The 72,089-nt window shown below is 38.6% G+C and overlaps 1 protein-coding gene and 1 pseudogene across 1 annotated transcript; both read right to left on the bottom strand.

Annotated features, from left to right (window-relative positions):
• Positions 1-28,510: 28,510 nt before the first annotated feature.
• Positions 28,511-29,392, bottom strand: LOC111919389 (uncharacterized). Its single transcript, XM_023914974.3, has one exon. The coding sequence runs from the start codon at positions 29,390-29,392 to the stop codon at positions 28,511-28,513; it is 882 nt and encodes a 293-aa protein (XP_023770742.3).
• Positions 29,393-31,225: 1,833 nt separating this feature from the next.
• LOC128125910 (DNA repair protein RAD5A-like) lies at positions 31,226-50,800 on the bottom strand (annotated as a pseudogene).
• Positions 50,801-72,089: the final 21,289 nt, after the last annotated feature.

Genomic DNA, 72,089 nt, shown 5'->3' with positions numbered 1-72,089 from the left:
ATGGTTGCTACAACATTCATGAGTGCTCATAAGTTATGAGTAGTGGAATAAACCCACGCTCACTTGTATCACTTCATGGAATTTATCTCGAGTGATCGTGAGACGGTAATATCATATAAATCTTCAAACCTAGAGATATGAGTTGTTACCTATGAGTTGGTTGTGCATTGATTGCACGTAAACGCATCAGTAACTTGATGTTATAAAACGTGCCTTTGTGTACAATTCAACAAGTAGTAGAACAAGGATATGAGTCGAAGTTTATCTGTTCCATCTAGAAATAGAAGCGATATCTGGGCCCCTCGATGATTTTGTTGTGACCTATATACCGGCCGGTCATAACTAAAATTGATGTGTTCTATTAAGTTCTTTGTCAAACAAATCGGAAATCGGGAAACAAACTGCTGGACAATAAGTACGACGTTGTTCCATGTATTTGTCCGGCTGATATCATGAGAACAGAGGATTATATGATCACTTATCTAAAATGGCGCTTCATAGTTCAACAGAGTTTTCGAGAGCTACGATTGTTGCTTGGTTCCTGAAGTAACATACGCAAATATAGTTATTAGACTTATCCAAGTGGGAGTCTGTTGGATAAGGTGTCTAAGTCCATAACTTATTTGGTATATACTTGACCCGACCCGGCATGGTCCATTTGGGTTGCATTTCATCCAAACTATTTATGGATAATTTTATGAGAGTTATACACATATGTTTATTAATATATTATAAGTTATAATATATTAATATGAAGTCATGTTATTTAATTAGTCTTAGTCTTAAATTAATTATGAATTAATTTAGAGATTAAAAGGAAGAATAATTAGATTGTGGGCTATTGGTTTTATATAGTGTGGGCTAACACTCATTTGTTAATGGGCTAGGCTTGTATGGAAGTCCATGGGTGATCCATGGAGCTTTTAACCCATGGATCCTTGGAAAAGGAAAGGTCATGGGTTATTAGGGTTTCACCCTAACCATGCACACTATATAAGCATGCTTATGGAGCATGAAATGGCAACTAGTGGCACTAGTGTGTGTGCTTGTGTGTGGCCGAAAATTACAAGTGTGTGTACTCTCTCAAAGTTTTCCAAGAGTTTGTGGTGATTTGTGATTCCATTTGAGGCATTCACACTATTGGTGCTTGGCCCTCAAACTCCTTAGGAATTAAACTCATCATCAAAAGGTATGTAATCTCATCTAATTCTTTTATATTTAAAAGTACCCCATGCCATGTTAGATAGGTTATGAACCTTGGAAAAATTATTATTTTGCATGTATTTAGACAAACATAGATCCAAGGTTTATTAGGGGTGCATTCACACTTAGGAAGTGTTAGATTGCTCAAAACCCAACACATAGTTCATTCAGAACTCCTCACAAATTACAGAAACCCTTTCAACTTTGACCCAACAAGGGGTGGCCCTTGACTGGGAAGTTTAGCAAGCGAAACAACCTTTGGAATTCCAAGTGAGAGACCAAATTCCTTAGGGGATCTCACTCTAGGAATGGCTTAAAACGCTTCGTAAAACGTGGAAAGCTAAATCCAAGATAGATAGGACCTCCGAGATTTGTGCCCGAATCGGTCCTGTACCTCGCAAACTAGACCTACTCCGCGAACTCAGTAACATACATTTACTCTTCGCGTCTCGACCGTGAAACCGTACCTTTCCGTTAGGACTCTTGTAAGTCCACTCGACGAGATCCTCGCATTCGTATTAGAACTGTAGTGACCCTCGACCGAGAGGTCAAGCGGACGAGGCAACGCCGTCGCCAGTTAGTGAAGGTTCGTTGGGATACCAACCGAGGACTCGATTTCACTTAGGAGCGCTAGAACCAATCGATTAGGAAGTTTCCACCTCACGAATCGATCATTCATACCTACTTCCTTATCTAAATTCTAATTTCGAGAAGAAATTCTCTTTAACAGGGGGATGATGTGACAACCCGAAATTTCCATTCTGAACAAACCATATCAAGTCAATAGAAGTCAGAACAGTTACAGTGAAATTCTAGACTTTGGGTATAAGTTTGAGTATTCCAGGTTTTACCCTTTAGGAGATATCAAGAGAGTGGATGCACTCGGGTTTTGTGCAACACTGTTATTCCAATACACTATGATATTAGAGTTCATTCCAGGAATAAAATATTTTCTGCCAAAAATCCCATGACTATATATAGAAATCTGAACCATATTTATTCATTAGTTACATTTCGAACTAGAGAATAGCCAAATTCTCTCTCACGGATCTTTGGGTTTTCATCCCAAATTGTGAGTACTTCTATCTAGTTGTAATATACAGCTTAGATTATGTTTAATAACATCAAAATCATGTCAAAACACTAAGATCTGTGAGTTTACCGCCCAAGAACACCTTGGGGAGTAAACTCCTTTTTAAGGGCCAAAGTGTGCCCAATGTCCCTCAAAGCCTTGGAGTTCAACCTAGGAACTACCATGACATGTTTATACCACAAAATCATAAATAAACAAAGGGTGAAAGTGAGTTCACGGCCAAGGAAGTTCTTGGGCCGTGAAATCCATTTTTAGATACCAAAACACCCTAAAAGCTTTCCTTAAGCCAAGAGACTAATTTAGACATGTACCCTAATGAGTTTAGGACTTGAAAACAACCTTTGAACACCAAGAGTATGGTGTTCACGGCCCAAGAAGTTCCAGGGCCGTGAACTCCAAACAATGGTGCCAAATGGTGCTATAAACTCTTGTAAAGCTTTGTACACTAGCATAATTTAGTTCCTAGTTAAATTAGGGACTTGAAAACACCAAAAACATCCTCTCAAGGGAGATTACAGCCGTAATCTCCAAGGGATATGGTCCCAGGGTGGTAAACTCCTAAAAGGAGTTATATTATGCCCTAAACTCTTCCATAGACCAAGCCATTAAGTAAAAATGCTTCTTAGGGTCTTGTAGAGCATCAAACACAAAATGGTAACATAAGTATGAGCTTACGGCCGTAAACTCATGAGTTTACAATTGTAAACTCATTTAGTAGTGTCTTTAGGGTCGTGAACTCCCTTATGGAGTTTTCCTTGAGCCCTACACACCAAAGCATTCCCTACAAACACTTAGATGCAATCCTAGAGGCTAATAACACTTGATAAAGGTGTTTAGCATGTCCTAGGGTGTCTTGACTTGTTTATTAGTTGTTTATAGACTAATTTGTTACATATATGTGATATTATATGTTAACTAGGATCATAGAGTGTGTTCAAGACTTCACTTGACACCTAGCCATCCCACCTCTTCAGTTCATCCGTATCACCCACAACAGATGAGTTCATACCCCTTAATTAATGTTTTAACTGTTTTTAAATGTTTTATGAGGGGATACAAGTAGAATCATGCTAGTTATTATATCAATCACTTGTGATTAATAAGCAGCAATTAAATGATTGGCTACTCATTAGCCGTTTTACCAAACACTTTCCTTCAAATGTTTATCGTAAACACTTATTATGTTTAAAACTCCTTATTAAACTGTACATTTTACTCTATATGTTACCATTCAAACTCATTTACTTTGTGTTTCAAACAATGTTTCCTTATACTTATGATTAGGCTTCGGGTCTTTCCCTATAATTCCTACTATGATTCCTACTAATTTTAAAATTTGCCGTGATTAATAATAGTTGTGAAAAACCCCGTTCATAGTTGGTGTCAGGTGAACCCCAACCAGGCTATAAGCTCTACCATATATAAGGGTTGAGTTGGTTTCACTCCCACCCTTTTTCCCCACCTTAGACTCTCTCTACTTTCTCTCTCTACAAACGGGTTTTGGTCAAAAATCGCCCCTTCGAGCCTCAAATCCGTAAGTAAACCTTCCTAGCTTGTTATCTAACTTATCTAGCTTGCAAATTCGTGACTTAATCATCGTCGGGGAAATAGGGTTTCACCAGACGAGTGTTGGACTATCAGCTTTAAAGCTGATAGTAGAACCCTCAGGGTCGGGGAGATAGGGTTTCACCAGACGAGTGTTGGACTATCTCGGGAGGTGGTTCTACTATTTCTATGCGAGATAGTATTCGTGGAACACCTAGTAGTCCAATGAATCTTGAAAGACATGCCCTAATCTCTAAGGCTTTGGTTTACTTCAGTTGCAGAAAGCGTGTGTTCTTGTATAACCCATCGACTAACACCTAGACTGGTGTCAAGTCTATAAACTCTCCGGGATCTGGGTTATCAGGCTTAACGCCGCCTACCTTCGCACTTTATTCACGCATTCTTGGCTGTAGAGGTTATCCTCTGGTTCTTGGCATTCTAGTGTTCACTTCGGAGAACACAGTCTATCGTCTACGGGGCGACGGTGACTTCCTCCATGTAAGGGGGCGGAGGGTTCTAGGCACTACTTGTTGGTAACGGGATGGACGAAGTGCCTGAGTAGTGCGAACATCTTCTGCAACTACTCTTCCGAAGGTTCTGAGTTTTCTCGGTGTAGGTAAAATCTAGTCAGTATAGGGTTCCATCACTCGGAACTTTGATCTCCATTATATACCACCCTTAGACCTATACCCAGTTACAGTAGTCAGTCCTATGATTTCTATTCTCTGGATTCACAAACATACTTGCAAGGTGCGAAGGGTCTTTCCAGTGGATCTACGGAGTATGCTTCAGGTGGTCATCATCTTCTGGAATACCTGCAGTGTCTTTGCTTCGGTTTCTTTCTGTCTAAGAAGGTTGGTTAACGGCGCGCGGTACCCTTCTCCTGGGTACTTCGAAAGGTTCGAGGTAAGAGGGACGACTGGCGGATCGCATTAGGGTTCATTATCTTTATTATGTTTAGGTTCGGAAGAACATTTATTTGCCGAGATGGCTACGGAAAAATTTCTTTTTACACAACGCTAGGGATTTACACATGGTTGTACAAAGTCGAACCATGATTGATAGAGTCGTCGAAGTTGGCACACTTCGAAATGACATAGAATGAGGATCGATAGAGTCATGTGTCGAACGGTGTCACACCCCAAAACCGAGAACGGCGGAAACGTTCTGGGGCGGAGGACGTCATGTAATGTATCACAACAATGCTAAGTAGTAAACAAGAAACAACATCATCCATTGCATTAATAGTATAATTGTAATTACATTTGAGTTTTTTTTCATAGTATAATTCTACAAAAATGAATATTCAGAAATAAAAGACGAGTCTTCATCGCTCCGTCTTCACAGAACCTGGTAGTCGTACCTGTCTATCCGTATCCTGGGAATACAAGTTATTTTGAAAGCGAGTATCAGCAATAATGCTGGTGAGTTCATAAGTATTTATGTGATTTTGATTTGTAAAGTTGTAAAGAAAGACATGTAATTGTTTGAAAGAAAGTTTGTGCCAACGGATATGTTTGTAAGTAATTGTAAACGCTTGAAACTCCTAGAAAATCCCATATTTTCTACTAGTATAAAGTGTAGCCTTCTACCAAGGCTCGACTGTTTTAAATGTTTGTTTCAGAAATCCAATATTTGTTCGTAAGTAGATGGTACATTAAAAGTCCTAAAATGAAACTACCATGATGTTTTTCACGTCTAAAATAGTAGATTTGTGGACAGTTATAATTGCTAAGGTATATGAAAACTCCGTAAATCAACGTGTTTTTAATACTCAATGTGAGTTTTATAACCATGCTATTGACACTGATGGCATGTAACAACGTTCTTCAGGCGTTGGAATGTTATGACATTTGTCACCCCAGACCTGCCGGTCTAACTGTAGCTAACAGTTTAGGTGCGAGATTGTCAATCCCGTATAGATCTATACACAAGTATCACGCTCTCCCTCAAAGAGATTATGGTATATAATACAGGACTTAAAATGCATACATACGAGTATGTTGAAGTTTGAATGTCTCACATTACTTGGTATAAACAGATTCACGATAATAAGGAATTTACTTCCCTTGAAAATATTTCATTTGTCAAAATGTATATGTAAAATGTATGTAACAACCCGAAAGTTCATATCACTTCTTGTACCTCAACTTGTAATTCAATTTGATCAACCAAACGCCATTTTCAAATTCGTTTCCGATTTCGCCATTTTATTAAGTCATTAGTTTATATCAACCTAAAATGACTTAATGGGTGTCTTAATACATTTAGAAATCATTTTAACACCCCACTTTAGTGATCGGAATAATTATAAAATCGACCATATCGAGTCACGACAATTTGGTCGGGTATGACCAAAAGCCCCACTTAACGTCGGTATCGGGTAGAATTCCGTCGTGTCCAATTCCCGAACACTATATAAAGTGTTTTAAGACTTCATTTGAAGCCTTTGGCCAATTTCCCATTAAACTCTCACAACCTCTCTCCTCAAGCTAGAATTAAGGTCCAAATCTCAAGTTTAAGGCTTCAAATCCTTGAGGTAACCTCCCTTGCATGTTATTCAACATCTTTAGCCTTGAATTTGATGAATTATTTGAGTTTTGGGACCAAAAACATGAGTTTACGGCCAAGGAGCAAGCTTGGGACGTAAACTCCATTAAATGGGGTTTTTAAGCCAAATTACCCTTCCAAATCAAAGTTGGGACTTAGATATGACTATAAGGCTTGCAAATCCAGACTTAAATCAATTAAAACACGAATTATCAGGGACAAAAGAGAGTTTACGGCCAAGGTATGTTCTTGGGCCATAAAGTCCTCTTTAATGGAGATTTAGTGCCTTTAAACATGTCCAAATGCTTTGAAACTCAACCAATGGCCTTGTGGTAAATCCTAGATTCATCTAAAAATGATTTGGAGACCTTAATCACAACAAATGCCCTACATAAGTGAGTTTACGGCCAAAGAACTCCTCCTAGGCCGTACACTCCTATAAGTGTGTCAAACGATGTCTTAAACCACCCTAAAGGCTTGGAAAAATTTCTAGAATTACATATGAGTGTTTTAAGCATCAAAAACTAATTTTTCAAGAGCATAAGGAGAGTTTACGGCCATAGAACATGCCTCTAGGCCGTAAACTCCTAAAAGTTTGTTAAATGGTAACCTAAATTCATAACAATGCTTAGAAAATTAGTTAGAATCACATGTGATTGTCCTTTGTAGTTCAAATTAATCATTCTTGGCCATGGGTGAGTTTACGGCCGTAAACTCCCTTTTAAATGATGTTAATTCATTCCAAGTGTTCCAAGGCATTTTAGATATCCATTCCAGCAATCCCCATGTCCATTTAAGCCCTTAAATCCTCAAAATCACACCAACATGAGTTTACGGCCGTAAACTCATGTGTGGGTGTGTTTTGTGGTTGTAAACTCATTTAAATGTTTACTTATGGAGAGTAAACTCAAGTCCCAAGTCCCTAGTGCCATATTTCATCCGTAGATGTCACCCGGGTCACTCCAAACACTCGTTTTGAGGTGCTTAACCTCGTTGGAGTGTAATGTCCTAAATAAGTAGTGATTGTAAATCTAATTAGTATTATATGGAAATATTACATTTTACATAGGGACATCGCGAGTAAACAATCCCCGAACCAACGTCTAGTATCCAAAACCGACACATTTCCGAGTCCGGTGAGTTCATACCCGTAACCTTTTTCACTGTTTTTCAATGTTTTCAGGGGGGGAACACAAGCAGAGTACAAGGGTTTTCTTGTACTCAAAACTTATTTTCATGTGTGTGTATCACATTTCATATGCTTTTAATATTGATATACACAACTGATAACTAGTAGAATACACAGATCACTTAAACATTTATTTGTGAAATGGGTTTTATAAACTGTTATGTTTTATATATTTCACAAATGGTTTCCACACTTTATCAGTTAAAAGCATGACTTTATAACACATGAACAATATATTTCGTACACTGTCTTGTCCTCGGTAACATTCCACAGAGATACGCGAATGGAGGATTATCCTATTATTACTAGTAAATTTGTTATTCCGTATGATTGGAGACACGTCCTCGGCGAACACTCCACAGAGATACACGAGTGGAGGACTACACCCGTAACCAGAATCTCTGGAATTTAGAGATCGTGACTTGAGTGTATAGATCTATACGGGGCTGACTACCCCATACCTGGCTGCTAGCTACAGCCGAACCGAAATGGTTCAAGGGTGACGAAAGTCATAAGGATTGTGGACTACTTATTGCCACAAGGTTGTGGACTACTTATTGCCACATGTTCAGTCTTTAGTATGGTTATGGAACTCGCAACTAGGATAACAGAGATTTACTTATAGTAATAATGAAACACTTACTGCATTTTTCAGATAACTAGGTTTCGGTTTACATCTTTTACATCCTTTACATCTTTTACATAAGATAATCAACATTCAGGAAGGTATGGGACCATCCTGGGGAAAACTTTGTACATAACCAGGTTTAGCAGAATACATCTTTCACATTAAAAACCAACATACAGGAAAGCATGGGGCATTCTTGGGTAACATATACATAACCAAAAAAGTGTAACCAACTGAGTAACATTACATCTTTTACAATAACTAACAATTCAGGAAAGTATGGGACTTTCCTGGGAATACACTGGTACATAAAAGGAATAGAACAATGAAGTGGATAATCAAACTATACTTTACTTTTGTGATACAACAACCAACTTTTAAGAAAATATGGGATTTTTCTTGGCGTGTGTTACATTTTCAGAAACAGAAAGGAAACATAAACATTTTTACAAAACAAAACTACTTATGAACTCACCAGCGTTATGCTGATTTTCAAACTGCTTGTGTTCTCAAGCCAACGATAGTACACGTACCCGAAGACTTACTTGGTTCAGGATCGTGTGTGTGCAAGGCTCGTTCGTTTTGTTTATATCTATATTATGTATCACAACTGTATAAACTGTGTCGTTTGAAACAAATTGTAAAAGTTTTAATATGTAATGTAATGTTTGTTTCACTTTACTTACTATGTACATTGGATTTGATACTCAACGTGGAGTCAACCCCGGAAATGTTTCCGCCTTCAGTTTTCGGGGTGTGATAGATTGGTATCAGAGCCCTTGTTTATAGTGAATAAAGTATACCAAACCTTACATGGTATAAAACTATAAACACTAAAGGGCCTCAGTGCTCTGAATTAAAAGTATTTTCAAACTACCAGTATTTTCAAAAATATACAAGTATACCGAACCGTCGAGATTCGTAACTATAAGTAGAACAAAACATAAGTAAATGGGTCTTGTCAACTGCGGTTAAACCTGGGCAGTTATGTAGTCATGTCTAGGGTCAATATAGCCTGGCCAACTATATTTATTCGAGACACGACCAACATGTGCTTGGGAGTGACTGTAGTATATGGCATGCCAAAAATTTACTCTAATACCACCAACATCGAGCCAATATCGTAGCGAACCATGAAATACTATGGGAGTATTTCTCAAATCGTCGTACGCGTATAGACCGCCGATCATTTCGATAGCGATAGTTTATCTGCTTCAATAACTCTTTCCTGTTTTATCGCTTATTTAGAATTAATATCTGTCATATCTCTCGATTCAATTCAGAGGACTTATCATCCTCTCTCTTTCTTGATCTTATTAGATCAAGATGCCTCCCAGGAAGAGACCCAACTCTAACAACCCTCCGCCACCTCCTCCTGAAATCGATCTCGTATTATTTCAAACAGTTGTTACCACCGCGGTGGCAGCTGCCATGTCCCAGCTAAACACTGGTGGTTCAGGAGGCAGTAATCAGAATCAAGATGGTAACCAGGAATGCCGTAAGGAGGGTTCCTACAAGGAATTCATGAATGTGAAGCCTTCTTTCTTCAATGGCACTGGTGGTGTCATTTCCTTATCCCGATGGTTCGAGAGAATCGAATCCATCTTCGAAATCTGTGCCTGTGCTGAGTCCGATAAGGTCAAGTTCGCAACTTGTACCTTCCTTGATAAAGCATTGACTTGGTGGAATGGCCGAGTCAAATCCTTAACCCTCCCTGTAGCCAATGCCATGAGTTGGGAAGCTATGAAAGAACTCCTCCTTGCTGAATATTGTCCCTGAGGTGAAATGCAAAAGCTAGAGCACGAGCTCTGGAACCTGAAGATGAAAGGTTCCGACATTGCTGCCTACACTTCCCGATTTGATGATCTTGCCCTTCTTTGCCCTGGTCTAGTCACCCCTGATAGTGAAAAGATTGAGAGGTTTATTTGGGGGCTAACTAATCCGACAAAAGGTCATGTCTTAGCTGCTCGCCCAGATACTTATGATAGTGCTAAGACTTTAGCCCAAGCCATAATTCACCACAGTGATGATGTTGAGGAAGCCACCACTGCTACCCCTGAGTCGACCAAAAGCAGTGGTGAGAAAAGGAAATTCCGGAAGAAGAAGAAGGGTCAATCTTCCCAAGGCTCCTCCAAAAGACAACAAACAGTAGCGGTTCATGCTGCTACTACCCCCGTAGCTGCTGCTTCCGTTATGGGATCCACAACTCCAACTCCTACCCTTCGATATGTTGGTAACCTCCCTCTTTGTGAAAAATGCAAGTATCACCACAACCCTGGTCCCTGTCGAGAACTATCCTGTACCAATTGTGGTAAGAAGGGACACACCGTTCGATACTGCAAAGCTCCGACCCAATCAGCAAATCAATCCTCTGGAACAGGCGTCGGTCAAGCCTGTTATAACTGTGGTGAAGCAGGGCACTTTAAAAGGAACTGCCCCAAGAAGACTACTGCTGGCAACACCGGAAGGGTCCTTGCTATGGGACGGGAAGAAGCGGTGGCCGATCCCAATGTTGTCTCGGGTACGTTTCTTCTCGACAACTCGTATGCTAATATTCTTTTCGATTCGGGTGCTGAAAGAAGTTTTATTAGTCATGCATTCAAACATAACCTAAAACATGATTCCCAACCTCTAACCGAAATATTTACCGTCGAGATGGCAAACGGAGAGAAAGAAAGTGCGAGTGAGGTATTCGTAGATTGCACTCTTACCTTGAACGACCATTCATTTCCTATCGATCTTATGCCAGTATCCATAAAGAGCTTTGATGTCATCATTGGCATGGATTGGTTGAGTCCCAATCATGCAGATATCCTTTGCTTTGAAAAAGCCATTCGTCTCAACCTTCCTTCGGGTCAAACCCTAGTGATCTATGGCGATAAACTCGGTTCCAACCTTCGTATCATTTCCTGCATCAAAGCTCAGAAAATCATGCGAAAGGAGTGTGTTGCATTCTTGGCCCATGTAATCAACGAGAAAGAAGTAGTTAAAAACCTCGCGAGCATCCCCGAGGTCTGTAATTTTCCTGATATGTTTCCCGAAGAGCTTCCATGAATCCCTCCCGAGCGTCAGGTCGAGTTCCGTATTGACCTAATTCCTAGGGCTACTCCTGTAGCGAAGTCTCTGTATCGCTTAGCTCCAGCAAAAATGCAGGAGTTATCCAGTCAACTTAACGAGTTGCTTAGCAAAGGATTCATTAGACCGAGTTCCTCACCCTGGGGAGCTCCGGTTTTGTTTGTCAAGAAGAAGGATGGATCCTTTCGTATGTGTATCGATTATCACGAGCTGAACAAGTTGACTGTCAAAAACCGATATCCTCTTCCGCAAATAGATGACCTTTTCGATCAACTCTAGGGAGCCAGTTACTTCTCTAAGATAGACCTTCGGTCAGGGTACCATCAGTTACGAGTTCATGAAAGTGATGTGTCCAAAACAGATTTCAGGACTCAATATGGACACTACGAGTTCGTAGTAATGCCCTTGGGTCTAACCAACGCACCGACAGTGTTCATGGACCTGATGAACCGGGTGTGTCGTCCTTATTTGAATAAGTTTGTCACAGTGTTCATCGATGACATACTCGTCTATTCCCGAAGGGAAGAAGACCACAAACAACACTTGAGCCTAGTGTTGGAGACCCTGCGATCCGAGAAGTTGTACGCGAAGTTTTCAAAATGCGAGTTCTGGATACGGAAGGTAATTTTCCTTGGTCACGTGGTGAGTGAGGAGGGTATTCATGTCGATCCTTCCAAGATTAAGGCAATAGAGAATTGGTCAGCACCGAAGACACCCACAGAAATCCGGCAATTCTTGGGTCTCGCTGGCTATTATCGAAGATTCATCCAAAACTTTTCCAGAATTGCCAAACCTCTAACCACTCTAACACAGAAAGGTGTACCCTTTTGTTGGGGTGATAAACAAGAAACCGCATTTCAGACGCTGAAGAAAGCTTTGTGCAGCGCGCCTGTCCTGTCCCTACTCGAAGGGACAGAGGACTTTGTTGTCTACTGCGATGCGTTTACTCAAGGTTTAGGCTGTGTGCTTATGTGGAGAGGAAAAGTAATTGCTTATGCCTCTAGACAGTTGAAAGCACACGAGGTCAACTATACCACACACGACTTGGAGCTAGGTGTCGTAGTCTTTGCATTGAAGATTTGGAGGCATTACCTTTACGGAACCAAGTGCACGATCTTCACTGACCATAAGAGCCTACAACACATCTTCGACCAGAAAGACTTGAACATGATACAAAGGCGATGGGTAGAATTACTCGGTGATTATGAGTGTGAAATCCGTTACCATCCCGGCAAGGCCAATGTGGTAGCAGATGCCCTTAGCCGAAAGGAGAGTACAAGCAACAAGGTGAAGAGCCAGTCGATAACCATCCATTCCAACCTACCCATGAAAATCCGAGAAGCTTAGTTAGAAGCCTTTAAACCCGAGAACATGTCAACTAAAGCTTTGAGAGGTATGGAAAAGAAACTTGAGATCAGAAGTGACGGAGTCCATTGTTTCATGGATCGGATCTGGATTCCCAAGTCCGGAGGATTTAGAGAGTTAGTCATGGAGGAAGCACACAGAACCAGATACTCTGTTCACCCGGGCTCTGACAAGATGTACTTAGATCTCAAGAAACAATATTGGTGGCCAAATATGAAGGCTGAAATAGCTTCATTTGTGGGCAAGTGTCTGACTTGCGCCAAGGTAAAAGTTGAACACCAGAAACCCTCGGGTCTGATCCAGCAACCTGAGATACCTGAATGGAAATGGGAGATGATCACCATGGATTTCATCACCAAACTACCCAAGTGCTCGAGTGGGTATGATACCATTTGGGTAATTGTCGATTGTTTGACAAAGTCAGCTCACTTCGTTCCAATCAAAGAATCATACAAGATGGAAAGACTCGCGCGGATTTATATTCAGGAGGTAGTCCGACTGCACGGTGTACCTACATCCATCATCTCTGATCGAGATAGCAGGTTTACTTCCCGATTTTGGCAGTCTCTCCAGAAAGCCCTTGGAACCCAACTAGACATGAGCACGGCATATCATCCTCAGACCGACGGACAAAGTGAGAGAACAATCTAAACCCTGGAGGACATGCTTAGGGCATGTGTCATTGACTTTGGAAAGTCGTGGGACGCACATCTACCTTTGATCGAATTCTTGTACAACAACAGTTACCACACCAGCATTAGGGCTGCCCCGTTCGAAGCCCTATACGGTCGCAAGTGCAGATCCCCTCTGTGCTGGGCCGAGGTGGGAGATACACAGTTAGCCAAGAGTCGAGTCCCCGATAGTACTCTTACTGGTCCTGAAATCATCCGTGAAACCACTGAGAAGATTATCCAAATCCGTGAACGACTAAAGGCCTTGCGCGATCGCCAGAAGAGTTACGCTGATAATCGTCGGAAACCACTAGAATTCCAGGTTGGAGACCGTGTTCTGTTGAAGGTCTCTCCCTGGAAAGGCACTATACGCTTCGGTAAGCGTGGGAAACTTAATCCGAGGTACATTGGACCTTTTGAAATCATCGCCAGAATTGGTCCGGTAGCCTATAAGCTTCATCTACCACACGAACTCAGTAACATCCATCCCGTCTTTCATGTTTCAAACCTCAAGAAGTGCCTATCCGATGAAACCCTAGTGATTCCGTTAGACGAGATTGAGATTGATGAAAACCTCAACTTCATGGAGAAACCGATCGAAATCATGGATCGAGAAGTCAAACGTACGAAACAAAGTCGCATCCTGTTGGTGAAGGTTCGCTGGAATGCCAAACGGCGACCGGAGTTCACTTGGGAGCGAGAAGACGCGATGAAACAAAAGTATCCACAAATCTTTCTAGATCCATGATTTGTATTTTATCTTAATTCTTGTCTTGAATTTCGGGACGAAATTCCCTCTAACGGGGAGATAATGTAACAACCCGAAATTTCATATCACTTCTTGTACCTCAACTTGTAATTCAATTTGATCAACCAAACGCCATTTTCAAATTCGTTTCCGATTTTGCCATTTTATTAAGTCATTAGTTTATATCAACCTAAAATGACTTAATGGGTGTCTTAATACATTTAGAAATCATTTTAACACCCCACTTTAGTGATCGGAATAATTATAAAATCGACCATATCGAGTCACGACAATTTGGTCGGGTATGACCAAAAGCCCCACTTAACGTCGGTATCGGGTAGAATTTCGTCCTGTCCAATTCCCGAACACTATATAAAGTGTTTTAAGACTTCATTTGAAGCCTTTGGCCAATTTCCCATTAAACTCTCACAACCTCTCTCCTCAAGCTAGAATTAAGGTCCAAATCTCAAGTTTAAGGCTTCAAATCCTTGAGGTAACCTCCCTAGCATGTTATTCAACATCTTTAGCCTTCAATTTGATGAATTATTTGAGTTTTGGGACCAAGAACATGAGTTTACGGCCAAGGAGCAAGCTTGGGCCGTAAACTTCATTAAATGGGGTTTTTAAGCCAAATTACCCTTCCAAATCAAAGTTGGGACTTAGATATGACTATAAGGCTTGCAAATCTAGACTTAAATCAATTAAAACATGAATTATCAGGGACAAAAGAGAGTTTACGGCCAAGGTATGTTCTTGGGCCGTAAACTCCTCTTTAATGGGGATTTAGTGCCTTTAAACATGTCCAAATGCTTTGAAACTCAACCAATGGCCTTGTGGTAAATCCTAGATTCATCTAAAAATGATTTGGAGACCTTAATCACAACAAATGCCCTACATAAGTGAGTTTACGGCCAAAGAACTCCTCCTAGGACGTAAACTCCTATAAGTGTGTCAAACGATGTCTTAAACCACCCTAAAGGCTTGGAAAAATTTCTAGAATTACATATGAGTGTTTTAAGCATCAAAAACTAATTTTTCAAGAGCATAAGGAGAGTTTACGGCCATAGAACATGCCTCTAGGCTGTAAACTCCTAAAAGTTTGTTAAATGGTAACCTAAATTCATAACAATGCTTAGAAAATTAGTTAGAATCACATGTGATTGTCCTTTGTAGTTCAAATTAATCATTCTTGGCCATGGGTGAGTTTATGGCCGTAAACTCCCTTTTAAATGATGTTAATTCATTCCAAGTGTTCCAAGGCATTTTAGATATCCATTCCAGCAATCCCCATGTCCATTTAAGCCCTTAAACCCTCAAAATCACACCAACATGAGTTTACGGCCGTAAACTCATGTGTGGGTGTGTTTTGTGGTTGTAAACTCATTTAAATGTTTACTTATGGAGAGTAAACTCAAGTCCCAAGTTCCTAGTGCCATATTTCATCCGTAGATGTCACCTGGGTCACTCCAAACACTCGTTTTGAGGTGTTTAACCTCGTTGGAGTGTAATGTCCTAAATAAGTAGTGATTGTAAATCTAATTAGTATTATATGTAAATATTACATTTTACATAGGGACATCGCGAGTAAACAATCCCTGAACCAACGTCTAGTATCCAAAACCGACACATTTCCGAGTCCGGTGAGTTCATACCCCTACCCTTTTTCACTGTTTTTCAATGTTTTCAGGGGGGAACACAAGCAGAGTACAAGGGTTTTCTTGTACTCAAAACTTATTTTCATGTGTGTGTATCACATTTCATATGCTTTTAATATTGATATACACAACTGATAACTAGCAGAATACACAGATCACTTAAACATTTATTTGTGAAATGGGTTTTATAAACTGTTATGTTTTATATATTTCACAAATGGTTTCCACACTTTATCAGTTAAAAGCATGACTTTATAACACATGAACAATATATTTCGTACACTTTCTTGTCCTCGGTAACATTCCACAGAGATACGCGAATGGAGGATTATCCTATTATTACTAGTAAATTTGTTATTCCGTATGATTGGAGACACGTCCTCGGCGAACACTCCACAGAGATTCGCGAGTGGAGGACTACACCCGTAACCAGAATCTCTGGAATTTAGAGAGCATGACTTGAGTGTATAGATCTATACGGGGCTGACTACCCCACACCTGGCTGCTAGCTACAGCCGAACCGAAATGGTTCAAGGGTGACGAAAGTCATAAGGATTGTGGACAACTTATTGCCACACGGTTGTGGACTACTTATTGCCACAGGTTCAGTCTTTAGTATGGTTATGGAACTCGCAACTAGGATAACAGAGATTTACTTATAGTAATAATGAAACACTTACTGCATTTTTCAGATAACCAGGTTTCGGTTTACATCTTTTACATCCTTTACATCTTTTACATAAGATAATCAACATTCAGGAAGGTATGGGACCATCCTGGGGAAAACTTTGTACATAACCAGGTTTAGCAGAATACATCTTTCACATTAAAAACCAACATACAGGAAAGCATGGGGCATTCTTGGGTAACATATACATAACCAAAAAAGTGTAACCAACTGAGTAACATTACATCTTTTACAATAACTAACAATTCAGGAAAGTATGGGACTTTCCTGGGAATACACTGGTACATAAAAGGAATAGAACAATGAAGTGGATAATCAAACTATACTTTACTTTTGTGATACAACAACCAACTTTTAAGAAAATATGGGATTTTTCTTGGCGTGTGTTACATTTTCAGAAACAGAAAGGAAACATAAACATTTTTACAAAACAAAACTACTTATGAACTCACCAGCGTTATGCTGATTTTCAAACTGCTTGTGTTCTCAAGCCAACGATAGTACACGTACCCGAAGACTTACTTGGTTCAGGATCGTGTGTGTGCAAGGCTCGTTCGTTTTGTTTATATCTATATTATGTATCACAACTGTATAAACTGTGTCGTTTGAAACAAATTGTAAAAGTTTTAATATGTAATGTAATGTTTGTTTCACTTTACTTACTATGTACATTGGATTTGATACTCAACGTGGAGTCAACCCCGGAAATGTTTCCGATTTCGGTTTTCGGGGTGTGACAATGTATGAATAACTTTGATAACTATACTCATTATAGTTTCTCAAAAAGTATGTTTCTACTTTGTAAGAACAACTTGGTAATATAATAGCCCTTTAAACATAAAGATATTTTTGTATCAAAACCCTATAAGAACGATATTATAATTAAGTTTATAAAACGATACTTTGATTTGTAATGTACTTGTATTCCCCCCCTAAAATGTGAAAAGAATTGAAAAGTAGGGGTATGAACTCACCGATGAAGGCGCGTGACTTGAAGAAAACGAGATTTTCCCGGGTGGCACCTCGACCGGAAATTGACGAGATTTTCGGGAATCTCGGGGCTTCGGACTTTCGTCGGGGCTTGGATATGAAACCGGGAAGTCGGGATGTTGTCTGCACGAAAAACGAGGCGAAAATGAGAGAGAATTGAAGCATTTGTGTGTAAACAGCCGGCACCCTCGCAATCTATTTATAGGGGCTGGAGGTCCTCGGTATGCAGGGCGTTCTTCGTACGTGGGGCGTACTCCGAAGGTACGTGGGGCGTTCGTTTGCGTCACTGCTTACCGCATCCTGGGGTGAAGGGTCTGTCAACGTGGTTGATCCGGAGCCTTGTATCCGAGTACGCGGGGCGTACGAGGGTACGCAGGGCGTACTCCTTCGGATAAGACTTTGAAGTGCGGGCCAAGAACTTCAAAAACCCGTAACTTTCGCATACGAGCTCCGTTTTTGACGTTCTTTATATCCACACGAAGGTGAGAAAATACTCTACCACTTTCATTTAGACTCCATCGGCTAATTTTGACTTTAGTTTTAATTATATTTTAATTAATAGGTCGGGACACGATATTCTCGTTAAAAATCCGTAATTTCTTCATCTGACGTCTGATTTTGTCAGACTTTTTATCGTTATACTCCTATTGTCGGGTTCTACAACTTTTGTTTATGTTGTGTCGGCTATAGATCGCTCGATCTCTATTTCGAGTTTTTAGCTGTCTACTGCTAGGTCAAAAACTTCGAAAAATCATAACTTCCTCATACGAAGTCAGATTTGGGCGTTCTTTTTATGCATGATCACGGTTTAACGAAATCTACGACTTTTGTTTAGATACCTAAGGCTAAAATTTATTGTATCGAAATTTTTGTTTTACGTCTATCAACGTTGCCGGTTTTTGCCGCGAATCTTAGATTGGTCATAACTTCTTCGTTATAACTCGGATTTTAGCGATCTTTATATTTACGGAAACCTTGATACAAGTCCTACCACTTTATTTAACCCAAATATGATTTTAGGACAGTTAAATTTTGGCCTATATTTGAGAGGTGTTACATTCTATTGTCTCAAAATATCGGGTTGTCACATCATCCCCCTGTCAGAGGGAATTTCGTCCCGAAATTCGAGTTTCAAGTAGTATTAACAATCTTACTACGGACAGGATTTTTATTTGCTTCTCGTGTTCTCAGGTGAACTCTGGTCCTTGCTTGGCATTCCAGCGAACCTTTTACTATCGTGACACGACTTTGCTTCTGTCTTTTGACTTTTTAGGGGTGATAACTCTTCTTGGTTGAATGTATGTTGAATGTTTTTGTGGTCTGTGAACATAGTATACCTTGTACTCTACAAATAGTGTCTCTAGATCTTCAGAGCAATCCCCGCTGCTCCTGAATTAGGGTCATGTGTTGAACAGTCAAATTCTTGTGTCTTAAGCTGTCTTGAGGTATAGGTAGTGATCTTTCCTCTTGCATAAGAACACAACCAAGCCCTTGGTTAGATGTATTGCATTACACCATGCAATATTCTATCCTTTTTTTGGTAGGGATAATATTGGTGCGATGCATCAGACTTACTTTAGTGTTTGGAACACTCTTTCTTGTTTACAGACAATTACGATGCTCTTCCACGTGAGAAACTTGTCCTAAAGAATCTCCTTCTGAGGAGTTTGTTAAGCTCGCTAGGAAGTTCTCGCACCTCGGTTGGAGCTAGACAATAAGGTGATTTGGCTACTAGAACTAAGTCCATTCTGAATTTGACTTGACGCCGTGTTGGTAGTCTCGGTTGTCCTTCCGGAAAGGTGTCGGGAAAAGCCACATACTTCTTGGATGTTCTGAATGTCCTTCACTTTTCTGCATGTCTTGGCGATGTGTGCAAAGAATACATGATATTCCTTTCGTAAGCATTTTTGAGTATGCATACACAAAAAGATGAGAGGGTTCATACTTGGTTTGTCGCGGTAAATAACTAGAGCTTCGTTGTTTTAGGGAGGTTAGGACGAACTGCTTTATCAAAGCACCAGATGTCGGTTCAATGTAGACTTAACCAACTCTTACTGATCATGATGTTGAAACCTTGGGGTGGATTAGCTATCGTGAATATCTAAAACAAGTATGACTACTCATGAATTAGGGGAAAGGATAGGTATTTCTAAGTTTATTCTTACGGACGCACGATCACTCGCAGTCTTGGGCAGTCTCTGTCCTGAAGTTCATAGTAGAACTCATACCTGGTTCATCCATCACAGTCTCGGGTATACGAGTTGTTTATAATTAAGATTGAAAAGGTAGTCGAATAAATAATTCTTCTTTAAGTCCACATCCCAACGAGGAAAAGAAGTTAAAGTGGAACCATCAATTCTAAACCTGTAGAACCTTGATTATATACCACCCCTATGTATACATTCTTCAGCGGTAGATCGACCGTATGGGTCTTTAGATTGAACTCGACGTACTGTACGAGTGATACTTCGGGGAGGTTTGCTGAGGTTTCTTTGGAAAGGATAAGAAACATGAGGTACTCCATGCATGAGTACTTCGGTGTTCTGGAATGATGGTTTCGCTAGAAAGGCGTTTTCGGAGAAGGAGATGTACGTATGAAGTTGTTTTTGTGAGGATCAAATTGAATCAAGTCGTAAGATAATGTTGGAGTCATAAGGAAACTTAAAGACATTAGATTTGAATATGAAACGTTACAGACAAAACACAACCGTGCAACCATCAACAGAGTTACAGTACTTTAGACTACTACAAGTCTATTGCCGTGAATAAGGTATACTATAAAAGGCAAGTATACACAGTACGAGCATCCCTATACTGACGGGATCTGGCAAAGGATAAGACTCTGATTGTGCTAGTTTTGGATGGTTTATAAGTCTGTTACAATGAAATTCCTAAATTACATTAACGTGGGTTCGTAGTAGGTTCCCCTGCAGCTGTGATCCTGAGAATCCTACCGTCTGTGCCAGAGTTCTTTGTTATAGGACAATCCTTCTTGAGATGCCCTATCTCCCCGCATTGGTGGCATGACTGGCTAGTACTAGCCTTGGTTGCAGGAGTGAGGTGGTGAGCCAGAGTTATGTGGACATGAGTGCCTTCCTCATTACACCACCTTGGAAACTGCTTTCTAAAGCGTTCTGCAGGAGTTGCCATTTATTGCTTTCCCGATTTGGCATTACCATCGGAACTCTCGACTTCCTTGTCGGTCTTGCTTGTGTTGCCTGAGTTGATGTGTGTAAGGAAAGTTGTCACCGCAGCTGCTACTGCAGCTTGTAATGAAGCGGCGTCGATATGGAGGATAGGGTTTTCATTGTTCGGTTGATCGTTTCCGGATGACGACATGATTCTGTAACACGTAAGATAAAGATTTTTGTGAGCGATTCTGGTTGACTCTAGATGTAATTCGATTTCTTTAAGTAAAGAGTAAAAGTATGTTCTCGCAAGTTTGACCTACATCCCTATGATGCAGTCCTAGTACGGATTGGAGTATGTTCATGATGGTTTGATATACATCCCTATGATGCAATCATAGTATAGAGTAGAAGTATGTTTGTAGAATGGTCTTTCAAGACGTTTGTCGTTCAAGCTGAGGTATCGTTGGTTGGTGGATAACATGATCCAACCACTAGAAGAGACATGGAAATGCCTCCGAAGTTAAATTACTATAGTCCAATGACTTGACTAAAGCATATTAACGAAGGTATGATGAGGGTTTTTGAACAAAAGGTGACACGGGAGTTTGCCGACTGTCAATATCATCAATGCTTTACGATGTAATAAGTTTTAGGAAAATTTGTCCTTGAAGAAGGTCTTACATCTTATCCAGAGTAGAAAGGTTTTGGCCGTATAAAGGCCCAACTAACAGTACATACAGTACAAGATAGTTTCTTAGAAAATGATGCATCGGGCATAGACAGAAAATTTTATTTAAACAAGGTTGGGAAATAAATCCTTTCTTTCTGGCGGAGGTCATCCTTCTGGTGAACTCTCAGATCTCTCACAAGTGTTTTCAAGATGATTGGTGTAGATGGTGTGCATTCTCGCGTTGGTATTTAACCTCTTTGATATAATGGAGAGTCGTCCTGCCTTGAATTTCGTTTCGGCCAACTCTACGGATTAGGATTGTTAGAACTTTGTCTACTGAGCTCCCTTCGCTTAAGTTGTAGTAACTTCGGTCTCCTTTTGACGACATAGGTCGATCTTGTTCTTCGCTCCATGTTTCCAAGTATCCTTCCTAAGGAGGCGTCGGGCCACGAAGAGCTAGACGAGGGTTAGGGTTTGAATTGGGAGCCACCGGGGGTAGGTTCTCATTCTCGAGTTCAGAGTTATCACCATCCGAAAGGTCTTCAGTATGGTGATCAAAAAGGGATTGGATGATCAATCTTTGGTTCTTCTCTGAACCATCCAGCATTGCCTTTGTTCGGGTAGTACGGGTCGTCGTGGGGATAGGGTCTAGCTATGTTATCTAAGCGATAATTTGGGGTATAAGAATCTAACACATAAGTAGTTTATAGAATACACAAAATACTCTTATAGTATTTTAGGTTTACGTTCTATTGTTCCCATTGTGGTATTGTGGGTAGGTTTTTAAATTTGTTGCAACTCACAACCACACTTAGGCACATGCTAGTCAACCCTCAGATAATATAGTTGATCAGGCTATATCATCCCAGTTTTGACTATATGTCTCTAAGTCAACTTGTGCTGCCCAACAAGCGTAATACTTTTGTTCTGTCCTAGTGATACTGATTTTAGTATGAATGCAGGCACATATACTTACTTAAATATTTTATTATTTAAAAGTATAGACTCTTTATCAGAGTATTTTAATCCCTATTGTATTTATAGTTTGTATATCTTTTATGGGTTGATATACTCGATTCACTATAAACAATGCTCTGATACCAATTGTAACATCCCCCTCCGGCACGTATTACAATATTGTCCGCTTTGGGCCACTCGGCACGAGGACTTCCCAGGGGGTCACCCATCCTGGTACTACTCCCGCCCGAGCACGCTTAACTGCAGAGTTCTTATGGGATCTGCTGCCCTCACGGCTTTAAAACGCGTTGTGATAGGGAAGGTATGAACACCCCTTTATAAGGAAATGTTTCGTTCTCCTTCCTAGCCGATGTGGGATCAGATCTAACCCACTTTCACCCCCCATTATAGGGTTCGACGTCCCCATCGAACACATCGACCCGTGCCCTAGCTCTGATACCAACCTGTCACACCCCAAAACCGAGAACGGCGGAAACGTTCTGGGGCGGAGGACGTCATGTAATGTATCACAACAATGCTAAGTAGTAAACAAGCAACAACATCATCCATTGCATTAATAGTATAATTGTAATTACATTTGAGTTTTTTTCATAGTATAATTCTACAAAAATGAATATTTAGAAATAAAAGACGAGTCTTGATCGCTCCGTCTTCACAGAACCTGGTAGTCGTACCTGTCTATCTGTATCCTGGGAATACAAGTTATTTTGAAAGCGAGTATCAGCAATAATGCTGGTGAGTTCATCAATATTTATGTGACTTTGATTTGTAAAGCTGTAAAGAAAGACATGTAATTGTTTGAAAGAAAGTTTGTACCAACGGATATGTTTGTAAGTAATTGTAAACGTTTGAAACTCCTAGAAAATCCCATATTTTCTATTAGTATAAAGTGTAGCCTTCTACCAAGGCTCGACTGTTTTAAATGTTTGTTTCAGAAATCCAATATTTGTTCGTAAGTAGATGGTACATTAAAAGTCCCAAAATGAAACTACCATGATGTTTTTCATGTCTAAAATAGTAGATTTGTGTACAGTTATAATTGCTAAGGTATATGAAAACTCCGTAAATCAACGTGTTTTTAATACTCCATGTGAGTTTTATAACCATGCTATTGACACTGACGGCCTGTAACAACGTTCTTCAGGCATTGGAATGTTATGACATTTGTCACCCCATACCAGCCCGTCTAACTGTAGCTAACAGTTTAGGTGCGGGATTGTCAATCCCGTATAGATCTATACACAAGTATCACGCTCTCCCTCCAAGAGAGTATGGTATATAATACAGGACTTAAAATGCATACATACGAGTATGTTGAAGTTTGAATGTCTCACATTACTTGGTATAAACAGATTCACGATAATAAGGAATTTACTTCCCTTGAAAATATTTCATTTGTCAAAATGTATATGTAAAATGTATGAATAACTTTGATAACTATACTCATTATAGTTTATCAAAAAGTATGTTTCTAGTTTGTAAGAACAATTTGGTAATATAATAGCCCTTTAAACATAAAGATATTTTTGTATCAAAACCCTATAAGAACGATATTCTAATTAAGTTTATAAAACGATACTTTGATTTGTAATGTACTTGTATTCCCCCCCTAAAATGTGAAAAGAATTGAAAAGTAGGGGTATGAACTCACCGATGAAGGCGCGTGATTTGAAGAAAACGAGATTTTCCCGGGCGGCACCTCGACCGGAAAGTGACGAGATTTTCGGGAATCTCGGGGCTTCGGATTTTCGTCGGGGCTTGGATATGAAACCGGGAAGTCGGGATGTTGTTGGCACGAAAAACGAGGTGAAAATGAGAGAGAATTGAAGCATTTGTGTGTAAACAGCCAACACCCTCGCAATCTATTTATAGGGGCTGGAGGTCCTCGGTACGCAGGGCATACTTCGGACTTACGCTGGGCGTTCTTCGTACGCGGGGCGTTCGTTTGCGTCACTGCTTACCGCATCCTTGGGCGAAGGGTCTGTCAACGTGGTTGATCCGGAGCCTTGTATCCGAGTACGCGGGGCGTACGAGGGTACGCAGTGCGTACTCCTTCGGATAAGACTTTGAAGTGCGTGCCAAGAACTTCAAAAACCCGTAACTTTCGCATACGAGCTCCGTTTTTGACGTTCTTTATATCCACGCGAAGGGGAGAAAATACTCTACAACTTTCATTTAGACTCCATCGTCTAATTTTGACTTTATTTTTAATTATATTTTAATTAATAGGTCGGGACACGATATTCTCGTTAAAAATCCGTAATTTCTTCATCCGACGTCCGATTTCGTCATACTTTTTATCGTTACACTCCTATTGTCGGGTTCTACAACTTTTGTTTAGGTTGTGTCGGCTATAGATCGCTCGATCTCTATTTCGAGTTTTTAGCTGTCTACTGCTAGGTCAAAAACTTCGAAAAATCATAACTTCCTCATACGAAGTCAGATTTGGGCGTTCTTTTTATGCATGGTCACGGTTTAACGAAATCTACGACTTTCGTTTAGATACCTAAGGCTAAAATTTATTGTATCGAAATTTTGCGTTTTACGTCTATCAACGTTGCCGGTTTTTGCCGCGAATCTTAGGTTGGTCATAGCTTCTTCGTTATAACTCGGATTTTAGCGTTCTTTATATGTACGGAAACCTTGATACAAGTCCTACCACTTTATTTACCCCAGATATGATTTTAGGACAGTTAAATTTTGGCCTATATTTGAGAGGTGTTACATTCTATTGTCTCAAAATATCGGGTTGTCACAAACAGGAACACAAGTTCTAGGCGTCTCGAGATTTGTCCCGTGTACCACTGTTGCGAATACTTGGACCGATAGGGTTGACGCGGAACTATAGAGAGTCCTGAGTGTTTCTGAGTAGAGTACCTTTCATGAACGGATTCTGACGAGGCATTTCTATAATCACCAAACATATACTAGTCATGTATAATAAAGGTGGGGAGGACTGTTGACTGAGCGACCCCGCCCTAAATCCACAACCAAACAACGAATAGGAAATGAGGCAGCATTCGCTCACTCTGGGTCTATTCATCTCAATTATACATGGTCGTAATGTATATGTCTAGTCATTATAGTTTTACCTGATGAAATTTTAAATTTTATAACAGTGCTGTGACTTTCGCCGTAATGGGGAAGTATTTACATTTAGGATTAGCCTTTTAATGTTTTTGGTTAGTTAGCTGTGATTGAGAGACATAACAAAAATCTACCGGGTTCCTTGATGCTTCTCCCTAAGCATTAGAGTTAGACTCCTCCTGTGTCTTTGTTGTTTCCTTCAGTTTGGATAGTTCTTCTTGAAGTGTCCATCCTTACCACATAGGCGGTAAACTGGGTTGTCTGCCACATTGGTGGTTGATGTAATAAACTCAACCAGGATTCTGCAGACGCAAGCAGCATGGCCCTTCATATTACACCTAACACAAAAGAGTTCTCGACAACTATCATGATGGTGGTAACTGCACTTGTTGCATTGGGGAAGGTTTCCTAGGTATGGTCTTCTGGAGGTCAGGATGGGAGGGTTGGCATGGGTATTGACTGTCTCAGCTCGTTGCCCGTTGGAAGGTCCTTGAGTCAAGGTACTTCCTTCCTCGTTCTTAAACTTCCTCTTCAGTGGAGTTGGTTGAGGTTCTTGAGTGGCTGGGTATGCAGGTGTTGGTTGCTGTTGTCCATTGCTAGGATTGGAATTTCCGATAGGGCTCTTGCTAACATTGGCGTTGTTAGCATTCAGTTGAGCCATGGCAGCTGTAATGGTTGCCGAGACTGCAGCCTGGAACGTAGCTTCATCGAGTAGGAGAGTAGGTTTCTTGCTAGAGGATTGGTTACGCTTGCTTGGAGGCATGGTTTTTCCTTATACGGAAAGGAACTCAAGCGGATGAGAGACGATGGTTAACCCTGGACGTATCAGTCCTTACTATATTAGGCATAAATTTTTCCCGTGCTTCGGATATTGGTTGTCTGAGTGTTGACCTACATCCCTATGATCTAGTCCGGTTATTCAAGGTAGGAGTATGAGTATCGGAAAAGCCATAAGACACGAGTCGTTCCTACTAAGTTACCCTTATACTGGGAAACGTTTCACTCTCCGGCTTGGAAAGATTTGAGAACAGTTCGGAACGAAGACCACGGGAAGAAAGGCATGAAGATTTATGTCTAAACACCCTCAACAGAGGTGTGGGGATCCGCTCTAAGCATATTACTTGCAATAGGAAAAGACGATTTACCTAACACATAGCGTGAGTAGTGTAATTACTAACCCACTAAATTGTATTATTTTATAGGTGTATTAGAGTGACGAACACGAGGAAAAGACACTTCTTGGGTTCCATGTACTGGCTCCCTCTATCTGCCTCGTATCTTTGTCTGGAATCGGCGTTGGTTCCCTTCGGGTAGTTACCTAGGGTTCTCCTCTCCTAGAGACGTATTAAATTTCTACTCCGCCTTACTTCCGAATCCGACTCTGGCTGTCATCACTTCATGATGGATGACTGGAAATCTCGGAAGTTTTAGGCGAATTTCTCACCGATGTCCCTAAAAGATATAGGCACTTGGTAGTTTCAATAGTCTCGACCTTGTTCATTTATTTTCGAATTGGAAATCTTCTCAATGAACTTCTTCTGAGTCTGAATCAACTCTTATGTCAAGCTCTGAAGTGGATAGGGTTTTCTACAGAATGGAAATTTCTAAAGAATCCTAAGAGATTATTAACATTTCACTGGGTGATCTGTATCGAGTCCTGCTACGATTACATAGGGTATACAAATCATATATAGCTTAGATCCGATAGGCCTTCGAATATATGATACTACTCTATATCCACATACCAACGAGGAAAAGGAAGTAGGGCGAAACCACACATTCTTAGCTTATGGGATCCTTGTTATATATAACCTTGGGAGTATACCCTCTGTAATTGTATGTATATCAATAAGGATCTTTTTAGTTCTTCACACAAGGTTTTCTATGGATCCTAAAATACCCCTATGGTATTTTAATTTCTTGTTTGTTTCTTATCTCTTGATATGATTCTGGGATCGATGTGAGTCTTTTAGTATTCCAAAATACTCCCATAGTATTTTAAACTTTATGTTTGGCTCTATCATTCCTAGTTGGTAAGTTTCAGACCTGTTGCAACACCACTATCACTCCCAAGCACACATTCATCGCATCTCGAATAAATGTAGTTGATCAGGTTACATTTATTCCAGCTTACGATTACATAACTTCCCAGGTTTGACTGTAGTGCTCAACATCTGAAGACTTTTATTCTTGTTCTTCTTGTGATACTTGTGTTCGAGTGTTTAGATTTTGGATGTTCTTATACTTTGGTAAAATATGGTTATATTTTAAAGTATAATTCTTGGTCAGAGTGTTTTATCCCTATGTATTTATAGGCTGTATATCTTTTATGAATTGATATACTTAGCTCGCTATAAACAATGCTCTGATACCAATATGTCACACCCCAAAACCGGAACGGCGGAAACGTTCTGGGGTGGATGACGTCATGTCAAGTATCACAACATATGCAGTATAGTAATAAAAGTACAACAACCATTGCATTAATAGTAATAGTTTTACATGGTTTACATTACATAGAAAACATCAGGTAATACAAGTAATAATATAGGTGCAGCTTGGTACTAAACGGCCTTCACCAAAAGCGCTTGAGATGTACCTGTCTATTGCTGACCTGAGAATACAAGTTATTTTGAAAGCGAGTATCATCATTTTTATAAATGCTAGTGAGTTCATAAGTATTTAGTGTCATTGGTGTAAGTTCAAAATAACTTTATAAAAGTAGTAGTTTAGAATCAACAGTGTATTAGAGTCATTTCCAGAAAATCCTATATTTTCTTAAATAAAATTATTCTTCTACAAAGACCCGACAGAGTTATGTTGTAAAAAGTAATTTTCCCTGAAACATTATCATAACCAAAAAACGGTGTTTGATTTTAAAGAAAGTAGGAGAATATCAGGGAAAATAGACAAAACTGTAAATTTGGTCCTTGTGGTTTGCAAAAACCTTTGGATGGGGTCCAAAAAGTTTTTGGCTTGCACCGAAGGTCCAAAATCAAGGTTTTTCTTGGTTTTTGGTCCAAAAAAACTTAAAAAGTCGATTTTACCCTTTTTAATTTCTTTTTTCTATTTTCTTTATTGTTTTTGGTATTTAAATAATTAAAAAAAATAAAAAATAAAATAAAAGGCGTTCGATTCCACGTGTACTCTCTTTTCTCTTTCTTTCGTCTTCTCACCGATGAATCTAGCTTAGCTACTTCTTCCCAACATCGACTCTCAAACCCTAAATTCAAATCCCAATTCTTCAATTATCAATTCTACGATTCTTCAACTCTTCAATCTTCTCCTGAGGGGACTTTGATCGAGCCATGGATTCTTCTTTATCTTCATACTTCGATGAATTGCACATCTTCAACTTCTTTTTCTTTTTCTTCTTTTTCTTTTTATTCTCTCCGCCTTGTTCTGCATTTCCCGACTTGGATAATGAACTACACAGCTTCAATTTCTTCTTCTCTACATCACCATTCTCATTCAGACGCTCCTTTCTCTTCTTTCTGTCACTGGTCATTAATCCCTTACCTTTCTTATCCCCAACCTTCCATACATTCTTTCTCCTGTACAACATATTCTCGAATTTCCAAGATGGAACACTCGTATCGATAACAGTAACCTCTGTTTGCGAATACGCGGTTAGATCCCAATGGCCTTTCTCCTCCTCCTCAACATGTCCACTCACCTTCAACTCTCGATTGACTTCCTTTGCTGTACGTCGATTGCTCAAAGTCCACGGAAATGGCGACGGCGACGGCGGTGGCGAGGAAACCCTGTCCTTTCCAACAGGCACGTTCTGAACATTCGAATTTGTAGAAACAATACAGATTCTAGGGCACTGTTGCTTCCTACATCTCTTTTTCCTTTTAATTCTCGATAAATCCTGAAATTCTCCCATCTGAAACAGCTCCGATAGTACATTATTCATCACTTCACGACCTTGGATAGCTCCACTATCATCCCGTTTGTCAAGTCTGGGTCTTTTATCGGGAAGCAAAGGATCCGTCGACGTTTGGGGATCAATTTTGTCGAGGGAATTAGAGAGGAAGTGCTCGAGGTTGATGTTATCGGAGTCTGGAAATCCTCTGGATGAACGAAGGCGGTTTAGCCATTTGGATGACTTGGAGCTGAGCATTGGTTATGGACGAGGAGAAGATTGAAGATTTGAAGAATCGTAGAATTGATAATTTGAAGAATTGGGATTTGAATTTAGGGTTTGAGAGTCGATGTTGGGAAGAAGTAGCTAAGCTGGATTCATCGGTGAGAAGACGAAAGAAAGAGAAAAGAGAGTACACGTGGAATCGAACGCCTTTTATTTTATTTTTTATTTTTTTTTTAATTATTTAAATACCAAAAACAATAAAGAAAATAGAAAAAAGAAAATAAAAGGGCATAATCGTCTTTTTAAGTTTTTTTGGACCAAAAACCCAGAAAAACCTTGATTTTGGACCTTCCATGCAAGTTGGAAACTTTTTGGACCCCATCCAAAGGTTTTTGAAAACCACAAGGACCAAATTTGTAGTTTTGTCGGGAAAATAACATATGCCTCAGCAGTGGAGACTGCTGACTAAGGCAGAAGAGATCATAGACTCCAGGAGAGTACCGAATGAACGACACGCTTGACTCAGTCTAACAAAAGAGAGACACAGACCCCAGACGGACATCTGATCCCACCAGACCACATCTCAACGAAGAAAAGGAAATAGGGTGAACAAGCCTTCCTAAGTCCTTTAATCATTATTTATATATATCTATACAAGCACATGCATACATTTAACTAAGTAGAAGCATTTAACAAAGTCTAAGTGTTTAACGAAGTAGAAGTGTTTCACAAAGTATAAGTGTTAACAAGCAGAAGTGTATCGTGAAGTAGAAGCGTATCGTGAAGTATAAGCGTATCGTGAAGTATAAGCGTATCGTGAGGTATAAACGTATCATGAAGTATACGTGTACCGTGAAGTATAAGTGTATCGTGAAGTATAAGCGTATCGTGAAGTAAAAGCGTATCGTGAAGTAAAAGTGTATCACGAAGTATAAGTGTTAACAAAGTAGTAGCATTAACCACGAGGAAGTATAACGAAGCAGTAGTATCTAACAAAGTAGGAGTATAAAAACATGGAAGAAAACTTTGATGAAAAACTTGGGAAAACTTTTATACTTGAGCAAATCACGTTTTGGTATTCTTTTGTAAAATAAGTTTTAAATGAAACTTTGATAAAACATTTTAGGTAAAGAAAACCTTTAATTAAAATGCTTCAGTAACTAAATTTAAAATAAAACATACAGCGCGAGAGACAAATTTGAGAAGAGCTTTGAACAAGTGAATACATTTTAGAAAATCATTTACAGTATCATTCTTAGTAAAACAGTTAACAGTGTAATAAATCCTTGTTCATGCGGGTTATCAATCACATCTGATTGATATGATAACTGGCATGTTTAACTTGTATTCCCCCCCCCCCCCCCCCCCCCCATAAAAGCATGTAAAAACATTTAATAGGTTAATTCAGGGGTATGAACTCACCTGTTGTAAGTGGATCCGACGAAGGTGCCGGTTGGGTGCTCGGTGTCAAGTAAAGACTTGAACACACTTAGTGACCTATTAACATATGTTGACATATGTTTACACACAATTAGTAAATATAATACTAATTAAACACGTATATGCATCCTAAAATGTGGAAAACACTTTGGTCAAGTGCTAGGAGTGTCTCGGGTAACATCTAAGGGTGTATATGGCCTAGATAGGGAGTTTACTCCTTAAGAGTAAACTCTTTATAGAGTTTACGGCCATAAACTCATGGATGGTGTGTTCTTTGATGCATTAAGGTCTTATAACACTTGTGGTATTAGGCTAGGTTCAATTCTAGGGCTTATGAAGGGTTTAAGGCTTCAAAATTGACCATTAAATGAGTTTACGGCCTATGCATACCCCTTGACGAGTCACTACAAAAAAAATGTCAATTAGTGACCAAAAGGAAATGGTCATTAACAATAGAACTAGTTGTCACTAAATGATTTAGTGACCAAAATTCTGGTTGTCACTTTTCGTCACTATAGGTCCGTCACAAAACTGATTTAGTGACCAAAATAAGATATGGTCACTAAATAGTGACTAAAATATATGCGTCACTAAATCTGTGATGACCAGTTTCGTCACTAAATATCGTCACTAATCAATGAAAGTCGTCACTGTTTTAACTACTTAGTGACCAATAAAAGTTGTCACTGTCTTATCCGATTAATGACAAAAGAAAGTCGTCACTGGTTTATCCGATTAGTGACTATAACAGGTCGTCACTAATTTATCCATTTAAACAAAAAAAAGAGGGTCAATAAAGATCAATGCAGATTAAAAGTCCGGATAACGAGGAGCGAGTTTTAGGAGTGTGCTCCATAAACTTCCAACCTACCTGCATAGGAACATAAGAATGTATTAATCACCACATTTGATCGGGAAACAATTGATAGTCAGTAATTCCTTCAACCTGTGTATACAAATAGTCAAACCATGTCTAAATTTGTTCTTGCATTTATATACGAAAAATTAAAATATATATAAAAAATAATAAACATACTCGAATGTTAGTGTGGGGTCCGCTGATGCAACTATCGTGTGGAGCTGTGTTCTGTCAGCTGGATCTGTTTCTATTCTGACCGGACATAACATTGCACGTGTACTTTTTGAATAGAAGGTTGTGCTTGCTACTAAATTAAACGCGTTTGGATCCTGAAAATAATGCAAAAGATTGTTTAGGGTTAAAAAAATAAATGAAAGTACATTGTTATTGTAGATAATAAATAATAGAAAGAACTTACCAGTCCGGGACAAACCATCAATCTCAAAGTGTTGAACAGATTTGCCATTTATCCTAATGACATTGGTCTCACACCTCTTACCTGTATAAATTATGATGGAACTTGGAAGTCAATATAATATAATTTCCACAAAATTTAATAATGTAAAGAGGAAGGAGGGGTAAAATAAACAAACCACTTCTTGATGTTTTAAAGGAGGTCCAGATAGTGATCTCCATTGAGGGAAAAATTCCTCAGTGGTAACTTGAATATGAGTAAAAAAATTGTTCAACCTGTACAACCAAAAACAAATTAAATATTTAAAAAGTTAAAAAAAAACAATTTAAATTAAATACCAATACAACTATAAAAAATACCAATTGGGGTCCAAACTTTTAGGAGAAGTCCAGAACAACAACATCCCTACTAGGTCGGAGGTTTACAATTTCAAGTGGGCATTGAACCTAAACAATTTCAAAAAAAAAAACAATTTAATAAAACATTTAAGTTAAAAAAAAAGTAAAAAGTAAAAAATAATTTGACCTGTGCACGTGGAGGTAAAACCACTGCTTGTACTGAATCAAATGGTCTTATTATTATTATTATTACCACCTTTAAGAAACTGTTTTGCTAACTTATCTAAATCTGAAAACTCTTGAGTGTCACCTCGACTGTGTCAAAATTCAAAACCATAAATTCTCATTACAATTATAAATTAGAAACTATGACCTAAAATTTTATTGATATGGTGATGATGATGATGATGTCATGTTTGTATTTTTCTGACCTTACAAGAAACGGGTGATCGCAGCATTGGCGAAGGCATAAAAGTAGCTCCAAAATGGAAGCATAATTGTGAAGAACACGTCCTTGTTCAACAAATTGATCGAATTTCACCTAAGATTTGTAAAAAAATAAAAATATAAAGATTATTAGGTAGCAGAAAAGATAAAAAGACTACAAGTTTATAAAATGGAGTACCTTGGATCTCTTAAAAAGAGCACCGTAGAAATCTTTTCGGATTCTGTTTGTTGGCAATATATTACCTGCATGTCAGCAGATGAGAGAACTAATATAGGCCTGTGACAATAGCAAGGGTAATATAGTCATTTTACTTGAAATAAAGACGATGTCATTAAGAAATGATAAAATTACAACCAACATAGTTACAAAAAACTAAAATAAGGACTAAAACTGCAAGAGAAAACATTTTTGGACCGAAATTGCAATAAACAACGATACTCAAGGACCGTTTTTGTAATTTACTCAAAATTAGAGGACTTATGAGTTTATAATTTATAACCTTCCTTCTCTGTCTGTGCTAAACTTTGTTCTTCTTAACATTATTGGTCTTAAAATGTTTTGGACCAAACTTAAGCCCCTTTCATGTCCATCCTCAGAAGGTTTCTGAATTAGCTTGTTCCACCTATTTATATAATAATACACAAATATAAAAGAAATTATATAAACCAAAAGAAACTTATTTTCAATTTTTTTTAAATAAAAAAACATACCAAGACCAGCTCCCGTTCAATCCTTAAGAACCAAAAAAGTAAACATGTTGACCAAAGTCATACTTGGATAGGGGTCCCGGTCAAACACCGTCTCCGGTCAACAACACGAGTAGCTGCCGCCATGGAAATTTGACTTTTTGAAGGATTTTATTGTGTGTGCTTCAGCATTCTACAAATACAAATTATAAAATATAAAATATAAAATAAACATAAAGCTTATAATTTCTCATCTTAGAAAAAACAGAAAGTATTCTAAGTTACCTCAGATGAAAATTCTGAAGCTACAACTCCATATGTGGTTAACACAACATCACTCTAAGCTAATATTTTGGCATCTTTTGGACGACTTTGCCCATAGTGAACATACACTATGAATTTCCTCCTGTATACAAAAAAAAGACATCAATGTAAAAAAAAGAATCTAATGAAACAAGAAAAAAACATACTTGTCTGCAAGATGATATGCATCCCAACATGGATGAAGAGTAGTAGGTGCATCATCAACACATGGTCCTTTTTCCAAATTAACCATGAAATGAAGTGCTTGTTTTTCATAGAGGCGAAGTTCACACAATAGAGTATTAGGAGGTTCCATTTCCTAAAACATAATATGAACAAGTTCAGATTCTTTGTTAAGACATAAAAGTTATTAAGATGAAATAATATTAATATTAATACCTCTAACTCAGAGACATTTGCAACACCAACAATATTGTCAAGATCATTATCTGAAATTGTCTCTTCGGGTTCAACTGTACTTCCATTTGAAGATGAGTTTTTGAGTTTGGGAGCATTGAGTAATGGAGGAGGAACACCAGAAGAATCCTTTATGTCTAATCTTTGATTCCTTGTGTATAAGTCAGTAGGTGTAAATTCTGCCTAATTACAATCAAGGACAAAAGAATGAGCATTTCCAAATTCCAACCAGCATAGGGGTATTTTGGTAAATTATGAAAATGTATTACTTTTTTGAAAGGAATTAGTCCAAGTAATGGGAATAAAGTTGGAAGAGGTTGGATGGAGGTTTCATCAACTGAAGTGGTGGGTACCTTGACAGATGTCTGATGGCTTGTGTGCAATATGGAACTGTTGATGTAAACACTGTTTGAACAAATATTAACATCAACATCAGAAAGAGTAGGTGATTTTAGGTAATAACACCACAAACATACCTGATAGATAGATTAATGGTATCCATAAGACCTAGATTATGTGGAGCAGATTTACAAAACCCTTGAATTTGAACTTTCTTATCTCTAACAAGAGGCAAAAGGCATCGAGACCATTCATTTGGGATCCGACCAATCTGTTCAAGATGAAAATGGATATCAGCTTTTCAGGGACAATTTGATTATAATTACAAATAAATAAAGATATGTGTACAACGTACATCACCTCTCCGGAAGCTGATGTAGAAAACCTCACAATCTCTGAACAGGCAGAGGGCTCCCTGCCAAGGCCGCCGCTACCAAACTTGGCCGGAGAGGGTCCACTCAGCGATTTCTCAGGTGGAAATGTAAAATTTTCTGATGTAAGAGATATGTTTTGAGAATGAGTGGAATTTGGATTTCCGTTGTGACTGATGAAAGAGAAGTGTGGAGACAACCTCAGAATATAGTTCGAATTAAATAGTTTGGTAGAATGGCAGAATAAACAAAAAAAATAGCTAATTGTAAACTATATGCTAATTTAATCAAGCTTTTATGTTTGTTGAGAAAGTCATGTTTCTAGTTGCTATGATTTTAGGTACTATTTGGTAGAAGGGAATCAAGGAGCCGATCAATTAGCAATTGAACAATTCTAGTGGAGAAGATGTAGCTACATCAATGGTCGGAGTGGAGAAAAGAGTACCTCTTTGACTTCTAGTGGAGAACCGAGGTGTGTCCATAGGAGGGTATGTCCCGGCTATGATTGACCGAAGACGATGGATCGGCGACGATTGACCAACAACGATTGACTGGCGACGTTGGACCGGCGACGCTGGTGCCGAATCGCCGATGGTTGATATGTCGATTTAGGGCAAAGAGGAGAGATGTGGTGACTAGAGAGGCGCGGTGACTTTGAGTTTGAACATTACGATGAAAACATTAAAAGGACATCTCAACTTTTTCCCCAATTCAGTAAAAGATAAAAGGGGCAAGAATAATTTTAGGTCGTCTATATTGAGAAGGGTAGTATGGTAAATATGTTTGATGAGAAGGTTTTGGTTAGTTGTGGAGTGTACAGGGACTTAAATAAAGACTTCAAATAAAATGAGTCTTTGGAAAAATATGTTGGTAAATAAAATAGGGAAAGCTCCGGTCATTTTCAAAAATAAAAAAATATATATTAATTAATGACAACAATTAATAGTCACTAACTATTTTTCGGTTTGTAAATCAGTGACCATCATTGAGTCGTCACAGTTTAACCGCGTATGGTTTAGAATAAGAAAGAGTAATTAGTGACCATTATTTTTGGTCACTCAACCTTAAATAAAGTGACCCTTATTTTTGGTCACTAGCCTCTAACACAGTGACCATTTTTTTTAGTCACTAATAGTTATTTTGATATGAAACAAAAGTATTTTAATTTTATTCACAGTTTAGTGACTGATTTAGTGACCACCACATATAATTGGTCATTAAATTTGTAGGATTACCAAAATTCAGTGATGACTAAGATTTTGGTGACTAAATGATGTTGTTAATGACTAAACTTTAGGTCGTCACTAAAAATTGGTCACTAATAAGGACTTTTCTTGTAGTGAGTTTATGACCGTAAAAACATGATTTTACGGCAGTAAAATCATGTTGGTCCATCTCTTTTGTTGTTTGGTGGTTCTAACTCATGCATGTAAGGTTCTAGTCACTTTTAGGAGCATAGGAAGGTGTTTAGGGCACTTAAACACCTTGGAAAGGTGTTTACGGTCTAAGGAGATATTCTTGGGGAGTTTACTACCTTAAACACATGAGTTTATGGTAGTAAACTCATTTTTTCCAAGAATCCTATGTTTTGGTGGTTGTAGGTTAAGCATACGGAGTTCTAGGTCCAATTCCAAGCCATACAAAGTGTTAAGGGCACTTTAACACCCTTTGGGGGTGTTTATGGTCTAAGAATAGGTGTTTACGGTCTAAGAACCTTCTTGGACTATAAACTCAAGTGTGACATGATTTTATATGCTTTGGTGCATATCATGAAGGAAAATAAGGTTCTATTCACTCTAGGAAGTTCATGGAAGCCCTTGGAGTTGTTTGAGGGGTAGTTTAACACTTAAACAAGTGTTTATGGTCCATTCATATGGGTTTACGGTCTAAGAACATCCTTAGACCGTAAACTCATGTTTACTCCCCATTTGGTCCGATTTTGGTGTTCTAAGTCCTTTCGGGTAAGCCTCTAAGCCATTGCTAAGTATGAGAAATGGTTTGGAAGGGTTTGTGAGCATTAAAACCCACATCCAAGGGGTTTACGGTTTTAAGATGCTCCCAAGACCGTAAACTCATGTTCTTGGGGGTTTTTTGATGATTAAGTCACAAATTTGCAAGCTAGATAAGTTAGATAACAAGCTAGGAAGGTTTACTTACCGATTTGAGGCTCGGTGGGGCGATTTTTTACCAAAACCCGTTTGTAGAGAAAGAAAGTAGAGAGAGAGAGAGAGAGAGTCTAAGGTGGGGAAAAAGGGTGGGAGTGAAACCCACTCAACCCTTATATAGGGTGGAGCTTATGGCCTGGTTGGGGTTCACCTGACACCAACCGCGAACGGGGTTTTTCACAACTATTATTAATCACGGCAAATTTTAAAATGATACCGCCTTAATTTTGGCTCGCTAGACGAATATTATTTAAAATATTCCAACGGGTTTAAATCCGGTCAAAAATCTTTTTGGGATAAATTTGACTAATTTTTGACGTAATTAATTTCGACGTTAATTTCCACTTCAATTTCGACGTTAAAACTAACGGAAATTTTTGGGTTGGCACAGTCACATTTAGGGTTTTCACCTGAATACCCTTAATTGTCATGACTCTTCATTTCCCATGACCCATGGATTTGTAACTCCCATGGACTATCCATGGAGCTCCATATGGTTATAACCAAACCCATAAACCATGGATCATTAATCCACCATAAAAGAATTGATGATTATCATAATCAACCCTATATGTTCAATTAGTCTCACTTTGATCACCAAATTAATACTAGATTAATACTTGATCAAATACTAATTAAATAATACTATTATTAATATATCAGAACTTATAATATATTAATAATCATAAGTGCCTTATTCTCTCATTTAGTCTATCCAAGTATTACAACGCCATGCAACCCAAATGGACCATACCGGGTCGGGTCAAGTACATACCAAATAAAGTTATGGACTTAGTCACTATATCCAACAGTCTCCCACTTGGATAAGTCTAATAACTATATTTGCAAATATGACTTCAAAATCTGACTAGCAATCGTAACTTTTCCAAAGTCTCTCGGAACTAAGATGATGATGATACGCCATTTAAGATAAGTGATCATATAATCCTCTGTTCTCATGATATAAGTCAGACAAACACATGGAACATGGTGTTACTTATTGTCCAACATTTGTTTCTCGATCTCTGATATGTTTCGACATAGAACTAAATTGAACACATCAATTAGGTTCTGACCGGGCCCAGTACATAGGTCAAAACCAAATCATCTAGGGGCCCAGATATCGCTTCTATTTCTAGAAGGAACAGATAAACTTCGACTGATATTCTTGTACCAACTACTTGTTGAATTTTTTCACAAAGGCACGTTTTATAACATCGAGTTACCAATGCGTTTTCATACAATCAATGAATAACCAACTCACAGTCAACAACTCATATCTCTAGGTTTGAAGATTTATATGATATTACCGTCTCACGATCACTCGAGATAAATTCCATGAAGTGATGCAAGTGAGCGTGGGTTGAATCCAATATTCAGCTCTTATGAGTACTCATGAATGTTGTAGCAACCATTGCATTGTCTAAAGCACTTTAGACAAATCATACAAGCCAAATTCACGACAGTCTTAAATCAATACTTACTTCCAAAGTTTGACTGACTATGCATGGTTTGAATAATAACCTGATTATTCTGGAAGTAAAAACATGCAAAATTGAAACATAGTAAACAATCAACACAAGATAGTAACCACTTACTCATAAATAAATAACAAATTTTTATTTATCATCAAATGTCAATTACATTTTACAAGTTTCAAGAATCTAATTATTGAAACTAATATAATCCTTTAGCCCAATGCGCCTCGCATGCTGTAAATGCTTAACCCTGGTTAGTCCCTTCGTGAGGGGATCTGCCGAGTTCTCATCTGATGATACCCTCTTTGCCACGAGGAGTCCCTCTTCTATTCTATGTCTGATGAAATGGTATTTTCTGTCAATGTGCCTAGATCTCCCGTGATCTCTTGGTTCTTTAGCCAAAGCAACTGCACTTTCACTATCACAAAAAGTTTCCATTGGCTCCTTTATAGCTGGTACAACTCCAAGGTCTCCGATGAAGTTCTTTAGCCATATCGCCTCTTTTGCTGCCTCGCTTGCTGCTATGTACTCTGATTCACAAGTTGAATCAGCTATTGTCTCCTGCTTGGAACTTTTCCAAGTAATTACTCCTCCATTTAGGATAAAGACCCAGCCTGACTGAGAGGGGAAATTATCCCTATCAGTCTGAAAGCTAGCGTCACTATATCCTTCCACTCTCAATTCATCACTGCCCCCGAGGGTAAGGACCCAGTCCTTAGTCCTTCGCAGATACTTGAGAATGTTCTTTACCGCCGTCCAGTGTGCCTTGCCAGGGTTCCCTTAATATCTACTGACCATGCTCAAAGAAAAGGCCACATCAGGGCGAGTACAAGTCATAGCATACATAATCGAGCCCACAGCGGAAGCATATGGTATCTGACTCATCTCAGCTATCTCAGCCTCTGTACTCGGACTCTGAGTCTTACTTAGCTTGGCATTACTCTGGATTGGTCATTCTCCTTTCTTGGAATCTTCCATATTGAACCTCCTCAGTACCTTATCCACATAAGTAATTTCACTAAGTCCAATTAATCTCTTACTCCTATCTCTCAATATCCTTATCCCTAGGATATAGGCATCTTCCCCAAGGTCCTTCATAGCGAAACACTTCCCAAGCAGGGACTTAACCTCCTGCAAAGTTGGGACATCGTTTCCTATGAGAAGTATGTCATCTACATACAACACCAAGAAGCTAACTATGCTCCCACTAGCCCAGACATACACGCAAGACTCATCCTCACTCCTAGAAAATCCAAATTCTCTGACTTTCTCATCAAAGCAAAGATTCCATCTGCGAGATGCTTGTTTCAATCCATAAATGGATTCCTCAAGCTTACACACTCTATTAGGGTATTTTGGATCGACAAAACCCTCTAGCTGAGCCATGCAAACATCCTTAGCCAACTTCCCAATAACGAAAGTGGTTTTGACATCTATTTGCCATATCTCATAATCATGAAATGCAGCTATAGCTAACAACACTATAATAGACTTAATCTTAGCTACTGGTGATAAGGTCTCATCATAGTCAACTCCCGGAGTTTAAGTAAAGCCCTTCGCAACCAGTCGAGCTTTAAAAGTGTGTACCTTCCCATCCATGTCGGTCTTCTTCTTGAAGATCCATTTGCACCTAACTGTCTTACGACCTGGTACATTGTCAACCAAGTTCCAATCTTGATTGTCATACATGGACTGAATCTCGCTGTCCATAGCCTCCTTCCATTTCGCAGACTCAGGGCCTGCCATGGATTCCTTATAATTATTAGGTTCACCCAAATCTATCAGTCTACTATCACTGATAAACGTATCACCTTCAGTGGTGATGTGATAACCAGAATAAAATTCAGGTGTGTTCCTCACTCTAGTGGAACGTCTTGGAGGTACAGACTCGTTTATCGGCTTAACAGGAGATTCCTCCTCAGGTTGGCTGATAGCATTTGAGGTTCCTTCACCACTTGACTCTTGAAGCTCTTCAAGGTCAATTTGCCTCCCACTGTCCCTTGGCTTATGAATTCTCTCTCACAAAAGACTCCTCTTCTTTCTACAAAAACATCATTATCACAGGGTCTGTAGAAGAGGTAACCAAAGGATCTCTGTGGGTAGCCGATGAAAATAGACCTCTCGCTTCGGGTTTCAAGCTTTTCATGAGTCTCACGCCTCACAAAATCTTCACAACCCCAAATCTTGATGTGGTCCAAATTGGGTACTTTCCCGGTCCACATATCGTGAGGTGTTTTGGCAACCCTTTTAGTAGGGACTAGATTAAGGATATGGGCGGCAGTCTCTAGAGCATACCCCCAGAAAGAGATTGGTAATGAAGTTCGACTCATCATCGAACGAACCATATCCAACAAGGTTCGATTGCGCCTCTCAGCCACACCATTCAACTGTGGTGTCCTGGGAGGTGTGAATTGTGAGACAATCCCACATTCCTTAAGATAGTCAAGGAACACAATGTTAAGATACTCTCCTCCCCTATCGGATCGGAGCATCTTGATGTTCCTGCCCAATTGATTCTCAACTTCCTGCTTAGACTCTTTGAATTTTTCAAAGGTTTCTGACTTATGCTTGATTAAGTAAATATATTCATATCTACTGTAATCATCAGTAAAAGTCACATAATAGCGATTAGCATCCCTTGTAGCAACTCTGAAGGGCCCACACACATCCGTGTGTGCAAGGTCCAACAAACCTTCACCCCTATCACAAGTACCTGTGAAGGGTGACTTTGTCATTTTTCCAAGTAAACAAGACTCGCAACTATCATCTGACTTGAGGTCAAATGATTCCAAGACTCCAGCCTTTTGGAGTTGGCCTATGCGCTTCTTGTTAACAGGTCCAAGACGACAATGCCACAAGGATGCTTTATCCAAGCTATCTGGAGAATAAATATAAACCACATTATTTCCTAGATTGTCTACAACATTCACAACTTCATATACTCCATCACAAGGTAATGCTTTAAAGTAAAATACATCATTGTAATAAACATTAATAGCACCATTTTCATTATCAAATGAAAATGAAAAACCTTGTTTGTACAAGCCATGAAAAGAAATAATATTTCTCGCCATTTTGGGCGAGTAAAAACACTTATTCAAATCTAACATTAACCCATTATTAAGCAATAAAGAATAAACTCCTTTCTTGGTAACAGGTGATGCTTTCCTGTTGCCCATGACTAATTTTATCTTTCCATGCTCCACTTGCTCACTTCTTCTTAGTGCCTGCAAATCAGTACAAATGTGAATACCACAACCTGTATCAAGCACCCAAGAATTAGCATTAGATGATTTGTTAGACAATATTGTGTAAATACATGCATGGGTGGGTTTAACCTTCCTATCCTTTACATCTTGCAGATATTTGGAGCAGCTTTGCTTGAAGTGTCCCTTATCCTGGAAATAGAAGCACTGTGCTTCCTTTGGGTTTGAAGAAGGAGTAATGGGACCTTTCTTTGTCCCACTTGAAGAGGAACCATCAAGAGTCTTACCCATGGTAACCTTCGAAGGGTTTTTCCTCTTCTTACCCTTTCCCTGGCCAATAGCCAGAACAGGGGTTGTTAAAGGAGTAAAAGTAGCAACTGCTTTACCCTTAAGGCCATTTTCAGCTGTCCTTAAGAGTCCTTGAAGTTTGCTAAGTGTGACTTCCTCCTTGTTCATATGATAATTCATACGAAACTGATCATAACTTGGAGGTAACGAATGGAGAATGATGTCGATCGCTAATTCCTCAGGGAAGTCAACATTGAGCTTTAGCAACCGGTCAACGAACCTCTGCATCTTCTACAAGTGACCGGTGATGGTTTCACCATCCTTCATCTTTGCGGTTATCATCGAGGAAATGATTTCATACCTCTCTTGACGCGCGCTCTGATGGTACGTATCCATCAGATCCAGGTGCATCTCATAGGGGTAGAAATCTTCATAAGACTTTTGGAATTCCGGAGTCATTGTGGCCATCATGATGCAGGACACCTTGGTGGCATCCTTCTCATGTACAATGAACTCTGCAAACTCTTTAGGAGTAGCAGTGGCTTCATTAACAACCTTAAGCTCCCTGTCAAGGACATATTCTTTGTCCTCATAGCGGGTAATCATCCTGATGTTTTTGATCCACTCATTGTAGTTGGATCCATCAAAGATGACCTTACCACAAAAGTTCAATAGGGTAAAGGAGCTTGTAGGGTTTGAGCCAGCAGAGTTATTAGAAGACATCTGAAAGAAAGACAAATTTCATTAGATTAAGAATCCTTAATAAGTCGCCCAAATGAAATATTAAGGCTAGGATCCAACAACCTATTTATAGGTGGAAGAGGGATGTCGTAATCCACACTATAAAATATTTGAAGGTAGGTAAATGACGATTTACCGATTTCCACCATAAGAACGAAATATTTTATTATTATATGATTTATTGGTTTTGAAACTCCTAGATCTTTTGAGATACATTGAACTTTTCAATGGCATGTTGAATCTCGATTGTGCCCTCTCAAGTTTGTGACTGGGATGCCGAGGATCACAAACAAGGTGTGAATAACCATACAAATTGACTTGGTACCGTCAACAATATTTCCTAATCGATGTGCCGGTTAACCACCCACACTCCACCGATCTATAATAAAGTCAAGTTACCCATTGCCACTCTTACTAGTCCATGTTAGTGTGTCGGTTAACCACACACGCTCCACTAACGACTTGGTAAGGTACAAAGTGTAATTTTATGGGCTAGCACCAATTTCACATTTTGCTAAAGTAACTAAGATTGGGAATTTATAATGTATAGTTACTTTATAATTCATTATACTTTTAATGAGTATTTAAAGTCGTATCCTACCCGTTCGGCTTACGACCCTCCACCGATCAAGGAAGCGGTGGGTGAGAGTGGACACCCATTAAGTCACCATTTTATAGGCAACAACCTTATACCCCCTTATAGACCGACTTCGTGAATGAGGCCTACTAACGGTAAGAATGACATATTCTTATACATATCTATATAATAAAATTATAATAATAGTATAAGTGTTGATTTTTAAACTTTTTAAAAATCTAAGGTTTAATTTGGAATTAAAGTATTAAGGTGTAATACTTTTCAAATTCCAAAACTTGAGGGCAAGAATTGAAACTATTCCAAGTCTCTTCAATTTGTAACTTATGAGTTTTAATGGTTCATAAAAATGGAGACTCTCCATTTTATGAAACCTCTTTAGTTCTTTAATCACAATTTAAATAAGTGACTTTTGGTTATCCATAACTTGAGGACAAGTTATGGACACCATCATTGCCATTAAGATCATGAATTAAACACACATGTAGGTTACACATAATTCCTATGATCTTCTAAAACTCATAAGAACACAAATTCATGTCAAGCAATTTCAAGAAATCATATAAACATATACAATACTAGAAAATTGATAAAAGTCGTGTAAAATGGGTTAACATAATCATTATCACTTTGAAAAATAGATTTTACAAGTCCAAAACAGATTGGGATAATGATTTTAATCCATTTCCAGCAACAAAACTCGAAAAACTGCCCAGCATGCTCCTACTCGTCGAGTGCATGATCCTACTCGACGAGTAGGATGAATTTGTTCATGGACTCGGCGAGTCCTCCCCATGAAATCGGTGATTCCAGTCGTCAGTGAGTAGATTTTTTGATTTTCAAGCGGTTTTGCATCAAGTATACAGAAAACAATCATAGGCTCTGATACCACTGATGGGTTTTGAGCATTCTAACACTTCCTAAGTGTACATGCAACCCTAATAACCTTGAATCTATGTTTTCTCTATATACATGCAAATTTCTTTTTCAAGGTTATTTCCTAACTACCATGGCATGGGGAATATATTAAACATAAAAACTAGTAGAAATATATACCTTGTTGTTGCTTGGATTCCTTCAAGACTTTGTGAGCCTAGCACCCCAAATGTTGTGCCTCAAATGCTTCACACAACACCACAATACTTGGAATAACTTGAGAGAATACTTCATACACTCAAAAATCAGTTATTCCCTCTCTAGTAACCCTTAGGTACCAATTTTGCTAGCCAAAGGGTTCCTTTTATAGTGTTGTCACAATTAGGGTTTTCACATGAATATCCTTAATTGTCAAGACTCTTCATTTCCCATGACCCATGGATTTGTAACTCCCATGGACTATCCATGGAGCTCCATATGGTTATAACCAAATCCATAAACCATGGATCATTAATCCACCATAAAAGAATTGATGATTATCATAATCAACCCTATATATTTAATTAGTCTCACTATGATCACCAAATTAATACTAGATTAATACTTGATCAAATACTAATTAAATAATACTATTATTAATATATCAGAACTTATAATATATTAATAATCATAAGTGCCTTATTCTCTCATCTAGTCTATCCAAGTATTGCAATGCCATGCAACCCAAATGGACCATGTCGGGTCGGGTCAAGTACATACCAAATAAAGTTATGGACTTAGACACTATATCCAACAAGTTGTACTACCATTGTCCACTTTGCATATGAGCTATCTCTCGTGAAAGAATCCCCTTTGTGCTACAAGGAGCACATTCTCACTAAGTCTATAGAACAAATATCCAAAGAAATTTTATGGGTAACCAATGAAAATACATCTCTCACTTCTAGGTTCCAGTTTGTTGTGAGTCTCTCGTTAAATGAGAGCTTAACAATCCCTGTCCTTCACATGTGCTAACAAGGGAACTTTTCATGTCCACATCTCATGAAGTGTTTTGGCAACCTTCTTGAAGGGACAAGATTGAGGATATAGGCAGCTGTCTCCAAGACATACCCCAAAAAGAAATGGGAAGGGAAGCTTGACTCTTCATGGAACAAACCATGTCTAACAAGGTTCGATTTCGCCTCTCAGCCACAACATTAAGTTGCAGTGTTATAGAAGGAGTCAATTTTGAAACAATTACACATTTCTTGAGATAGTCGTGTATCTCGATACAAAGATATTCTCCACCCCTGTTAGATCAGAGCATCTTTATCCTCCTGCATAATTGATTGTTGACTTCATGTTTAAACTTTTGGAACATTTCGAAGGTTTCTGATTTATGATTGATGAAGGAGATATAATCATCAATTAAAGTCACATAAAATTGATTATCATCTCTTGTGGTGGATCTAAAGGGTCCACACACATTTGTGTGTATGAGATCCAATAAACCTTCAACTCTTTCACAAGATCTAGTGAAAGGCGGTTTTCCATCTTGCCAAAAATAAAAGATTCACATTTATGATCTGGCCTTAAGTCAAATGATTCCAACACTCTATCCTTTATGTCACACCCCGAAACCGAAGGCGGAAACGTCTCGGGGCGGAGGTGACTTCATGTGAATATCATAACCAATGTACATAGTAAGCGAAGTAAAACACAAAACATTACATTACATACATTTCATTACATCAGTTGAAAAGTTAAGTACTATAAGTTTTATAGATACATAAGTTTAAACAAAAGAAAGACGTGACTTCCATTCGCTCCATCTTCAGCAAATGGATGCGGGGTACCTGTCTAAGGAGAACCTAAGAATACAAGCAGTTTGAAAATCAGCATAAAGCTAGTGAGTTCATAAGCGGTTTGTTTTATAAAATGAACGAGTTCCTTTTTGTTTCCTGAAAAAGTGATTAACCAAGAAAATCCCATATTTTCTTATGTAAAACAGTTGGTTACCAAATCCAAAAAGTAATGTAAAAAGATGTAGGCTGAAAACATGATTGTTCTTGTAAATTGTAAAGTTTAGTTATCTGAATTGTCACACGTTTCTGGTTTCATACTACTGTTACCCAGGAAAATCCTATATTTTTCTACTTGTGTGTGTGTGTGATTTGTTACTGATTCTGATTATGTTCAATGTTATCCCCAAGAAAATCCCATATTTTCCTGAATGTGCGTGTGTGTGAAGTCTCCGGAAAATCTAATTATCCTTAAATGTACATTAGTTTTATTACGTACATAAAACTAATAATTAAGTGCAAAGTGTTCATAATCTAGATTGCTAGTCCTTAACCATACTTCAGACTAGATATGACTCGGGCCAGGGCCAGTATCCTTTTTATGACTTTCGTCATCCTTGAACCTTTCGGTTCGGCTGTAGCTAGCAGCCAGGTGCAGGATTGTCAGTCCCGTATAGATCTATACAATCAAGCCACGTTCTCCCTCTTAGAGATTCTGATTACAGGGTTAGTCCTCCACTCTCTCGTGCCAAGGAAGTGTTACAGAGGACGTGTCTCCAATCTTTAAGATTTCTCATTACTTCTCGTGCCTAAGGGAAGTAGTATCTATGACTAACTAAGTTCTAATGGTGCCTGTCCTTTACACTCGAGCCTAGGTGTTTTATTAAGGACATTACGAATGTTTTATGTTTTCTAATGGTATCTGTCTTTTACACTCGAGCCTAGGGTGTTTTATTACAGACATTACAAATGTTCTATGATCTCTATCAATATAAGTGTGAACAATCAATTGTGAAGTATACAACATAACAGTATATATTAAGAATTAAAAATCGCTTTGAACAAACAACTCTGCAAGCTAAAACAGTTTGTTAATAGGTTTTTAATTCTTAAAAAAAATATGAATTATCAAACTATTTAAATAAAATCATGAGTTCAAGTACAAGATATTCTTGTACTTTTGCTTGTATTCCCCCCTGAAAACATTGAAAACCGTGTAAAAAGGGTAGGGGTATGAACTCACCGAACATGGAACGTGACGACTAGGATGCTAAACGTCGAATCGAGGCTTGAATACGAGCGAGGTTCCTATGTAATATTAAATAATACACAAATATATCTAATTAGATTTAAATTTACTAATTAGATACACTTAAACATTCCAAGACGCGAAAACACTCCATACCGAGTGTTTGGAGTGACCCGAGTGACGTTTCTGGACATGAATGGCTAGGATATGGAGTTTACTCTTCAAGAGTAAACTCTAAGGAGTGTTCACGGCCCTATACACCCGTCCCCATGAGTTTACGGCCGTAAACTCATGGTGGGTGTTCTTATGAGCTAAATGGCCTTAAATCAAATGAGGGGTGTTGCTAGGTTTGGTTCTAGGACATTTGAAAGGGGCTAAATGAAATATATGGACCAATTGATGAGTTTACAGAAGTAAACTAAGTGTTTACGGCTGTAAACTCTCACCCACATCATTCTTATGTGTTTTGAAGGCCAATGATTTATCACACATGATTCTACTCAAATTTACAAGCCAAGGGGTGAGTTTAGGGCATCAAATGACACATATTTAGGAGTTTACGGCCTTGGAGCGTATTCTATGGCCGTAAACTCTCAAATGAAGGGTTTTGGTTATGTTTAAGGTCCCCAAATAATTTTTGGTTGGTTTTAGGATTTATTCCAAGGCTTATGAGGTATGTAAGTTGCATTTTAACACCCAAAAAAGGAGTTTACTATCCATGTATATGAGTTTACGGTCCAAGCACGTTCTTGGGTAGTAAACTCATGTTTACTCCTCAAAGATGATATTCAAGGTGTTCTAAGTCCAATCCAATAAGTCCTTAAGCCATATCTAAGCTCCTATGGTGATTTGGATGGGTTTTAAGGCTCAAAAACCCCATTTACATGTGTTCACGGCCTAAGGCTGTTCCAGGGCCGTAAACACATGTTTATGGTCTTATTCCATGATTTGAACACGAAAATGAAGGCTAAGGATGTTATACTAGGAGCTAAGATGATTACCTTGGTGTTTTGAAGCTTGAAATGGATGATTTTTGGACCTAAATCTTTGATTGAGGAGAGAGGTTAGAGAGAGAGTGAAAAGGCTCCAAATGAGTCTTAATTCACTTTAAATATGGTTTGAATTTGATACACAGTGGAATTCTACCCGATACCGACGTTAATTAATGCTTTGGGTCGCACCCGATTAAGTTGTCGTTACCCGATATGGTCAAAACTATCGTTTTTCTAATTACTAGACGTTTTCACATGTTTCCAACATGTTTGGATACTTACAAGGTCAAAATAAAAGTTTTCACTTAATTTTCCTAGTCCAAAGACGAAATCGGAACAATTCGCTTAAGATGAGTTTTATTGATGAAACGGTTACGGCGAGGGAACAAAATTTCGGGTTGTTACATTATCCCCCCGTTGGATGGAATTTCGTCCTGAAATTCAAGAATTATGATACAAGTTATGGAAAAGGATGCGGATGTGTCTGCTGTATCGGGTCTTCGCGCTACCAAGTGAATTCAGGTTCTCGCTTGGAACCTTCACTAACGGGACGCGGATCAGTTTCATACGCTTGATTACTTGGTCTATGATCTTAGTTGGTTCTTCCAGAAAGTTTGGGTATATCGATGTTCTCGATCACACTAGAAGGGATTTTTATGGTTTTATCAGGAAGGTATTCATTAAGAATAAAAGCGCAAGGTACAGGATGAACGTTGCAAAGTACTGAAAGTACTCGGAGTTTGAAGGCTAAGGAATCAATCCTAACAGGAATCTCGAAGGGTCTAATGTACCATGAGTTAAGTTCTTCGTGCTTTCTATGGGTGTCTTCGGTGCCGACCAATTCTCTATTGATTTGATCTTAAGAGGGTCCACGTGTGTGTCTTCATCGCCTACTACATGACCGGGGGAAAATGGTTTAACCGAAGGGTATCAATAAGAACTCTTAGTATTATACCGAGTCCTGAATGTTGTCTTTGAAACATGAACTCGTAGCTGGTGGTGCCTCGACCTAAGGTATATCTTCGAGGAGTAGCTGGCTCCCTGAAGTTATCGAAGAAGTCATCTAATTGGAAAGGAAGATATGGGTTTTGAGGGTCAGCTCATTAAGCCGACTGAATAACTCGTGCATTTCTGTTGGAGCAAAGCGGTACGGAGGTTTGGCTACGGGGATAGTTCCAGGGATTAAGTTGACACGAGACTCAACTTGGCGTTCAGGAGGAATTCTCGGGATCTCTTCGGAAAGATATCAGGAATACTACAGTCTTTGGAGACGCTCTCGGAGTCTTTATCTCCTCGTTTCGCGCTGATTACATGAACTAGGAATACCTGACACTCCTTTCGTAGAAACTTTCGAGCTTTGATGTAGGGAATGATATGAAAATCTGGGTTAAACTTGCCACCATAAATCATGAGGATCCGATCAGAGGAGAGATTGAGACGAAATAGCTTTCCATAACGAGGTATATCAACATAATCGAAACTCAATCAATACATACTAAAGATAACATCAAAGCTTTTTATTGAAACTGACATCAAGTTGATGAGAAATGAATGATTACTCAAGGTAAGGACACAACTTAGAGATAAGTCGTTAACGCACTCATTCTCACTCATTCTCACCGATAACTATTTTGACGGTAAATGCTTCAGTCATTAGATGAAGATTATGTTTACGAGGATATTGGAATGAACAACTAACTGAACTTTCTTGACACTAGATTCGAAAAGGATGCGAGCATAAGGATTGTCGAAAAGAAATGTACCCGCGACGTTGGTAGGATCAGTGGCTGCCTCCTCTTGCTTCATAGCTAAAACCATTTCGGTGTTGTTGACGTTGTTGGCGGTTACAGCTTTTGGGCAGTTTTGCTTGAAATGCCCGATCTCTCCACAACTATAACAAGCACAGACGGCACACGATCGGGAAGCTTGACCGACTGGTTGAATTGGCGTTTTGCAGTTTCGAGCGAGGTGGCCCTTCATGCCACATCTGATGCAAACCTTCTCACGGAATGGGCCGGGAATACGATGATGATAACTACACCTGTTGCACCAAGGGAGATTACCAGCATACCTAATGGTTGGTGCTGGAGCTGTAGGCACAGCAACAGGAGCAGTGGTAGCTTGAAGTATAGGAACAACGACACGATTGGTAGCAACTTGGACTGCCACAGTTTTGAGCTTCTTGGAGGGTCCTTGGGAACTCTGACCCTTTCGCTTTTTACTGAAAACTTTCATCTTTCTCTGATTACTCTCGTTTTGGTGTCCTTGATTATCTTCATGGTTTTGAGGGTACATGTCACTTCCTGAACCACTGGGCTTGCTAGGGTTCAAAATCGTCATTGCAGCCGTCACTGCGGCAGTAACAGCTGTTTGAATCAGGACGAAGTCGAGCGAAGGAGAGTAGGAGGGCAGAGAGTTGTTGTTCCTTGGGTTGGGTTCTTTCTTTGAAGACATTTCGATCTAAAAAGATTAGGAAAAAGAGGATGGTAAGTCCTCTGAATTAAATCAAGAGATATGAAACAAAGGATATCTCTTTATAACAAACATATTGTTCTATTAAGCAGATAAGCAGCAATGAATTATCAAAGAAGACATCTATCACTAAAGGAATGATCGAGAGGCAACGCTTGAATGAGGATTCTCTACAACAAAGTTGGATCTAGAAATACTCCCATAGTATTTCATGATTCACCGCGACGACGACTCGTTGTTTGTGGTATTTGGGTAAGTTTTAGGTATGCCGCATTCCACAGTCACTCCCAAGCACATGTTGGCCGTGTCTCGAATGAATATAGTTGATCAGGCTATATTGATCCTTGACACGACTACATAACGGCCCAGGTTTAACTGTAGCGTACAACACCCATTTATTTATGTTCTGTTCTACTTATAGATACGATTCTTGACGGTTAGGTATACTTATATACTTTTTGAAAATACTTATATTTTGAGGTATACTTTTAGTTCAGAGCACTTAGGCCCCTTAGTGTTTATAGTCTAATACGATGTAAAGTTTGGTATACTTAGTTCACTATAAACAAGGGCTCTGATACCAATCTGTCACACCCCGAAACCGAAGGCAGAAACGTCTCGGGGCGGAGGTGACTTCATGTGAATATCATAACCAATGTACATAGTAAGCGAAGTAAAACACAAAACATTACATTACATAGATTTCATTACATCAGTTGAAAAGTTAAGTAGTATAAGTTTTATAGATACATAAGTTTAAACAAAAGAAAGACGTGACTTCCATTCGCTCCGTCTTCAGCAAAAGGATGCGGGGTACCTATCTAAGGAGAACCTGAGAATACAAGCTGTTTGAAAATCAGCATAAAGCTGGTGAGCTCATAAGCAGTTTGTTTTAAGAAATGAAAGAGTTCCTTTTTGTTTCCTGAAAAAGTGATTAACCAAGAAAATCCCGTATTTTCTTATGTAAAACAGTTAGTTACCAAATCCAAAAAGTAATGTAAAAGATGTACGCTGAAAACATGATTGTTCTTGTAAATTGTAAAGTTTAGTTATCTGAATTGTCACACGTTTCTGGTTTCATACTACTGTTACCCAGGAAAATCCTATATTTTCCTACTTGTGTGTGTGTGTGTGATTTGTTACTGATTCTGATTATGTTCAATGTTATCCCCAGGAAAATCCCATATTTTCCTGAATGTGCGTGTGTGTGAAGTCTCCACAAAATCTAATTATCCTTAAATGTACATTAGTTTTATTACGTACATTAAACTAATAATTAAGTGCAAAGTGTTCATAATCTAGATTGCGAGTCCTTAACCATACTTCAGACTAGATATGACTCGGGCCAGGGCCAGTATCCTTTTTATGACTTTCGTCACCCTTGAACCTTTCGGTTTGGCTGTAGCTAGCAGCCAGGTGTAGGATTTTCAGTCCCGTATAGATCTATACACTCAAGCCATGTTCTCCCTCCTAGAGATTTTGGTTACAGGGTTAGTCCTCCACTCTCTCGTGCCAAGGAAGTGTTACAGAGGATGTGTCTCCAATCATTAAGATTTCTCATTACTTCTCGTGCCTAAGGGAAGTAGTATCTATGACTAACTAAGTTCTAATGGTGCCTGTCCTTTACACTCGAGCCTAGGTGTTTTATTAAGGACATTACAAATGTTTTATGTTTTCTAATGGTGTTTGTCTTTTACACTCGAGCCTAGGGTGTTTTATTACAGACATTACAAATGTTCTATGATCACTATCAATATAAGTGTGAACAATCAATTGTGAAGTATACAACATAACAGTATATATTAAGAATTAAAAATCGCTTTGAACAAACAACTCTGCAAGCTAAAACAGTTTGTTAATAGGTTTTTAATTCTTAGAAAAAATATGAATTATGAAACCATTTAAATAAAATCATGAGTTTAAGTACAAGATATTCTTGTACTTTTGCTTGTATTCCCTCCTGAAAACATTGAAAAACCATTGAAAAAGGGTAGGGGTATGAACTCACCGAACATGGAACGTGATGACTAGGATGCTAAACGTCGAATCGAGGCTTGAATACAAGCGAGGTTCCTATGTAATATTAAATAATACACAAATATATCTAATTAGATTTAAATTTTCTAATTAGATACACTTAAACATTCCAAGACGCGAAAACACTCCATACCGAGTGTTTGGAGTGACCCGAGTGACGTTTCTAGACATGAATGGCTAGGATATGGAGTTTACTCTTCAAGAGTAAGCTCTAAGGAGTGTTCACAGCCCTATTCACCCATCCCCATGAGTTTACGGCCGTAAATTCATGGTGGGTGTTCTTATGAGCTAAATGGCCTTAAATCAAATGAGGGGTGTTGCTAGGTTTGGTTCTAGGACATTTGAAAGGGGCTAAATGAAATATATGGACCAATTGATGAGTTTACGGAAGTAAACTAAGTGTTTACGGCTGTAAACTCTCACCCACATCATTCTTATGTGTATTGAAGGCCAATGATTTATCACACATGATTCTACTCAATTTTACAAGCCAAGGGGTGAGTTTAGGGCATCAAATGACACATATTTAGGAGTTTACGGCCTTGGAGCATATTCTATGGCCGTAAACTCTCAAATGAAGGGTTTTGGTTATGTTTAAGGTCCCCAAATAATTTTTGGTTGGTTTTAGGATTTATTCCAAGGCTTATGAGGTATGTAAGTTGCATTTTAACACCCAAAAAAGGAGTTTACTATCCATGTATATGAGTTTACGGTCCAAGCATGTTCTTGGGTAGTAAACTCATGTTTACTCCTCAAAGATTATATTCAAGGTGTTCTAAGTCCAATCCAAAAAGTCCTTAAGCCATATCTAAGCTCCTATGGTGATTTGGATGGGTTTTAAGGCTCAAAAACCCCATTTACGTGTGTTCACGGCCTAAGGCTGTTCCAGGGCTGTAAACACATGTTTATGGTCTTATTCCATGATTTGAACACGAAAATGAAGGCTAAGGATGTTATACTTGATGGGTTTTGAGCATTCTAACACTTCCTAAGTGTACATGCAACCCTAATAACCTTGGATCTATGTTTGTCTAATTATCATGCAAAGTTGAATTCCAAGGTTATATTCCTATCTAGCATACATGGGGAACAATTTTAACTTGAATCATAGATAGAATAACTTACCTTGTTGTTGCTTGTGTTCCTTGAAACCTTGTGAGCCTAGCACCCCAAGTGTGATGCCTCAAATGCTTCACACAACACCAAATGCTCTTGGAAAGACTCTTGAGATAACACACACTCTTCAAAATCGGCCAAGCCCTCTAGTTTCTTAGTGTTCAACTTGTGTTGCACTTGTGTAGCCAATTTTGTGGAGAATGGGACTCTTATATAGTGTTGGCACATCTAGGGTTACACCATGTAAACCCTAATGTGTCATGACTCTTCATTTCCATGACCCATGGGTTTGTAACTCCCATGGAGCATCCATGGAGCATCCTATGGGTAGAACCCAACTTGATAATCCATGGAGCCTTTTAGCCCACTATACAAGATATGAACCCATATATTTAATTAGTTATCCTTTGATCACTTAATTAATTCCAAATTAATTCTTTGATCAACTAATCAAATAATATTATTAATATATTAGAACTTATAATATATTAATAATCTCCAAGTGTTATTTCTCATTTAGTCTATCCAATTGCATGGTGCCATGCAACCCAAATGGACCATGCCGGGTCGGGTCAAGTACAACCCTGAAATAGTTATGGACTTAGACACCTTATCCAACAGTCTCCCACTTGGATAAGTCTAATAACTATATCTCTAGTACTTCAGGAACCGACCGGCAATCGTAGCTCTTTCAAGGTCTCTCGGAACTTAGAAGATGATGATACGCCATTTAAGATAAGTGATCATATAACCCTCTGTTCTAGATATCAGCCGGACAAATACATGGAACACGTCTTGCTTATTGTCCAGCATTTGTTTCCCGATTTCCGATTTGTTTGACATAGAACTTAATTGAACACATCAACTTAGTTCTGACCGGGCCCGGTACATGGGTCAAAACAAAATCATCGAGGGGCCCAGATATCAGCTTCTAATCCAAGAAGGAACAGATAAACTTCGACTCATATGTTTGTTCTACCACTCATTGAATTACACACAAAAGTACGTTTTATAACATCGAGTTACCAATGCGGTTTCGTACAGTCAATGCATAACCAACTTGTAAGTAACAAATGATATCTCTAGGTTTGAAGACTTATATGATATTACCGTCTCACGATCACTCGAGATAAAATTCCATGAAGTGATTCCAGTGAGCGTGGGTTGAATCCAATGCTCAGAACTTATGAGCACTCATGATTGTTGTAGCCTTGTCCAAGACCTCTACAACCAAACATGACAGTCTTGATTCATATCTACTTCCAACATATGACCGACTGTGGAGGTTTGAATAATATGTTATACCGAACAAAATTATTCTGGAAGTCAAAACATGCAAAAGGAAATATAGTAAAAGATTGACAAGAGATAGCAACACTTTACTCATAAATAAAACATGTTTTATTCATCATCTAATGTCAATTACACTTTACAAATTTCGAGATTATCTAACTACTAAATCTAATATCATCCTTCAGCCCTATGCTCTGAGCATGCTGAAGATGCTTAACCCGAGTCAATCCCTTTGTGAGGGGATCTGCCGGATTCTCATCTGATGATACCCTCTTTGCCACGAGGTGTCCTTCTTCGATCAGATGTCTTATGAAATGGTATTTTCTGTCGATGTGTCTGGATCTCCCATGATCCCTTGGTTCCTTGGCTAAGGCAACAGCACTTTCACTATCACAGAAAATTTCCATTGGCTCTTTAATAGCTGGTACAACTCCAAGGTCTCCAATGAAGTTCTTCAGCCATATCGCCTCCTTTGCTGCTTCACTAGCTGCAATATACTCTGATTCACAAGAGAATCTGCCACTGTCTCTTGCTTGGAACTCTTCCAAGAAATTGCTCCTCCATTTAGGGTAAAGACCCAGCCCGACTGAGAGCGGAAATTATCCCTATCAGTCTGGAAGCTAGCATCACTATACCCAACAACTCTCAAGTCATCACTCCCACCGAGAGTAAGGACCCAGTCCTTAGTCCTTCGTAGGTACTTGAGGATATTCTTTACCGCAGTCCAGTGTGCCTTGCCAGGGTTCGCCTGATATCTGCTAACCATGCTCAAGGCAAAAGCTACATCGGGTCGAGTACACGTCATAGCATACATGATCGATCCTACAGCCGAAGCATAAGGTGTTCGACTCATTTCTGCTATCTCAGCCTCAATGCTAGGGCTTTGTGTCTTACTCAATCTGGTGTTACTCTGGATGGGTAACTCTCCTTTCTTGGAGTCCTGCATGCTGAATCTCTTCAGCACCTTATCCAAGTAGGTACTCTGACTAAGTCCAATTAGTCTTTTACTCCGATCTCTCAAGATTCTTATCCCTAGAATATAGGCAGCTTCACCAAGGTCCTTCATAGCGAAACACTTCCCAAGCCAGGACTTTACTTCCTGTAGGGTTGGAATGTCGTTTCCTATGAGTAGTATGTCATACACATACAATACCAAAAAGCTAACTATACTCCCACTAGCCTTGACATACACACAAGATTCATCTTCACTCCTAGAAAAGCCAAATTCCTTGACCTTTTCATCAAAGCAAAGATTCCATCTGCGAGGTGCTTGCTTCAATCCATAAATGGATTTCTCAAGCTTACACACTCTATTAGGGTACTCGTTGCTGACAAAACCCTCTGGCTGACTCATGTAAACATCTTCAGCCAACTTTCCATTAAGGAAAGCGGTTTTGACATCCATCTGCCATATTTCATAGTCATGAAATGCAGCTATGGCTAATAGAACCCGAATAGACTTAATCTTGGCTACTGGAGAAAAGGTCTCATCATAATCCACTCCAGGAATTTGAGAGAAGCCCTTTGCAACCAGTCTAGCCTTATAAGTGTGTACTTTACCATCCATGTCGGTCTTCTTCTTGAAGACCCATTTGCACCCTACTGTCTTACGACCTGGTACATTTTCAACCAAGTTTCAAACTTGATTGTCATACATGGATTGTATCTCGCTATCCATAGCCTCTTTCCATTTAGCAGACTCGGGGCCTGCCATGGCTTCCTCGTAGCTGTTAGGGTCATCTTGACTTACTAGTGTCTCATCACTAATAAGTGTCTCACCTTCTGCAGTAATATGGAATCCATAGTAATGCTCAGGTGCACTCCTAACTCTCGTGGAACGTCTCAGAGGTACAGATTTGTCAATTGGCTCAACAGGAGTTTCCTCCTCAAGTTGAGGGCTAAAGTTTGAAGTTCCTTCACCGCTTGATTCTCGAATTTCTTCAAGATCAATTTGTCTCCCACTGTCTCCTTGGCTTATAAATTCTCTCTCTCGAAAGACTCCTCTTCTTGCTACAAAGACCACATTGTCACTAGGTCTGTAGAAGAGGTAACCAAAAGATCGTTGTGGGTAACCGATGAAAATACACCTCTCGCTTCGAGGTTCGAGCTTATCATGAGTCTCGCATCTCACGAAAGCCTCGCAACCCCAAATCTTGATGTGGTCTAGTTTAGGTACTTTACCAGTCCACATCACGTGAGGAGTTTTGGCAACTTTCTTTGTAGGGACTAGATTAAGAATATGGGCGGCAGTCTTCAAGGCATACCCCCAGAATGAGATTGGTAGCGTAGCTCGACTCATCATGGAACGAACCATATCTAACAAGGTTCGATTACGCCTCTCAGCCACACCATTCAACTGTGGTGTCCTGGGAGGTGTCAATTGTGAGACTATCCCACATTCCCTTAGATAGTCGAGGAACTCTGAACTAAGATACTCACCACCACGATCGGATCGAAGCATCTTAATGTTCCTGCCCAATTGATTCTCGACTTCCTGTTTAAATTCCTTAAACCTCTCGAAAGTCTCTGACTTATGCTTGATCAAGTAGACATATCCGTATCTACTATAATCATCAGTAAAAGTCAAATAATAACGATTAGCATCCCTTGTGGCATGTTTGAATGGTCCACACACATCCGTGTGTATAAGGTCCAACAAACCTTCACCCCTCTCACACGAACCTGTGAAGGGTGACTTTGTCATTTTTCCAAGTAAGCATGATTCGCAACTATCATCTGACTTTAGGTCAAACGACTCCAAGACTCCATCCTTTTGGAGTTGGCCTATGCGCTTCTTGCTTATATGTCCAAGACGACAATGCCATAATGATGCTTTATCCAAGTTATTATTAGTAGAATCAATACACAAAACATTATTTCCTAAGTTATCAACAACAGATACAGCTTCATACACACCATCACAAGGTAATGCTTTAAAATAAAGAATATTATTAAAGAAAGCATCAATAGAACCAACTTCATTATTAAATGAAAAGGTAAACCCTTGTTTGTACAAAGCATGGAAGGAAATAATATTTCTTGCCATTCCTGGCGAATAACAACACTTATTCAGATCTAAACTAAACCCACTACTTAGCGATAAAGTATAAACTCCAATCTTGGTAACAGGTATAGCTTTCCTATTCCCCATGATCAAGTTTATCCTTCCTTGCTCCACATCCTCACTTCTTCTTAGTCCCTGCAAGTCACAACAAATGTGAATACCACAACCGGTATCAAGGACCCCAAGAATTAGAATGGGGTGAGTTATTAGAAATGATAGTGTAAGTACCTGCATGGTTGGGTTTAACTTTCCCATCCTTCACATCTTGCTGGTATTTTGGGCAGTTCCGCTTCCAATGAGCTTTTTCATGGCAATAGAAGCATTCAGCCTCTTTTGGGTCAGAAGAAGGAGTAATGAAACCTTTCTTGGTTCCACTTGAAGAAGAGCCATCAAGGGTCCGAGCCTTGGTACCCCTAGAAGAGCTCTTTCTCTTCCTCCCTCGATTTTTCTCGATTGCCAAAACCGTAGTAGAGTTTTGAGTAGGAGTGATAGCAACCGACTTCCCCTTAAGACCTGATTATGCGGTCTTGAGAAGTCCCTGAAGTTTGCTGAGGGTGACTTCTTCCTTGTTCATGTGATATGTCATGCGGAATTGATCATAGCACGATGGTAAGGAATGCAAAATAATATCTATTGCAAGATCCTCCGGGAAGTTCACATTAAGCTTCAGCAAACGATCCACATACCTTTGCATTTTCTGCATGTGGCTCGTGACGGATTCCCCGTCCTTCATCATGGTTGTTATCATGGAGCAGATGATTTCATACCTCTCTTGTCTTGCAATTTGATGGTATCTTTCCATCAAATCTTGGTGCATGTCATAAGGGTAGAAATCCTCATAAGACTTTTGGAGTTCTGCTGTCATCGTGGCCATCATGATGCAAGCTACTTTCGTAGCATCCCTTTCATGTGCCCGAAATTCAGCGATCTCCTGAGGAGTTGCAGTGGACTCATCAATCTCCTTAAGCTCCTTGTCAAGGACATATTCTTTGTCCTCGTAGCGGGTAATCATCCTGATGTTTCTGATCCACTCATTGAAGTTGGATCCATCAAAGGTGACTTTCCCACACAAGTTCATAAGGGTAAAGGAGCCATTAGGATTAGAGCCAGAAGCATTGTTGAAAGACATCTGAAGGAAAGAGGACAAGATTAGTTTAGATAAGAGAGTCCTTAATAAAACACCCAAATGTAATATTAAGGCTAGGATCCAATCACAATATAATATAACTTAGAAGAGGTATGCCGTAATCTAAGCTATATCATATTTGAAAGGTAGGTGAATGACGATTCACCAATTTCCACCATGAAAACCACAATATTTTAGTATTAGGTTTTTGAATGGTTCTTAGAAATTCCTAGATTCTTTGAGATTCAATGAACTTTTCAAAGGCATGTTTCAATCTCGAGTGTGCCCTCCAAGTTTTGTGACTGGGATACCGAGGATCACAAAACGAGGTGTGAAGTAACCATGCAAATCACTTGGTACCCTTAAAGTTTATCACTCAATCGATGTGCCGGTTAACCACACACGCTCCATCGATACTATAATAAACCCTAAGTCACCCTTTACCTACCTTGTTAAGTCCAAGTTAGTGTGCCGGTTAACCACACACGCTCCACCAACGACTTAATCAAAGTGTAAAGTGTAATTTCATGGAATAGCACCTTATTCACATTTTCCTAAAGTAACTAAGATTGGGAATTTAATAAAACATTTAGTTACTTTATAATATTCATCATACTTTGAATGAGAATTAATAAGTCCTTGTCTTACCCGTTCGGCTAACGACCCTCCACCGATCAAGCAAGCGGTGGGTGAGAGTGGACACCCATTAAGTCACCATTTTATAGGCAACAACCTTATACCCACCTTATAGACCGGCTTCGTGAATGAGGCGTACTAGCGGTAAGATGACTTTGTTCTTATACATACATATATATATATATATATATATATATATATATATATATATATATATATATATATATAATTATTAAATCATAATAATATAAGTATAAGGGTTGAATTTTAACTTTTAAAATTCTAGGGGTTGGAACTAAAGTTTTAACTTAACTTTACTTGTTCCAAAACTTGAGGGCAAGTTTTGTAAATTTTCAAAACTTTTCATTTCTTGTAACTTATGAGTATATTAGAGTAATAAAATGAGGACTTTTCATTTTTCCTAACTCTTGTGTTCTTTTAATGGTTTTTAATCCAATAGACTTTTGGTTTTCCATAACTTGAGGACAAGTTATGGACGCCATTAAAACACATTATGATCATGAATTAATCTACCACATAGGTTACAAATAATTCCTATGATCATCTAAACATCATAAGAACAAGAATATGAATATGAACACTTTCAAGAATCAAAATCACATTTAATCTTTGTAATTTTGATAACTAGTTGTTGTAAATGAGTTAGAAAAGACATTACACCTTCTAAAATAAGTTTTCAAGTACCAAAACATTTTAGGGTAATGATTCTAATCCATTTCCAGCAACTCAAGTCGAAATTCTGCACTCTGTCGACCCTACTCGCCGAGTGCATAAACCTAATCGCCGAGTAGGTTGAAGATACACATGAACTCGACGAGTCCTCCCCATGGACTCGCCGAGTCCATCAGTCAGACAGCAGATTTTTCGACTTTCTTCAACTTTTAAGCACAAATAACAAACAAAAAATCCTAGGCTCTGATACCACTGATGGGTTTTGAGCATTCTAACACTTCCTAAGTGTACATGCAACCCTAATAACCTTGGATCTATGTTTGTCTAATTATCATGCAAAGTTGAATTCCAAGGTTATATTCCTATCTAGCATACATGGGGAACAATTTTAACTTGAATCATAGATAGAATAACTTACCTTGTTGTTGCTTGTGTTCCTTGAAACCTTGTGAGCCTAGCACCCCAAGTGTGATGCCTCAAATGCTTCACACAACACCAAATGCTCTTGGAAAGACTCTTGAGATAACACACACTCTTCAAAATCGGCCAAGCCCTCTAGTTTCTTAGTGTTCAACTTGTGTTGCACTTGTGTAGCCAATTTTGTGGAGAATGGGACTCTTATATAGTGTTGGCACATCTAGGGTTACACCATGTAAACCCTAATGTGTCATGACTCTTCATTTCCATGACCCATGGGTTTGTAACTCCCATGGAGCATCCATGGAGCATCCTATGGGTAGAACCCAACTTGATAATCCATGGAGCCTTTTAGCCCCCTATACAAGATATGAACCCATATATTTAATTAGTTATCCTTTGATCACTTAATTAATTCCAAATTAATTCTTTGATCAACTAATCAAATAATATTATTAATATATTAGAACTTATAATATATTAATAATCTCCAAGTGTTATTTCTCATTTAGTCTATCCAATTGCATGGTGCCATGCAACCCAAATGGACCATGCCGGGTCGGTTCAAGTACAACCCTGAAATAGTTATGGACTTAGACACCTTATCCAACAATACTAGGAGCTAAGATGATTACCTTGGTGTTTTGAAGCTTGAAATGGATGATTTTTGGACCTAACTCTTTGATTGAGGAGGGAGGTTAGAGAGAGAGTGAAAAGGCTCCAAATGAGTCTTAATTCACTTTAAATATGGTTTAAATTTGATACACGGTGGAATTCTACCCGATACCGACGTTAATTGATGCTTTAGGTCGCACCCGATTAAGTTGTCGTTACCTGATATGGTCGAAACTATCATTTTTCTAATTACTAGTTTGGGACGTTTTCACATGTTTCCAACATGTTTGGATACTTACAAGGTCAAAATAAAAGTTTTAACTTAATTGACCTAGTCCAAAGACGAAATCGGAACAATTAGCTTAAGATGAGTTTTATTGATGAAACGGTTATGGCGAGGGAACAAAATTTCGGGTTGTTACACTTTTGGGGTTGGGCGACGCGTTTTTTGTTAATCTGCCCATGATGACAATGCCACTAGCATGCCTTGTGTATACCATTAGATGAATCAATACGGAATATAATATTACCTAAGCTATCAACACAAATCACAATTTCATAAACACCGTCACAAGGTAAAGCTTCAAACATAAAGATACCATTCTTATCAACCAAAATCGATCCATTCATGTCATTAAACGAATATCGAAAACCTTTTCTAAATAGTGCATGAAATGAAACAATGTTTCGCGTCATTTCTAACGAATAGAAACAATCAAGTAAATCTAATCTATCATAACTACAAACCATAAGACTACAAATTCCAATTTTGGTAACAGGAGATCGTTTATTTCCCATTATTAGATTCATCTTTCCATGCTCTACCTCTTCACTCTCTCTTAGCCCTTGCCATTCAGAACAAATGTGAAAACCACATATTGTATGAAGGACCCAAGAACAAGTAGGTTGTGAGCTATTAGTTTGAATAGTGTGAATACATGTTGACGATGGCTTCACTTTTCCATGCTTAATGTATTACAAGTACTTCGGGCAACTTCGTTTCCAATAGCCCTTATCTTTTCAATAGAAGCAATTGGCTTCTTTGGGATCACTCACATGAGGGATGTCAGAATTGGGCTTTGCTTTTGTTTCATTGCTAGACGACCCAATATGGTCCTTTCCTTTCTAGTTCCTCTTAGAAGCACCTTTCATTTTCTTTAATTTGTTTTGCCCAATGGCAAGGAAAAGAGTACTAGTAGTAGTAGGGGTGTGACTGTTTTTCATCCCTGACTCTACTATCTACAATAGGTTGTGGAGTTGGCCTAATTTGCGTTCATTGTTGTTCAAATGATAAGTCAAGATGAACTAGTCATAACAAGGTAGCAAGGAGTTAAGGACCATGTCAATAGCCAACTCCGCATCGAAATTCACATTGAGATTTTCAAGGCACTCCACGTATCTTTTCATTCTTTTCATGTGGTAGCAGATTGACTCTCCTTCTGTCACACCCCAAAACCGGAACGGCGGAAATGTTTAGGGGTGGAGGACGTCATGTTTAGTATCACGAGATATGTATATGCTAAGCAAGTAATGAACAACCATTTCATTTAGAAAGAAATTCTTTACAATGTGTGTGCTCACAAAACATAGAATTCATAAGCAAATAACAAAACAAGACATGAAGCTATATTGCTCCATCTTCTGATTTCCCAGCACGAGCACCTGTCTAATAGTCTCCTGAGAATACAAGTTATTTGAAAGGGTTGATCAGCAATTAAGATGGTGAGTTCATAACATTTTAGTGATGTGAGTAAGCTGTAAAATGTTGTTAAAATGTATATGTAAAAGTGATGTAAGTTGTAAGTTCTGTTTTTAAAAGTTCGCCTGTTCCTTTAGAAAATCATATATTTCCTACTTGACTGAAAGTTATGTACATTGATACTACAAGCCTTTCTATGGGTACTAAGTGGGTACAAGTTATATAAGTCTCGAAGTAAACAAACAATCAATTGTGCATATCTGCCCTAAGTTCACAACTAAACGAGGAACAGAATGTAAGGCAAATAGCACACATCCCATTTTTTGTTAGATCGTTGTCATATATAATCCTGGTGTATTCACTTGTTACTCATGGAGTTAGTTGTAATGATTCCTTTATATCTAATGAAAAGTTCTCTAAGAAAACCAATATTTCTTATAGAAAAAATAGTGACCACAGTGACTACTTTTATAATAGCTTAGTTTATACTACTATATATAATCTAATATCAGATAGAAAGTTAATTGACTGATTCTGCCCTATTGAGTATTAGTTTTATATATAAACATGGTGTATAAACTAAGGTATTATAGAGTTACTCACCTTGAGTCTTTAAAATTGTACCGGTTTAATAAAATGGATTAAACCCTTTACCGGGAAGTTTCTAGTTTTGAATACTCAAAAGTACTGACTTTGGAAAGTATGTTTTATACTAGATAATCGTGCTCTGAATCTGTGTCCTAAACCTGACCCATACCTGGTACTCTTATGATGACTTAATGTATCCTAAGTGTACATATATATAGAATCAGATAGATAATAGGTTGGGTGAATCTGTTCTAGGCCCACAACCCAAAGAGGAACAGGAAATGAAGCGGAGAGCACACATCCTATTAGCTGTTAGAACCTATTGGTATATATGTATCCTGTGATGTATACATTAAGGAATCATAAGACTAGCATTATGGTCCTATCCTTTAATCGTTGGCTTCTACCAAGGCATCTTCTGTTTAGTGCTAAACCTGATTGTTCCTTTGTCAAATGTAAAAGTATGATCTTCCTAGTTTATAACTATCTTGACTAGAAAAAAAGATCAACTTTCAAGTGATACTGTTACTTTATGCAAGTAATGGGAAAAGTAAGTACACAGATGTCGTTTATAATGACATGCGGATGTACTAATAACCTAAAAACATATTTGTTTTATTACGGTCATAATGTGAAAGCTAGAACCCCTACTAGACGCTCTCCCTGTCAAGAGATTAATGGGAACCAAACGCGACCCCTGCAAATTCTTGCAAGTCGTGTAATTCGCATTAAAGTTATATGATCATGTATACCCAATATAACCATCACCTTTTGTGTAAAACAATGAGTTAGTGATTCATTGGTATAATTAGATCCTGTTTGTGTGTTCTCATGCTATAGCAACTTAACTTGTTTGTTATGTTCTGTTATGGTATTGTTTGATTCTCTTCACTGTTTGTTCTGTTATGGTATCGATTCTTTGTGTGTTTCATTTTACTAGAAGTAATGAATGGCATTCTCCTAAACTATACCTATTATAGTTTTTTAATGTTCTTCTTCGACTGTTATTGAAAAGACTCTTTTATCTACTAAGTTATACTTATACTTAAAAACGAAGTTTTGTATAACTATAAAGTAACATAACTTTAAAGAGTTTTGAAATGTTTTGAGAAATTATAAATAACATAAATAACATTTTGAAAGATGTTTAATAACAAACATTTACATAATTATCATTGTGTTCTACTTGTATTCCTCCCTTTAAAACAGTTAAAATAGTTAAAAGATTCATTACGGGGTATGAGCTCACCTGATGTGGGTGATTCAAATGGGTATGCGCGTACGGATGAGAAGTTCCACGAATGAACTCCTAAGACACAACAAGTCCTAAATGACATATAAGGACACATATTGACATGAATATAGTGTTTATAAACAACTATATGAAAGGAAACACCTTCCAGGACTAGGAAACACGTTGGTTAAGTGTTGGAATCACATGTGATTCATCAAAGGGAAGTGGAATGACCAAATCATGAGTTTAAGGTCTAGTGACCATCACTCATTGAGTTTACGGTCGTAAACCCATGAGTTTATGGTCGTAAACTCATTACTCTTTGACCATTTTAAGTTTTGAAGCCTTCCAAGTCATACTAAGAAATCCTACTTCATGGTTAAGCCTTAGGAAGTGTTTGTGGCAACATTTAACTCCTAAATGGAGTTTACGGCCCATGGACCATTTCTCCATGTGTTTTCTGTCATAAACTCGCATGGATCTTGCTATTTTGATGTTTTCAAGTCTTAAACACTTCACGGTAAAAGTCTAGGCTGGTTTCTAGGCTTAAGGAAGAATTATGGGGCATCTAAACACACCTTGGGGTGTTTATAGTTTTGGGAGATCCCCAAACCATAAACACATAAAAATGGGGTCTTTTGGTGGCTTTTGTGTGCTAAACACATCAAGGTAAGGTTCTAGGTTTGATCCCAAGGTTTGTAAGGAGATAGGGCGCACTTTGGCACCATATTTTAGGGTTTACGGTCCAATATGTTCTTGGACCGTAAACACCCTTTATCCTTGGTTTCTTGGGTGTTTTCTTGGTGTTTAGAAGTGTAACAAAGCTTATAAGGCTCTAGGATAGAAGCACTTACAAGGTAGAAGCTTGAAAAGGTGCTAAAAGTCCAAGAACAATAGTGTGTGTTCTTGGAGTTCTTGGTGAAACTTGAAGATCTACACTTTTGGATAGGTTTCACAGATGAAATCATGTTAGATCACTAGATTAAGGTAGATATCAACTTATTAGGGCATAGAAATACTTACAGGTTGAAGATCTTGAAGACAAATGGGATGATCCTTGAGAGAGAAATGGCTCTAGTCTTGGAAAGGTAAAAAAAAAGAAAAATATCTAAGTCTCACTTATATAGTCATTAGGGTTTACGGTCCCAATACCATTTTGGACCGTAGACTCCAAACTGTTGAAGTTTTGGGCACTTATTGCTACATAATAAACCCTAGGGTATCCTCTCTCCTGATATCTCTTGATGTACTAAATTTAAAAATACTCAAACTTATCCCAAAGTGTTTGAAAGTTATCAGAATCCGTTTTGACTCCTATTGATGTGAATGGTTGTACAGAAAATAAAATTTCGGATTGTTACATCATCCCGCCGTTAGAAGGAATTTCGTCCCGAAATGAGCTTTCTTAGCATTACTACTGGGGTTGCTCTCCTCTGATTGGCAGAATACTCACTCGTAGACTTGGCAACTTTTCTCTTCCGTTCATGAGAGGATTCGTACTTGTTCCATCTATCATTACATTGCGTATACAAGTTGTATATAATTAGGGTTAGTAAGATTGTCGGATGTGCAACTCAGCCCCAGGTCCACAACCCAACGAGGACAGGAGATAGGGGGGAAACACACATACCAGATCTGTGTAATCATAATCATATACCACCCTCGCATGTACACTAAATAATAATAGGTGGGTTGTATTTGTTCATAGCCTTTATGCTCGAACTTGGTCTGCTGGACAAGTGGTATTCCGTGGCGGTTTGCGGACATCTGACGATAAGGCTTCAGAGGACAAAGTACTCTTTGCATGAGTACTTTGGGGTTTATAATGCGAACGATAAAATTTTTGATTCAGGTCGGACTTTCGACACGAATGATGAAAGTTTCTAGAACTTGCCGATCGAGGCGATAGAAACATATGAACTCAGTATGGTGAGGACCACGCCAACTCATGACGAAGGAAAACAACAGACTCTATATTGAACAAAGTTTTGGTCAAATGAAAGAAACGTTTGATAAACGATGCTGTATCCCTAGTATGCTCGATACTGTACTCCTAGGATGTTCAACAATGTAATCATTGTAACTGTTCTCGTGTTTCAGTTTTCAAATTGAAATTAACACTCCTACGCATCGTACCGCTATGTGCACATACATACGAACAAAAGTGTTCTACCATCTGGTGGGGATACTTTATATTGTAATCCTCCTCGGTACCACTATCATTGCCCGTCATATACAAGTTATGAATATTTCACATGTACCAGGCAGTCAACTGAGTAACTCTGCCTCAAATCCTCAACCAATTAAGGGATGGGCACCTAAGCGGAGTCACTCACTCTAAGTCTGCAACATCTTAGTTGTGCACAACCCTGATGTATCTGGTGAGCCATAATAGCTTCTCTAAAGGATCTTTTAGTTCTCTTGAATACTGTGACCTATTTCAACATGTGAGTTGTTATAGTTACTTTTAAGTATTATCCCCAAATCTTAATCTTATATGAATATAAATTAATTTTTTTAAAAGTAATTACTAGTTTGAAAAACGTACCACTACTCGTTGACGACACCGAGGTAGATTCTCCTGCGGTGATCATTAGAATGCGTCCATCCGTGCCTGAGTTCCTGATTATCGGGTAGTCCTTCTGATTGTGTCCAGACTCACCATAGCCATAGCAAGCTTGGTCTTCTTCAGCTCTAGGGACTTCGGAGATTTGTTGAGCCAGTGCCCTGCAGTAACAGACTGTGTGTCCCTTTCTACGGCAGTTCAGACGCTGCATTTCCCGGCATACTTCGGTGTGGTGAAAGTTGCACTTTCCACACTTCGGAAGGTTTTCATCATAATGACTGGTAGGTGCTGAAGCAGTAGGCCTCGTAGCGGCGTACATAGTACTCGCTCGTTGCTCTTGCGGGGTGTCTTGTGTTGTTTGCTTCTTCTTCCTCTTGTTCCCCGACTTCTGATTATAGTCCTCTTCCCTTTATAGCTCGGGAATAGGGACTTTTACACCATGGCAGACTCCATGGTCGATGAGTCGCTGAGCCAGGCGTTTAGCACTATCGAATGTGGCTGGGTTAGAAGACAGCACATTTCCTTGGGTCGGAGCAGTCAGACCCCAAATGTACCTTTCTATCTTCTTGCTCTCCGAGGTAATCATCTCGGGGAATATAGCTGCTAGTTCGCTAAACCGGTCAGTGTAGGTCACTATGTCTGAGCCGACCATAGTGAGATCCCACAACTCTTGTTCCAGTTTTTGAACCTCGCCTAACGGGCAGTATTCCTCCCGCATTAACTCTTTTAGGTTTTCCCAACCTATTGAGTTTTCCATTAATAGAGTCAGTGACTTACCGTGGCTGTTCCACCATGTTAGAGCCTTGCCAGAGAAAGTGCAAGCAACAAACTTCACATTGCTTCCTTCTGGGCATAAACAGATTTCGAAGACCGACTCTGTTTTCTTGAACCATTGCATGAGAGCAATGACTCCTTCAGTCCCATTAAAGGACAATGGTTGGCATCTGGTGAAGTCCTTGTAGGAGAACTCTCCCTAGCGCACAGGGACCTCACCTTGAGTCGAGTCAATAGGCGTTTCACCTCCACCTATACTGATGGGGTGATATTGTGCCATGGCTGTTACCATAGCCGCGGCCACTGCAGCGTTCAGAGTTGCTGCATCGATTTGTGGAGAAGGTATGGCAGTTATTGGGGTAGCGTGTCTGGGTGATCTGCGAGGAAGCATATTTGCTGCATCGATTTGTGGAGAAGGTCTGGGAGTTATCCTAGTTCTAGACGTATTGGGTCCTGATTTCCATAGGGTTCTAGACACAATTCATAAATGAGTATATACCTAATAAACTCTATGAATCTGAAATAAGTATCCTCGAATGAATATTTGTTTCGTGAATAACTGTTACCAGCTGCTTGTGTAGAAGCAAAATTGTAAAAGTTGAATATTGTGTTTGTATAGTTTCGCATTTTATGTTATTTTACTAAGTCATATTTGTGCGAAGTGTAATGTTTAGACTTAGTAGAAGCAAAATTGTAAAAGTTGAATATTGGTAATCCACAAGATGGTGTGTTAACAAGAGCTCAAATTCGAACCAAGAACTATGTATGTTTAATGTCTTTATTTCGAAAATAGAGCCAAAGACAGTAAAGGATGCTATGGAACACTCAGATTGGGTTGTTGCTATGCAATCTGAACTGGCTGAATTTGAACGAAACAAGGTTTGGAGATTAATTTCTAAACCTTCTGATGTTTCAATTGTCGGATTAAAATGAATTTTTAAAAATAAAACTGACAAAGATGGCAATATTATTCGAAATAAAGCTAGACTAGTGGTTAAAGGTTACTCGCAACAAGAAGGAATAGACTATGAAGAAACATTTGCACCTGTTGCAAGACTTGAAGCAGTTCACATATTTTTAGCTTATGGAGCTCACAAAGACTTTGATGTTTATCAAATGGATGTTAAGTGTGCATTCTTAAATGGAGAACTAGAAGAAACAGTGTATGTTGAACAACCGCCAGGATTTATAAACAATGAACATCCTGATCATGTTTACATCCTAGATAAGGCTGTATATGGATTAAAACAAGCACCAAGAGCCTGGTATGCAACACTTACAAATTTCTTGAAACAATCTAAATTTAAACAAGGATAAGTTGACCCCACATTATTTTGCACGAAAGTTGGGTGTCATCTAATGCTTGTTCAAATTTATGTTGATGATATTATCTTTGGCTCAACTGATCCAGCATTGTCAATTGAATTTAAAAATCTAATGAAAAGTCGGTTTGAAATGAGCATAATGGGAAAAATTAATAATTTTCTTGGTTTGAATATAAGACAGAACAGGGATGGAATCTTAATCAATCAAGAAAAATATACGAAGAACTTGCTTGAAAAGTTTGGAATGACTAATAGCACGAAACTAAGAGTACCAATGGCAGTAGGAACAAGACTAACTCCTTCGTTAGATGCTCCAGCTGTTGATTTAACACTTTATCGAAGCATGATAAGGTCTTTATTGTACTTAACTGCAAGTAGACCTGATATTATGTTTTCGGTTTGCAATTGTGCTAGATATAAAGCTAATCCCAGAGAACCTCATTTGACTGCAGTGAAAAATATTTTTCGCTCTCTTAAGGGAACCGTTTCTTTAGGACTTTGGTATCCTTCGAAAACGGGGTTTTTCATTCAAGCTTTTTCAGATTCTGATCTAGGAGGATGTACTTTGGATAGGAAAAGTACGAGTGGTGGATGTCAACTATTGGATGGGAAGTTGGTGAGTTGGCAATCAAAGAAACAAACTTGTGTGGCTATATCAACTGCTGAGGCTGAATACATTGCTGCTGCTGCTTGCACTTCACAAATTATTTGGATTCAGAGTCAACTTCGTGACTATGCAATAAACATGAAAAATATTCCTTTGTATTGTGATTCGCAAAGTGCAATTCGCATTTGTCATAATCCAGTACAACATTCAAAGACAAAACACATTGCTCTTCGATATCATTTTATCAAAGATCATGTGGAAGATGGGAATATTGAAATTCATTTTTTTAAAACAACTGAACAACTTGCTGATATTTTTACAAAACCTCTTGATGAAAAATCATTTGTTAGAATTTTAGCAGGTTTGGGGATGATTGATGCGAATTCAATTTCAAAAACTCAAGCATGAAAGTCTTGTTCAGCAGTTATGAGTCAAACTTGTTCAGATGTTACTATTCATTTAGAGGCTTCGCATGGCTTCGCATCCACATCTTTTTGCATCTGAGATCATAACAACTAAGGTAAGGTTTACGACTCATTTTGTAGTTTTTAACTTTTGAAAAATCAAAAATCCAAAAAGATTTTATGTTTATTCATTTTTTTTTTTATTTTTTGAAAAATTAAAAATACAAAAAGATTTTGTTTTCTCTGTTCTTTAAACATTGTGTTCTGAGAATTTAGTACAGGGCTTAATGCGAAGAAATCACATACTTATGCGTTTCTACGGGAAGGTATTAAATTTATTTAAAAAAAAAAAACTAGTTAGGATGTCCCAAGAAGAATGCTGTTGTATGTAGACCAAAAGCCTCAACAAGACTCTATGTGTGAAAAGAAAGCCTTAATGAAATTATCACATGAAAATTTCTTCCCAAAAAGGCTTATATTCGCATAAGTCAAAAGAGCTACCTTACTCTTCTCAAATGAGTTAAGAGTTTTCTGTTTTGTCCATTATAATAGAGGTACTCTTCGATTCTTATCTAATCCATTTATACCAAAAAATTCTTTCAATCCAAATTTTTGAAGAGATTTGTCCTTGAGGTCTTTGATCAAACCAATCAAAACCTAGACAAATCACAAGTCTGTGTTTATGATCTAACATCAAGAGTTCGTGATGGAAGTCAAACCAAAACATCATAAACCTTAAGGAATTGATGGGGAACTTTGTTCCAGATTTTTACGAAACCTTTGTTTCAGTATCAAAAATCTCGAAACTCCAAATCATAATCAATTCGCATGTGTGGTCTTGATCAAATATTCGCAACCAACAATGTTTGTTACCCAACAAGATCCAGAACAAAATTTTCTTTTGAATATGATTTCTGTGTGAGTTTTATTCGCAAATCCTAGTCATGATAAATACTTTCAAAAGCCAACTTGTCACTGACTACACTGGTCAAACAAGTAATTTCATTTACAATTTCTCACCTTATGTTAAGGCTGATATGTAATGAAATTTAAAACCAATCCAAAATGTCTTTTAAA

The sequence above is a fragment of the Lactuca sativa genome, chromosome 2 (genome assembly GCF_002870075.4).
Source record: "Lactuca sativa cultivar Salinas chromosome 2, Lsat_Salinas_v11, whole genome shotgun sequence".
NCBI classification, from domain to species: Eukaryota; Viridiplantae; Streptophyta; class Magnoliopsida; order Asterales; family Asteraceae; genus Lactuca; species Lactuca sativa.
Note: the sequence above shows the minus strand (reverse complement) of the source record. Positions and strands in the feature narration are given on the sequence as shown.

Bases quoted from the DNA above. Each gene is read 5' to 3' on its own strand.
- LOC111919389 (XM_023914974.3), bottom strand. From the start codon at position 29,392: ATGCTCAGCTCCAAGTCATCCAAATGGCTAAACCGCCTTCGTTCATCC.